This window comes from Scyliorhinus torazame, chromosome 27, assembly GCF_047496885.1.
Source record: "Scyliorhinus torazame isolate Kashiwa2021f chromosome 27, sScyTor2.1, whole genome shotgun sequence".
Taxonomy (NCBI): domain Eukaryota; kingdom Metazoa; phylum Chordata; class Chondrichthyes; order Carcharhiniformes; family Scyliorhinidae; genus Scyliorhinus; species Scyliorhinus torazame.
The window spans coordinates 3,384,028-3,456,116 of NC_092733.1; the positions used below are offsets into that span (position 1 = coordinate 3,384,028).

Genomic DNA, 72,089 nt, shown 5'->3' on the forward strand with positions numbered 1-72,089 from the left:
GGGGATGGGTCTGTCACTGTATAACACTGGGGTCCCGTACTGGTGGGGACGGGTCTGTCGCTGTATAACACTGGGGTACAGTACCGGTGGGGACGGGTCTGTGTCTGTATAACACTGGGTTACAGTACTGGTGGGGACGGGTCTGTCACTGTATAACACTGGGGTACAGTACTGGTGGGGACGGGTCTGTCACTGTATAACACTGAGGTACAGTACTGGTGGGGATGGGTCTGTCACTGTATAACACTGGGGTACAGTACTGGTGGGGACGGGTCTGTGTCTGTATAACACTGGGGTACAGTACTGGTGGGGACGGGTGTGTGTCTGTATAATACTGGGGTACAGTACTGGTGGGGACGTGTCTGTCACTGTATAACGCTGGGGTACAGTACTGGTGGAGACGGGTCTGTCACTGTATAACGCTGAGGTACAGTACTGGTGGGGACAGGTCTGCGCTGTATAATCCTGGGTACAGTACTGGTGGGGACGGGTCTGTGTCTGTATAACACTGGGGTACAGTACTGGTGGGGACGGGTCTGTGTCTGTATAACACTGGGGTACAGTACTGGTGGGGACGTGTCTGTCACTGTATAACGCTGGGGTACAATACTGGTGGAGACGGGTCTGTCACTGTATAACGCTGAGGTACAGTACTGGTGGGGACAGGTCTGCGCTGTATAATCCTGGGTACAGTACTGGTGGGGACGGGTCTGTGTCTGTATAACACTGGGGTACAGTACTGGTGGGGACGGGTCTGTGTCTGTATAACACTGGGGTACAGTACTGGTGGGGACGGGTCTGTCACTGTATAACACTGGGGTACAGTACTGGTGGGGACGGGTCTGTCGCTGTATAACACTGGGGTACTGTACTGGTGGGGATGGGTCTGTCATTGTATAACGCTGAAGTACAGTACTGGTGGGGACGGGTCTGTCATTGTATAACACTGGGGCACAGTACTGGTGGGGACGGGTCTGTCACAGTATAACACTGGGGCACAGTACAGGTGGGGACAGGTCTGTCACTGTATGACACTGCGACACAGGGCAGCACGGTAGCCTTGTGGATAGCACAATTGCTTCACAGCTCCGGGGTCCCAGGTTCGATTCCAGCTTGGGTCACTGTCTGTGCGGAGTCTGCACACCCTCCCCGTGTGTGCGTGGGTTTCCTCCGGGTGCTCCGGTTTCCTCCCACAGTCCAAAGATGTGCAGGTTAGGTGGATTGGCCATGATAAATTGCCCTTAGTGTCCAAAATTGCCCTTAGTGTTGGATGGGGTTACTGGGTTATGGGGATAGGGTGGCGGTGTTGACCTTGGGTAGGGTGCTCTTTCCAAGAGCCGGTGCAGACTCGATGGGCCGAATGGCCTACTTCTGCACTGTAAATTCTATGAATGACACAGTACTGGTGGGGACGGGTCCGTCACTGTATAACACTGGGGTACAGTACTGGTGGGGACGGGTCTGTCACTGTATAAAACTGGGGTACAGTACTGTTGGGGCGGGTCTGTCACTGTATAACACTGGGGTACAGTACTGGTGGGGACGGGTCTGTCACTGTATAACACTGGGGTACAGTACTGGTGGGGACGGGTCCGTCACTGTATAACACTGGGGTACAGTACTGGTGGGGACGGGTCTGTGTCTGTATAACACTGGGGTACAGTACTGGTGGGGACGGGTCTGTCACTGTATAACACTGGGGTACAGTACTGGTGGGGACGGGTCTGTCACTGTATAACACTGGGGTACAGTACTGTTGGGGCGGGTCTGTCACTGTATAACACTGGGGTACAGTACTGGTGGGGATGGGTCTGTCACTGTATAACACTGGGGTACCGTGCTGGTGGGGACGGATCTGTCGCTGTATAACACGGGTACAGTACTGGTGGGGATGGGTCTGTGTCTGTATAACACTGGGGTACAGTACTGGTGGGGACGGGTCTGTGTCTGTTTCACACTGGGGTACAATACTGGTGGGGACGGGTCTGTGTCTGTATAACACTGGGGTACAGTACAGGTGGGGACGGGTCTGTCACTGTATAACACTGGGGTACAGTACTGGTGGGGACGGGTCTGTCACTGTATAACACTGGGGTACAGTACTGGTGGGGATGGGTCTGTGTCTGTATAACACTGGGGTACAGTACTGGTGGGGACGGGTCTGTCACTGTATAACACTGGGGTACAGTACTGGTGGGGACGGGTCTGTCGCTGTATAACACTGGGGTACAGTACTGGTGGGGACGGGGCTGTCACTGTATAACACTGGGGTACAGTACTGGTGGGGACGGGGCTGTCACTGTATAACACTGGGGGACAGTACTGGTGGGGACGGGTCAGTCACTGTATAACACTCGGGTACAGTACTGGTGGGGACGGGTCAGTCACTGTATAACACTGGGGTACAGTACTGGTGGGGACGGGTCTGTGTCTGTTTCACACTGGGGTACAATACTGGTGGGGACGGGTCTGTGTCTGTATAACACTGGGTTACAGTACAGGTGGGGACGGGTCTGTCACTGTATAACACTGGGGTACAGTACTGGTGGGGACGGGTCTGTCACTGTATAACACTGAGGTACAGTACTGGTGGGGACGGGTCTGTCACTGTATAACACTGGGGTACAGTACTGGTGGGGACGGGTCTGTGTCTGTATAACACTGGGGTACAGTACTGGTGGGGACGGGTGTGTGTCTGTATAATACTGGGGTACAGTACTGGTGGGGACGTGTCTGTCACTGTTTAACGCTGGGGTACAGTACTGGTGGAGACGGGTCTGTCACTGTATAACGCTGAGGTACAGTACTGGTGGGGACAGGTCTGCGCTGTATAATCCTGGGTACAGTACTGGTGGGGACGGGTCTGTGTCTGTATAACACTGGGGTACAGTACTGGTGGGGACGGGTCTGTCACTGTATAACACTGAGGTACAGTACTGGTGGGGACGGGTCTGTCACTGTATAACACTGGGGTACAGTACTGGTGGGGACGGGTCTGTGTCTGTATAACACTGGGGTACAGTACTGGTGGGGACGGGTGTGTGTCTGTATAATACTGGGGTACAGTACTGGTGGGGACGTGTCTGTCACTGTTTAACGCTGGGGTACAGTACTGGTGGAGACGGGTCTGTCACTGTATAACGCTGAGGTACAGTACTGGTGGGGACAGGTCTGCGCTGTATAATCCTGGGTACAGTACTGGTGGGGACGGGTCTGTGTCTGTATAACACTGGGGTACAGTACTGGTGGGGACGGGTCTGTGTCTGTATAACACTGGGGTACAGTACTGGTGGGGACGTGTCTGTCACTGTATAACGCTGGGGTACAATACTGGTGGAGACGGGTCTGTCACTGTATAACGCTGAGGTACAGTACTGGTGGGGACAGGTCTGCGCTGTATAATCCTGGGTACAGTACTGGTGGGGACGGGTCTGTGTCTGTATAACACTGGGGTACAGTACTGGTGGGGACGGGTCTGTGTCTGTATAACACTGGGGTACAGTACTGGTGGGGACGGGTCTGTCACTGTATAACACTGAGGTACAGTACTGGTGGGGACGGGTCTGTCACTGTATAACACTGGGGTACAGTACTGGTGGGGACGGGTCTGTGTCTGTATAACACTGGGGTACAGTACTGGTGGGGACGGGTGTGTGTCTGTATAATACTGGGGTACAGTACTGGTGGGGACGTGTCTGTCACTGTTTAACGCTGGGGTACAGTACTGGTGGAGACGGGTCTGTCACTGTATAACGCTGAGGTACAGTACTGGTGGGGACAGGTCTGCGCTGTATAATCCTGGGTACAGTACTGGTGGGGACGGGTCTGTGTCTGTATAACACTGGGGTACAGTACTGGTGGGGACGGGTCTGTGTCTGTATAACACTGGGGTACAGTACTGGTGGGGACGTGTCTGTCACTGTATAACGCTGGGGTACAATACTGGTGGAGACGGGTCTGTCACTGTATAACGCTGAGGTACAGTACTGGTGGGGACAGGTCTGCGCTGTATAATCCTGGGTACAGTACTGGTGGGGACGGGTCTGTGTCTGTATAACACTGGGGTACAGTACTGGTGGGGACGGGTCTGTGTCTGTATAACACTGGGGTACAGTACTGGTGGGGACGGGTCTGTCACTGTATAACACTGGGGTACAGTACTGGTGGGGACGGGTCTGTCGCTGTATAACACTGGGGTACAGTACTGGTGGGGATGGGTCTGTCACTGTATAACACTGGGGTACCGTGCTGGTGGGGATGGGTCTGTGTCTGTATAACACTGGGGTACAGTACTGGTGGGGACGCGTCTGTCACTGTATAACACTGGGGTACAGTACTGGTGGGGGCAGGTCTGTCGCTGTATAACACTGGGGTACAGTACTGGTGGGGACGGGTCTGTCGCTGTATAACACTGGGGTACAGTACTGGTGGGGACGGGGCTGTCACTGTATAACACTGGGGTACAGTATTGGTGGGGACGGGTCTGTCACTGTATAACACTGGGGTCCAGTACTGGTGGGGACGTGTCTGTCGCTGTATAACACTGGGGTACAGTACTGGTGGGGACGGGTCAGTGACACGAATACCGAATCTCTACGTGAGGAATGTTCTTACCTTTTGGACCTCAATTTGTAAAAGGTGGTTTATTAATTCCAGGTACAAACCACCGGCGAGTGACAATAATCCAACTCTGGAGGACCCAACTCCTGATTATATGAATCTGCTCGGGATGATTTTCAGCATGTGTGGCCTGATGTTGAAGGTACTCCCATCCCATCATTTCCTACAGCCCTTTTGGAACTGGGGTTTGATATTGGATATGGTTTGGGAATGGGGTTTGATGCGGGATGTGGTTTGGGATCGAGGTTTGATGTGGTTTGGGATCGGGGTTTGATGCGGGATGTGGTTTGGGATCGAGGTTTGATGTGGTTTGGGATCGGGGTTTGATGTGGTTTGGGATCGAGGTTTGATGTGGTTTGGGATCGGGGTTTGATGCGGGATGTGATTTGGGATCGAGGTTTGATGTGGTTTGGGATCGGGGTTTGATGCGGGATGTGGTTTGGGATCGGGGTTGGATGTGGTTTGGGATCGGGGTTGGATGTGGTTTGGGATCGGGGTTGGATGTGGTTTGGGATCGGGGTTTGATGTGGTTTGGGATCGGGGTTGGATGTGGTTTGGGATCATGGTTTGATGTGGTTTGGGATCGGTGTTTGATGTAGTTTGGGATCGGGGTTTGATGCGGGATGTGGTTTGGGATCGGGGTTGGATGTGGTTTGGGATCGGGGTTGGATGTGGTTTGGGATCGGGGTTTGATGTGGTTTGGGATCGGGGTTTGATGTGGTTTGGGATCGGGGTTTGATGTGGTTTGGGATCGGTGTGTCAAATCCCAAATTTCTTTACCCGTCAGTCTGGCCTCAATAAAAGTCGAGATGGATTTGCAGGTACAGCATTAGTTATTTTATTTAGCTTGCAGGCTTTCCTCAATTCTCAGGAGCACTTAAGATTCTGGCAATTTCAATCAATTGCTTTCGAAAATAATAACTTTTATCAAAGAGGTGGAGAAACCCACTGGTTTCCTTTAATTAATTCAAAACGTAACTTTGCTGGAGTTCACTGACTCAAAGGAAAGGTATCCGATTACACTACAGGCTGCTGCTGTTATCTCAAGGCCTGAGTGAGAAGCACTGTCTGTCGTCTTTAACTTTGGCTGCTGCTGTTAACCCTTTGAGAGACTTCTGCTTCAACCAATATGCAGCATCCAGCTGTATGGATGTTCTTGTCTTGAAATTTATCCAAGCAATTCCCCACAATCTCAACTAGTCCTCAGAACTGCGTTTTTCGCCACTACAGTCCAAGGGTACAATTTTTTTTTAGCTTAATCAACTATAGATTTATAAAACACACACATGGAATTGAATCATCTTCAGATTTAAAAACACTTATACTGGACTGAACCTTCACGACTGAAGTCCCATCAGCCATAAAAACACTTATACTGGACTGAACCTTCACTACTGAAGTCCCATCAGCCATAAAAACACTTATACTTGGAATTGAATCATCATTTTAGATGTCCCATCAACCCAAAACCTAACCCAAGCCGAATCAACAATATGAAATCCCATCAATTAAATTTCTAATCCCCAGACTGACCTTTGATTTCGTCGAGACGATCTTTCCGTACCAACCGCGAGTGACCAGACTAATCAGACGATAAGAAGAGGGGAAAAATCAATGCGCGGGTCATTTTCCAGCTGTACATTGTGGGCCTTTTTTCCCCATCCTCCTGTTCATAATCAGTCTAATTCTGATTTCGCAATTTGTCAGAACCGTCTTGAGAAATCCCGGGTTTCGGCACCAATTGTCAAATCCCAAATTTCTTTACCCGTCAGTCTGGCCTCAATAAAAGTCGAGATGGATTTGCAGGTACAGCATTAGTTATTTTATTTAGCTTGCAAGCTTTCCTCAATTCTCAGGAGCACAAAGCACATCCTGCTTCGTACACTTCTGGAATCAAGTGAGGCTGTAGAACAAAGGAGTCTGTACTGATACATTCAAATGGCATCAAGTTTCACATACACGATTCCCATAGGTCATCCTATACCCCTCCTGACCTGTTGATATATTCTGATTGGCTCACTTCCAATCCCTTCCTCTGGCCCCTATTACCCAGCATCCTTTTCTCCTCCTTTGGTGGACACCTCCCCCTTGCTTTGCCATGCGGTCTGAAATCCTTTGTCTGTGAACTCACCAGAATGAGACTGGCCTATCTCTACATTACATTAATTAATAGCTCTAAAGTAACTATTTTATATCACATTCGTCAGGTGTTTGTTGTGGTTTGGGATTGGGGTTTGATGTGGTTTGATGCGGGATGTGGTTTGGGATCGGGGTTTGATGCGGGATGTGGTTTGGGATCGGGGTTTGATGTGGTTTGGGATCGGGGTTTGATGCGGGATGTGGTTTGGGATCGGGGTTTGATGCGGGATGTGGTTTGGGATCGGGGTTTGATGCGTCAATCTGTCGCTATGACAGACGTCAGTCTCACTGACTTGCAGTTTCCCTCTTCCTGTCCCTGTCCCATTTGAATAATCAATGTACATTTGTTATCTTCCAATCTAATGGAAACTTTGGTCAATCTAGGGGGTTTGGGGAAAAAAAATTCCCCTATCCTTAAAGTGACAAAGCCAATGTGCAGAGTGGACGGCCCAAACACCTAATACATCTCATTGCTCCAAAAAAGCAATTCCTGGTCCCCTCAAGAGAGACACACGATCCAGGCTGACAAGGAAATGCGACTTTCCTCATCTTGGGCTCGATCTGCGGCTTGACCTTAGCCTGAAGGCTGAGAGGTGAGGGGGGTTTTGGAAAATTAAAACCAAGGCATCAACTATCTCACTGCTACTTAACTATAGACTTTCGATTGACCGCTCTCTCACTTCTTCCTCTCTCTAGTTGAAGTGGTGTGCATGGATTGCTGTTTACTGCTCCTTTATCAGTTTTGCAAACTCCCGCAGCTCTGAAGACACCAAACAAATGATGAGCAGCTTCATGTGAGTAAAACCTTTTACTCCTCTGTTCAACACATTTACTTTAGCTTAAAATGTGATAAATATTTCTGAGCCAAAGATGTCCTTTTAGTCCATGTAGGAGACTGTACACAGTCGCATCACACACACAAAACAATCAGATAAATGAACACATCATCTGTGTTGTAATGATGTTGATTGTGGAAAATGTATTGGCCTCCGGACACCAGAAAGAGTTTGAGAACTTTTATCTCCGAGGACAGACAGGGTCTCGGTATGAACAGCGCAGTACTGACCTCTGACAGTGCGGCACTCCGTCAGTACTGACCCTCTGACAGTGCAGCACTCCGTCAGTACTGACCCTCTGACAGTGCAGCACTCCCTCAGTACTGACCCTCTGACAGTGCGGCACTCCCTCAGTACTGACCCTCTGACAGTGCGGCACTCCGTCAGTACTGACCGTCTGACAGTGCAGCACTCCCTCAGTACTGACCCTCTGACAGTGTTGCACTCCCTCAGTACTGACCCTCTGACAGTGCGGCACTCCCTCAGTACTGACCCTCTGACAGTGCGGCACTCCCTCAGTACTGACTCTCTGTCAGTGCGGCACTCCCTCAGTACTGACCCTCTGACAGTGCAGCACTCCCTCAGTACTGACCCTCTGACAGTGCAGCACTCCCTCAGTACTGACTCTCTGTCAGTGCGGCACTCCCTCAGTACTGACCCTCTGACAGTGCAGCACTCCCTCAGTACTGACCCTCTGGCAGTTCAGCACTCCGTCAGTACTGACCCTCTGACAGTGCAGCACTCTCTCAGTACTGACCCTCTGACAGTGCAGCACTCCCTCAGAACTGACTCTCTGACAGTGCAGCACTCCCTCAGTACTGACCCTCTGACAGTGCAACACTCCCTCAGTACTGACCCACTGACAGTGCAGCACTCCCTCAGTACTGACCCTCTGACAGTGCAGCACTCCCTCAGTACTGACCCTCTGACAGTGCGGCACTCTCTCAGTACTGATCCTCTGACAGTGCAGCACTCCCTCAGTACTGACCCTCTGACAGTGCAGCACTCCCTCAGTACTGACCCTCTGACAGTGCGGCACTCCCTCAGTACTGACCCTCTGACAGTGCAGCACTCCCTCAGTACTGACCCTCTGACAGTGCGGCACTCCCTCAGTACTGACCCTCTGACAGTGCAGCACTCCCTCAGTACTGACCCTCTGACAGTGCGGCACTCCCTCAGTACTGACCCTCTGACAGTGCGGCACTCCCTCAGGACTGACCCTCTTGAGGCACATTTTGATGTGACTTATTGCTGGATATTGGGGCCTTGGGGCGGGCGGGATGGCGAAGGAGATTACTTTGAGAGTTTTGATGGTGGTGGAGTTGATTTGCCGAGGACTGGAGACCATATTTTAAAATTGTTTTACTGTCGCGACCTCTGATCTTTCACCTCTTGTTTTTCAGGTTGTCAATTTCAGCAGTGGTGATGTCGTACCTGCAGAACCCACAGCCAATGTCACCACCATGGTAACGGCCAGGCCCCTCCCCTAACCCCAGTAACACCATGGTAACGGCCAGGCCCCTCCTCCAGCCCCAGTAACACACATGGTAACGGCCAGGCCCCTCCCCCAGCCCCGGTAACACCATGGTAATGGCCAGGCCCCTCCCCCAGCTATGGTAACACCATGGTAATGGCCAGGCCCCTCCCCCAGCTATGGTAACACCATGGTAATGGCCATGCCCCCTCCCCCAGCTATGGTAACACCATGGTAATGGCCAGGCCCCTCTCCCAGCTATGGTAACACCGTGGTAATGGCCAGACCCCCCCCCCCCCAGCTCCAGTAACACCATGGTAATGGCCAGACACCCCCCCCCCCCCCCCAGCTCCGGTAACACCATGGTAACGGCCAGGCCCCTCCCCCAGCTATGGTAACACCATAGTAACGGCCAGGCCTCTCCCCCAACCCGGGTAACACCCACGGTAATGGCCAGGCCCCTCCCCCAGCTATGGTAACACCATGGTAACGGCCAGGCCTCTCCCACAGCCTGGGTAACACCCATGGTAACGCCCAGGCCCCTCCCCCAGCTCTGGTAACCCCATGGTAACGGTCAGGCCCCTCCCCCAGCTATGGTAACACCATGGTAACGGCCAGGCCCTTCCCCCAGCTATGGTAACACCATGGTAACGGCCAGACATCCCCCCAAACTCCGGTAACACCATGGTAACGGCCAGACCCCCCCCAACTCTGGTAACACCATGGTAATGGCCAGGCCCCCCTCAGTAATGACTGGTACCGGGGCCAGCCATCTCTGAACCAGCTCCCCTCCCTCCACTCCCCTCTCTCCCTCCACTCCTCTCCCTCCCTCCCCAGCCCTCTCCTCTTATGGCCGCTGGTGCCTCCCTGTGCTGGTAGCTGACCTGTGCCACCCAGCGTCCGCCCCATTCCTCAATCCCAGGAGAGCAGAAATATAAAACCGTCTACCTCTTTGGACATGGATTGTGTTGTACAAAATCAGAGGAGAGTCTGTGTGATGCCGAACAATAACTTGATTCAATCTTTGGAATAAAGTCTCATGAGCTTTACAGTTACTTTTCATTGTGACTTTAGATTGAATCAGATCGGGGAGGTTCTGAATCCGGCAGGGTCCAGGCCGGGGAGGGTCCGGATCGGGGAGCGTCTGGATTGGGCAGGGTCCGGGAGGGGGAGTGTCCGGATTGGGGAGTGTCCGGATTGGGGAGTGTCCGGATTGGGGAGTGTCCGGATCGTGGGGTGTCCGGATCGGGGGGTGTCCGGATCGGGGGTGTCCGGATCGGGGGGTGTCCAGATCGGGGGGTGTGTGGGCAGGGGAGTATCCAGATTGGGGTGTGTACGAGTCTGGGAGTGTCCGGGCCGGAGAGTGTCCGGATCAGGTAGGGTCCGGGCCGGGGAGTGTCCGGATCGGGAGGGCACGGGTCGGGGAGGGTCTGGATGGGGGAGGGTCCGGCCTGGGGTGGGTGTAGGTAGACCCACTATGCTGTCAGGCAAGGACTGATTCGGGGCAGTCAGCATGGCTTTGTGCGTGGAAAATCATGTCTCACAAATTTGATTTGAGTTTTTTGAGGGGGTGACCAAGAAGGTAGATGAGGGCAGTGCAGTAGACGTTGTCTACATGGACTTTAGCAAAGCCTTTGACAAGGTACCGCATGGTAGGTTGTTGCAGAAGGTTAAAGCTCACGGGATCCAGGGTGAGGTTGCCAATTGGATTCAAAATTGGCTGGACGACAGAAGGCAGAGGGTGGTTGTAGAGGGTTGTTTTTCAAACTGGAGGCCTGTGACCAGTGGTGTGCCTCAGGGATCGGTGCTGGGTCCACTGTTATTTGTGATTTATATTAATGATTTGGATGAGAATTTAGGAGGCATGGTTAGTAAGTTTGCAGGTGACACCAAGATTGGTGGCACAGTGGATAGTGAAGAAGGTTATCTAGGATTGCAACGGGATCTTGATCAATTAGGCCAGTGGGCAGACGAATGGCAGATGGAGTTTAATTTAGATAAATGTGAGGTGATGCATTTTGGCAGATCGAATCGGGCCAGGACCTACTCAGTTAATGGTATGGCGTTGGGGAGAGTTATAGAACAAAGAGATCTAGGAGTACAGGTTCATAGCTCCTTGAAGGTGGAGTCGCAGGTGGACAGGGTGGTGAAGAAGGCATTCGGCATGCTTGGTTTCATTGGTCAGAACATTGAATACAGGAGTTGGGACATCTTGTTGAAGTTGTACAAGACATTGGTACGGCCACACTTGGAATACTGTGTGCAGTTCTGGTCACCCTATTATAGAAAGGATATTATTAAACTGGAAAGAGTGCAGAAAAGATTTACTAGGATGTTGCCGGGACTTGATGGTTTGAGTTATAAGGAGAGACTGGATAGACTGGGACTTTTTTCCTTGGAGCGTAGGAGGCTTAGGGGTGATCTTATAGAGGTCTATAAAATAATAAGGGGCATAGATAAGGTAGATAGTCAACATCTTTTCCCAAAGGTAGGGGAGTCTAAAACTAGAGGGCATAGGTTTAAGGTGAGAGGGGAGAGATTCAGAAGGGCCCAGAGGGGCAATTTCTTCACTCAGAGGGTAGTGAGTGTCTGGAATGGGCTGCCAGAGGTAGTAGTAGAGGCGGGTACAATTGTGTCTTTTAAAAAACATTTAGATAGTTACATGGGTAAGATGGGTATAGAGGGTTATGGGCCAAGTGCGGGCAACTGGGACTAGCTTAATGGTAAAAACTGGGCGGCATGGACTGGTTGGGCCGAAGGGCCTGATTCCATGCTGTAAACTTCTATGATTCTATGAGTTCCAGGATGTTGACCCAGTGAAAGAACGGTGATGTATTTCTAACTCAGGGTGGTGAGTGACTTGGAGGGGAACCTCCAGGTGTTGGGGTTCCCAGGTACCTGCTGCTCTTGTCCTTCTAGATGGTAGTGGTCGTGGGTTTGGAAGGTGCTGACTGAGGAACCTTGGTGAGTTGCTGCAGTGCTTCTTGTAGATGGTACGCACGGCTGCCACTGTTCGTCGGTGGTGGAGGGAGTGAATGTTTGTGGAAGGGGTGCCAATCAAGCGGGGCTGTTTTGTTCTGGATGGTGTCGAACTTCTTGAGGGTTGTTGGAGCTGCACTCATCCAGGCAAGTGGAGACTATTCCATTACACTCCTGACTGGTGCCTTGTAGATGGTGGACAGGCTTTGGGGCAGGAGGTGAGTTACTCACTAGGATTCCCAGCCTCTGACCTGCCCTGGTAGCCACAGTATTAATGTGGCTGGGTCCAGTTCAGTTTCTGATCAATGGTAACCCCCAGGCTGTTGATTGTGGGGGATTCAGCGGTGGTAATGCCATTGAATGCCATGGGGCGGTGGTTAGATCCTCTTTTGTAGGAGATGGTCATTGCCAGGCACTTGTGTAAGTTGCCACTTGTCAGCCCAGGCCTGGATATTGTCCAGGTCTTGCTGCATTTGGTCAGGGACTGCTTCATTACCTGGGGAGTCACAAATAATGCTGAACATTGTGCAGTCATCCGCACACATCCCCACTTCTTTTTTTTTAAATTTAGAGTGCCCAATTCATTTTTTCCAATCAAGGGGCAATTTAGTGTGGCCAATCCACCTACCCTGCACATCTTTGGGTTGTGGGGGCAAAACCCATGCAAACACGGGGAGAATGTGCAAACTCCACACGGACAGTGACCCGGGGCCGGGATTGAACCTGGGACCTCAGCGTTGTGAGGCAGCAGGGTTAACCCACTGCGCCATCGTGCTGCCCTACATCCCCACTTCTGACCTTATGATGGAAGGAAGGTCATTGATGAAGCAGCTAAAAATGGCTGGGCCGAGGACACCACCCTGAGGAACTCCTGCAGTGATGTCCTGGAGCTGAGAGGATTGACCTCCAACCACCACAACCATCTTCCTTTGTGCTGGGAATGGTCCCAACCAGCGGAGAGTTTTCCCCCTGATTCCCATTGACTCCAGTTTAGCTCGGGCTCCTTGATGCCATACTCGGTCAAATGCTGCCTTGATGTCGAGGGCAGTCACTCCCACCTCACCTCTGGCATTCAGCTCTTTTGTCCGTGTTTGAACCAAGGCTGTAATGAGGTCAGGAGCTGTGTGACCCTGGCGCAAGCCAAACTGAGCGTCTGTGGGCAGGTTCTATGACACATTTGGGCAATTTTCCACATTACCGGTAGATGCCAGTGTTGTAGCTGTACTGGAACAGCTTGGCTAGGGGTGCGGCAAGTTCTGGAGCACTTGTCTTCAGTACTATTGCCGGGATATTGTCAGGTCATCTGCCTTTGCAGTATCCAGTGCCTTCAGTTGTTTCTTGATATCACGTGGAGCGAATCATATTGGCTGAAGACTGACATCTGTGATGCTGGCGCCTCCGGAGGAGACCGAGATGATCATCCACTCGGCATTTCTGGCTGAAGATTGTTGCGAATGCCTCAGCCTTGTCTGTTGCACAGATGTGCTGGGCTCCTCCATCATTGAGAATGGGAATATTTGTGGAGCCTTCTCATAGAATCCCTGCAGGAGACCATTCAGTCCATCGGGTCTGCACCCCACCTCAGCCCGGTCTCCCAGCCTATTCCTGTAACCTCACCTCGGGGAAGTTTAGCAAAGCTAATCCACCTGACCGTCACATCTTTGGCCTGTGGGAGGAAGCAGAGGACTTGGAGGAAACCCACATAGACATGGGGAGAATGTGCATTCAGTAGTAATCGGCCTTCCTGTTTTTGATTCCGAAGTGAATAACCTCACACTTATCCAAATTATCCTGCATCTGCCATTGGTTTGCCCACTCGCCCAACCTGTTCCAATAACAGAGCAATTTAACACGGCCAATTCACTGACGCTGCACATCTTTGGGTTGTGTGAGACCAATTTGCTGACTTGGTGGCCCCCCCCCCCCATGTCCTGTCCTCCCCTCCCCCCCCAATGTCCTCCCCCCCCCTCCCCCATGAGCCCCTCCCCCCCATGTGCCCCCTCCCCCCATGATACCGCCCCATGATACCCCCCCCCAGATACACCCCCCATGATACCCCTCCTCCCCCCATGATACCGCCCCATGATACCCCCCCCAGATACACCCCCATGATACCCCTCCTCCCCCCATGATACCCCCCACCCCCCCACACGCCCATGATACGTCCCCCCACCCCTCCCCATGATACGTCCCCCCACCCCTATGTGCCCCCTCCCCGTGCCACCTCCCTCCCCCCATGTGCCCCCCTCCCTCCCCCATGTGCCCCCTCCCTCCCCCATGTGCCCCCTCCCTCCCCATGTGCCCCCTCCCTCCCCATGTGCCCCCTCCCTCCCCATGTGCCCCCTCCCTCCCCATGTGCCCCCTCCCTCCCCCATGTGCCCCCTCCCTCCCCATGTGCCCCCTCCCTCCCCATGTCCCCCCTCCCTCCCCCATGCGCCCCCTCCCCCGTGTGCCCCCTCCCCCCATGTGCCCCCTCCCTCCCCCATGCGCCCCCTCCCTCCCCCCCATGCGCCCCCTCCCTCCCCCCCATGCGCCCCCTCCCTCCCCCCCATGCGCCCCCTCCCTCCCCCCCATGCGCCCCCTCCCTCCCCCCCATGCGCCCCCTCCCTCCCCCCCATGCGCCCCCTCCCTCCGCCCATGCGCCCCCTCTCTCCCCCCATGCGCCCCCTCCCTCCCCCCATGCGCCCCCTCCCTCCCCACATGCGCCCCCTCCCTCCCCCCCATGCGCCCCCTCCCTCCCCCCCATGCGCCCCCTCCCTCCCCCCCATGCGCCCCCTCCCTCCCCCCCATGCGCCCCCTCCCTCCCCCCCATGCGCCCCCTCCCTCCCCCCCATGCGCCCCCTCCCTCCCCCCATGCGCCCCCTCCCTCCCCCCATGCGCCCCCTCCCTCCCCCCCATGCGCCCCCTCCCTCCCCCCCATGCGCCCCCTCCCTCCCCCCCATGCGCCCCCTCCCTCCCCCCATGCGCCCCCTCCCTCCCCCCCATGCGCCCCCTCCCTCCCCCTCATGCGCCCCCTCCCTCCCCCTCATGCGCCCCCTCCCTCCCCCCCATGCGCCCCCTCCCTCCCCCATGCGCCCCCTCCCTCCCCCCATGCGCCCCCTCCCTCCCCCCATGCGCCCCTCTCTCCCCCCCATGCGCCCCCTCCCTCCCCATGTGCCCCCTCCCTCCCCCCATGTGCCCCCTCCCTCCCCCATGTGCCCCTCCCTTCCCCCCATGTGCCCCCCCCCCCACGTGCCCCCTCCCTCCCCCATGTGCCCTCTCCCTCTCCCCATGTGCCCCCTCCCTCTCCCCATGTGCCCCCTCCCTCTCCCCATGTGCCCCCTCCCTCCCACATGGGCCCCCTCCATCCCACATGGGCCCCCTCCATCCCCCCCATGTGCCCCCTCCATCCCCCCATGTGCCCCCTCCCTTCCCCATGTGCCCTCTCCCTGCCCCCCATGTGCCCCCTCCCTTCCCCGCATGTGCCCCCTCCCTTCACCCCATGTGCCCCTTCCCTTCCCCCCATGTGCCCTTCCCTTCCCCCATGTGCCCCCTCCCTTCCCCCATGTGCACCCTCCCTCCCCATGTGCCCCCCTCCATCCCCCATGTGCCCCCTCCATCCCCCCCATGTTCTCCCTCCCTCCCCATGTGCCCCTCCCTTCCCCCATGTGCCCCCTCCCTCCCTCGATAACCCCCCCATGATAGCCCTCCCATATGATACCCCCCCATGATACCCCCCACTCCATGATACCCCCCACTCCATGATACCCCCCAATATGATTACGCCCCATGATACCCCACATGATACCCACCATATGATACTCCCCATATGATACTCCCCCATATGATACCCCCCACCCCATGATACCCCCCCATATGATACACCCCCCCATATGATACACCCCCCATATGATACACCCCCCCATATGATACACCCTCCATATGATACACCCCCCAAGGATTCTCCCCCCCCCAAGGATTCCCCCCCCAAGGATTCTCCCCCCCCCCCAAGGATTCTCCCCCCCTCCCCCAAGGATTCTCCCCCCCCCCGGATTCTCCCCCCTCCCCGGATTCTCCCCCCCCCGGATTCTCCCCCCCCGGATTCTCCCCCCCCCCCCGGATTCTCCCCCCCCCCCCCGGATTCTCCCCCCCCCCCGGATTCTCCCCCCCCCCCCCCCGGATTGTCTCCCCCCCGCCCGGATTCTCCCCCCCCCGGATTCTCCACCCCCCCGGATTCTCCACCCCCCCGGATTCTCTCCCCCCCCCGGATTCTCCCCCCCCCCCGGATTCTCCCCCCCCCCGGATTCTCCCCCCCCCGGATTCTCCCCCCCCCCCCCGGATTCTCTCCCCCCCCCGGATTCTCTCCCCCCCCCCCCCCGGATTCTCTCCCCCCCCCCCCGGATTCTCCCCTCCCCCCCCCCCGGATTCTCCCCCCCCCCCCGGATTCTCCCCCCCCCCCGGATTCTCCCCTCCCCCCCCCCCGGATTCTCCCCTCCCCCCCCCCCGGATTCTCCCCTCCCCCCCCCCGGATTCTCCCCTCCCCCCCCCCCCGGATTCTCCCCTCCTCCCCCCCCGGATTCTCCCCTCCTCCCCCCCCGGATTCTCCCCTCCTCCCCCCCCGGATTCTCCCCTCCTCCCCCCCCGGATTCTCCCCTCCCCCCCCCCCGGTTTTTCTCCCCCCCCCCCCCCGGTTTCCCCCCCCCCCCCCGATTTTTCTCTCCCCCCCCCCCCCGATTTTTCTCTCCCCCCCCCCCGATTTTTCTCTCCCCCCCCCCCCGATTTTTCTCTCCCCCCCCCCCCGATTTTTCTCTCCCCCCCCCCCCCCGATTTTTCTCTCCCCCCCCCCCCGATTTTTCTCTCCCCCCCCCCCCCGATTTTTCTCTCCCCCCCCCCCGATTTTTCTCTCCCCCCCCCCCCCCGATTTTTCTCTCCCCCCCCCCCCCGATTTTTCTCTCCCCCCCCCCCCGATTTTTCTCTCCCCCCCCCCCGATTTTTCTCTCCCCCCCCCCCCGATTTTTCTCTCCCCCCCCCCCGATTTTTCTCTCCCCCCCCCCCCGATTTTTCTCTCCCCCCCCCCCCGATTTTTCTCTCCCCCCCCCCCGATTTTTCTCTCCCCCCCCCCCCGATTTTTCTCTCCCCCCCCCCCCCGATTTTTCTCTCCCCCCCCCCCCCGATTTTTCTCTCCCCCCCCCCCCGATTTTTCTCTCCCCCCCCCCCCCGATTTTTCTCTCCCCCCCCCCCCCGATTTTTCTCTCCCCCCCCCCCCCGATTTTTCTCTCCCCCCCCCCCCCGATTTTTCTCTCCCCCCCCCCCCGATTTTTCTCTCCCCCCCCCCCCCGATTTTTCTCTCCCCCCCCCCCGATTTTTCTCTCCCCCCCCCCCCGATTTTTCTCTCCCCCCCCCCCCCCCGATTTTTCTCTCCCCCCCCCCCCCCGATTTTTCTCTCCCCCCCCCCCCCGATTTTTCTCTCCCCCCCCCCCGATTTTTCTCTCCCCCCCCCCCCCCGATTTTTCTCTCCCCCCCCCCCCATTTTTCTCTCCCCCCCCCCCCATTTTTCTCTCCCCCCCCCCCCATTTTTCTCTCCCCCCCGATTTTTCTCTCCCCCCCGATTTTTCTCCCCCCCCCCCCGATTTTTCTCCCCCCCCCCCCCCGATTTTTCTCCCCCCCCCCCCCGATTTTTCTCCCCCCCCCCGATTTTTCTCCCCCCCCCCCGATTTTCTCCCCCCCCCCCGATTTTTCTCCCCCCCCCCCCCGATTTTTCTCCCCCCCCCCCGATTTTTCTCCCCCCCCCCCCGATTTTTCTCCCCCCCCCCCCCGATTTTTCTCCCCCCCCCCCCGATTTTTCTCCCCCCCCCCACGATTTTTCTCCCCCCCCCCCGATTTTTCTCCCCCCCCCCCGATTTTTCTCCCCCCCCCCCGATTTTTCTCCCCCCCCCCCCGATTTTTCTCCCCCCCCCCGATTTTTCTCCCCCCCCCCCCCCCGATTTTTCTCCCCCCCCCCCGATTTTTCTCCCCCCCCCCGATTTTTCTCCCCCCCCCCGATTTTTCTCCCCCCCCCCCGATTTTTCTCCCCCCCCCCCCGATTTTTCTCCCCCCCCCCCCGATTTTTCTCCCCCCCCCCCCCGATTTTTCTCCCCCCCCCCCCCCGATTTTTCTCCCCCCCCCCCCGATTTTTCTCCCCCCCCCCCCCCCGATTTTTCTCCCCCCCCCCCCCGATTTTTCTCCCCCCCCCCCCCCCCGATTTTTCTCCCCCCCCCCCGATTTTTCTCCCCCCCCCCCGATTTTTCTCCCCCCCCCCCCCGATTTTTCTCCCCCCCCCCCCGATTTTTCTCCCCCCCCCCCGATTTTTCTCCCCCCCCCCCGATTTTTCTCCCCCCCCCCCCCGATTTTTCTCCCCCCCCCCCCCCGATTTTTCTCCCCCCCCCCCCGATTTTTCTCTCCCCCCCCCCCGATTTTTCTCTCCCCCCCCCCCGATTTTTCTCTCCCCCCCCCCCGATTTTTCTCTCCCCCCCCCCCGATTTTTCTCTCCCCCCCCCCGATTTTTCTCCCCCCCCCCCGCCGATTTTTCTCTCCCCCCCCCCCCCCCGCCGATTTTTCTCTCCCCCCCCCCCCCGATGGCGGACAGACCCTCGGCCCCGCCCCCGCCTCAGACTCCCACAATGCTTCGCTGCTCCAAGATGGCGGCCTGTGCGCGCGGGTTGCCGCTCCGGGGTTTGCGGCTCCGCGCGGCCTCCGGCCTCGCGCTGCTCCGGGGCCCGGCCGCCCAGCGCCTCTCCCGGGATGTGGAGATCCGGCAGCAGTTTGTCAGCCTGGAGGAGGAGGCGGCGCTTCTCCGAGAACTGGAACCGCGGCTCCAGCGGCAGCGATACCAGAGAGAGCACTGGGACCGGGTACCCGCCCCGCGGCACAGCTCTCCCTCAGTACTGACCCTCTGACAGTGCGGCTCTCCCTCAGTACTGACCCTCTGACAGTGCAGCACTCCCTCAGTACTGACCCTCTGTCAGTGCATCACTCCCTCAGTACTGACCCTCTGACAGTGCGGCACTCCCTCAGTACTGACCCTCTGACAGTGCGGCACTCCCTCAGTACTGACCCTCTGACAGTGCGGCACTCCCTCAGTACTGACCCTCTGACAGTGCGGCACTCCCTCAGTACTGACCCTCTGACAGTGCGGCACTCCCTCAGTACTGACCCTCTGACAGTGCAGCACTCCCTCAGTACTGACCCTCTGTCAGTGCATCACTCCCTCAGCACTGACCCTCTGACAGTGCATCACTCCCTCAGCACTGACCCTCTGTCAGTGCATCACTCCCTCAGCACTGACCCTCTGACAGTGCGGCACTCCCTCAGTACTGACCGTCTGACAGTGCGGCACTCCCACAGTACTGACCCTCTGACAGTGCAGCACTCCCTCAGTACTGACCCTCTGACAGTGCAGCACTCCCTCAGTAGTGACCCTCTGACAGTGCGGCACTCCCTCAGTACTGACCATCTGACAGTGCAGCACTCCCTCAGTACTGACCCTCTGACAGTGCAGCACTCCCTCAGTAGTGACCCTCTGACAGTGCGGCACTCCCTCAGTACTGACCCTCTGACAGTGCAGCACTCCCTCAGTACTGACCCTCTGACAGTGCAGCACTCCCTCAATACTGACCCTCTGACAGTGCAGCACTCCCTCAGTACTGACCCTCTGACAGTGCAGCACTCCCTCAATACTGACCCTCTGACAGTGCAGCACTCCCTCAGTACTGACCCTCTGACAGTGCGGCACTCCCTCAGTACTGACCATCTGACAGTGCAGCACTCCCTCAGTACTGACCCTCTGACAGTGCAGCACTCCCTCAGTAGTGACCCTCTGACAGTGCGGCACTCCCTCAGTACTGACCATCTGACAGTGCAGCACTCCCTCAGTACTGACCCTCTGACAGTGCAGCACTCCCTCAGTAGTGACCCTCTGACAGTGCGGCACTCCCTCAGTACTGACCCTCTGACAGTGCAGCACTCCCTCAGTACTGACCCTCTGACAGTGCAGCACTCCCTCAATACTGACCCTCTGACAGTGCAGCACTCCCTCAGTACTGACCCTCTGACAGTGCAGCACTCCCTCAATACTGACCCTCTGACAGTGCAGCACTCCCTCAGTACTGACCCTCTGACAGTGCAGCACTCCCTCAATACTGACCCTCTGACAGTGCAGCACTCCCTCAGTACGGACCCTCTGACAGTGCAGCACTCCCTCAGTACGGACCCTCTGACAGTGCGGCACTCCCTCAGTACGGACCCTCTGACAGTGCGGCACTCCCTCAGTACGGACCCTCTGACAGTGCGGCACTCCCTCAGTGCTGACCCTCTGACAGTGCGGCACTCCCTCAGTACGGACCCTCTGACAGTGCGGCACTCCCTCAGTACGGACCCTCTGACAGTGCGGCACTCCCTCAGTACGGACCCTCTGACAGTGCGGCACTCCCTCAATACTGACCCTCTGACAGTGCAGCACTCCCTCAGTACGGACCCTCTGACAGTGCGGCACTCCCTCAGTACGGACCTCTGACAGTGCAGCACTCCCTCAGTACGGACCCTCTGACAGTGCGGCACTCCCTCAGTACGGACCCTCTGACAGTGCAGCACTCCCTCAGTACGGACCCTCTGACAGTGCGGCACTCCCTCAGTACGGACCCTCTGACAGTGCGGCACTCCCTCAGTACGGACCCTCTGACAGTGCGGCACTCCCTCAGTACTGACCCATTGACAGTGCGGCACTCCCTCAGTACTGACCCTCTGACAGTGCGGCACTCCCTCAGTACTGACCCATTGACAGTGCGGCACTCCCTCAGTACTGACCCTCTGACAGTGCGGCACTCCCTCAGTACTGACCCTCTGATAGTGCAGCACTCCCTCAGTACTGACCCTCTGATAGTGCAGCACTCCCTCAGTACTGACCCTCTGATAGTGCAGCACTCCCTCAGTACTGACCTTCTGACAGTGCGGCACTCCCTCAGTACTGACCCTCTGACAGTGCAGCACTCCCTCAGTACTGACCCTCTGACAGTGCAGCACTCCCTCAGTACTGACCCTCTAACAGTGCAACATTCCCTCAGTACTGACCCTCTGACAGTGCGGCACTCCCTCAGTACTGACCCTCTGACAGTGCAGCACTCCCTCAGTACTGACCCTCTGACAGTGCGGCACTCCCTCAGTACTGACCCTCTGACAGTGCGGCACTCCCTCAGTACTGACCCTCTGACAGTGCGGCACTCCCTCAGTACTGACCCTCTGACAGTGCGGCACTCCCTCAGTACTGACCCTCTGACAGTGCGGCGCTCCCTCAGTACTGACCCTCTGACAGTGCAGCACTCCCTCAGTACTGACCCTCTGACAGTGCGGCACTCCCTCAGTACTGACCCTCTGACAGTGCAGCGCTCCCTCAGTACTGACCCTCTGACAGTGCAGCACTCCCTCAGTACTGACCCTCTGACAGTGCGGCACTCCCTCAGTACTGACCCTCTGACAGTGCGGCACTCCCTCAGTACTGACACTGACAGTGCGGCACTCCCTCAGTACTGACCATCAGACAGTGCGGCACTCCCTCAGTACTGACCCTGTGACATGGCAGCACTCCCTCAGCACTGACCCTCTGACAGTGCAGCACTCCCTCAGTACTGACCCTGTGACATGGCAGCACTCCCTGAGCACTGACCCTCTGACAGTGCAGCACTCCCTCAGTACTGACCCTCTGACAGTGCGGCACTCCCTCAGTCCTGACCCTCTGACAGTGCGGCACTCCCTCAGTACTGACCCTCTGACAGTGCGGCACTCCCTCAGTACTGACCCTCTGACAGTGCGGCACTCCCTCAGTACTGACCCTCTGACAGTGCAGCACTCCCTCAGTACTGACCCTCTGACAGTGCAGCACTCCCTCAGTACTGACCCTCTGACTGTGCAACACTCCCTCAGTACTGACCCTCTGACAGTGCGGCACTCCCTCAGGACTGACCCTCCGACAGTGCGGCACTCCCTCAGTACTGACCCTCTGACAGTGCGGCACTCCCTCAGTACTGACCCTCTGACAGCGCAGCACTCCCTCAGTACTGACCCTCTGACAGTGCGGCACTCCCTCAGTACTGACCCTCTGACAGTGCGGCACTCCCTCAGTACTGACCCTCTGACAGTGCGGCGCTCCCTCAGCACTGACCCTCCGACAGTGCAGCACTCCCTCAGGACTGACCCTCCGACAGTGCAGCACTCCCTCAGTACTGACCCTCTGACAGTGCGGCGCTCCCTCAGCACTGACCCTCTGACAGTGCGGCACTCCCTCAGGACTGACCCTCCGACAGTGCAGCACTCCCTCAGTATGACCCTCTGACAGTGCAGCACTCCCTCAGTACTGACCATCAGACAGTGCGGCACTCCCTCAGTACTGACCCTCTGACAGTGCAGCACTCCCTCAGTACTGACCCTCTGACAGTGCGGCACTCCCTCAGTCCTGACCCTCTGACAGTGCGGCACTCCCTCAGTACTGATCCTCTGACAGTGCGGCACTCCCTCAGTACTGACCCTCTGACAGTGCGGCACTCCCTCAGTACTGACCCTCTGACAGTGCGGCACTCCCTCAGTACTGACCCTCTGACAGTGCAGCACTCCCTCAGTACTGACCCTCTGACAGTGCAGCACTCCCTCAGTACTGACCCTCTGACTGTGCAACACTCCCTCAGTACTGACCCTCTGACAGTGCGGCACTCCCTCAGGACTGACCCTCCGACAGTGCGGCACTCCCTCAGTACTGACCCTCTGACAGTGCGGCACTCCCTCAGTCCTGACCCTCTGACAGTGCGGCACTCCCTCAGTACTGACCCTCTGACAGCGCAGCACTCCCTCAGTACTGACCCTCTGACAGTGCGGCACTCCCTCAGTACTGACCCTCTGACAGTGCGGCACTCCCTCAGTACTGACCCTCTGACAGTGCAGCACTCCCTCAGTACTGACCCTCTGACAGTGCGGCACTCCCTCAGTACTGACCCTCTGACAGTGCGGCACTCCCTCAGTACTGACCCTCTGACAGTGCGGCGCTCCCTCAGTACTGACCCTCTGACAGTGCGGCGCTCCCTCAGTACTGACCCTCTGACAGTGCGGCGCTCCCTCAGTACTGACCCTCTGACAGTGCAGCACTCCCTCAGTACTGACCCTCTGACAGTGCAGCACTCCCTCAGTACTGACCCTCTGACAGTGCAGCATTCCCTCAGTACTGACCCTCTGACAGTGCGGCGCTCCCTCAGTACTGACCCTCTGACAGTGCAGCACTCCCTCAGTACTGACCCTCTGACAGTGCAGCACTCCCTCAGTACTGACCCTCTGACAGTGCAGCATTCCCTCAGTACTGACCCTCTGACAGTGCGGCACTCCCTCAGTACTGACCCTCTGACAGTGCGGCACTCCCTCAGTAGTGACCCTCTGACAGTGCGGCACTCCCTCAGTACTGACCCTCTGACAGTGCGGCACTCCCTCAGTACTGACCCTCTGACAGTGCGACACTCCCTCAGTACTGACCCTCTGACAGTGCGGCACTCCCTCAGTACTGACCCTCTGACAGTGCAGCACTCCCTCAGTACTGACCATCTGACAGTGCAGCACTCCCTCAGTACTGACCCTCTGACAGTGCAGCACTCCCTCAGTAGTGACCCTCTGACAGTGCGGCACTCCCTCAGTACTGACCATCTGACAGTGCAGCACTCCCTCAGTACTGACCCTCTGACAGTGCAGCACTCCCTCAGTAGTGACCCTCTGACAGTGCGGCACTCCCTCAGTACTGACCCTCTGACAGTGCAGCACTCCCTCAGTACTGACCCTCTGACAGTGCAGCACTCCCTCAATACTGACCCTCTGACAGTGCAGCACTCCCTCAGTACTGACCCTCTGACAGTGCAGCACTCCCTCAATACTGACCCTCTGACAGTGCAGCACTCCCTCAGTACTGACCCTCTGACAGTGCGGCACTCCCTCAGTACTGACCATCTGACAGTGCAGCACTCCCTCAGTACTGACCCTCTGACAGTGCAGCACTCCCTCAGTAGTGACCCTCTGACAGTGCGGCACTCCCTCAGTACTGACCATCTGACAGTGCAGCACTCCCTCAGTACTGACCCTCTGACAGTGCAGCACTCCCTCAGTAGTGACCCTCTGACAGTGCGGCACTCCCTCAGTACTGACCCTCTGACAGTGCAGCACTCCCTCAGTACTGACCCTCTGACAGTGCAGCACTCCCTCAATACTGACCCTCTGACAGTGCAGCACTCCCTCAGTACTGACCCTCTGACAGTGCAGCACTCCCTCAATACTGACCCTCTGACAGTGCAGCACTCCCTCAGTACTGACCCTCTGACAGTGCAGCACTCCCTCAATACTGACCCTCTGACAGTGCAGCACTCCCTCAGTACGGACCCTCTGACAGTGCAGCACTCCCTCAGTACGGACCCTCTGACAGTGCGGCACTCCCTCAGTACGGACCCTCTGACAGTGCGGCACTCCCTCAGTACGGACCCTCTGACAGTGCGGCACTCCCTCAGTGCTGACCCTCTGACAGTGCGGCACTCCCTCAGTACGGACCCTCTGACAGTGCGGCACTCCCTCAGTACGGACCCTCTGACAGTGCGGCACTCCCTCAGTACGGACCCTCTGACAGTGCGGCACTCCCTCAATACTGACCCTCTGACAGTGCAGCACTCCCTCAGTACGGACCCTCTGACAGTGCGGCACTCCCTCAGTACGGACCTCTGACAGTGCAGCACTCCCTCAGTACGGACCCTCTGACAGTGCGGCACTCCCTCAGTACGGACCCTCTGACAGTGCAGCACTCCCTCAGTACGGACCCTCTGACAGTGCGGCACTCCCTCAGTACGGACCCTCTGACAGTGCGGCACTCCCTCAGTACGGACCCTCTGACAGTGCGGCACTCCCTCAGTACTGACCCATTGACAGTGCGGCACTCCCTCAGTACTGACCCTCTGACAGTGCGGCACTCCCTCAGTACTGACCCATTGACAGTGCGGCACTCCCTCAGTACTGACCCTCTGACAGTGCGGCACTCCCTCAGTACTGATCCTCTGATAGTGCAGCACTCCCTCAGTACTGACCCTCTGATAGTGCAGCACTCCCTCAGTACTGACCCTCTGATAGTGCAGCACTCCCTCAGTACTGACCTTCTGACAGTGCGGCACTCCCTCAGTACTGACCCTCTGACAGTGCAGCACTCCCTCAGTACTGACCCTCTGACAGTGCAGCACTCCCTCAGTACTGACCCTCTAACAGTGCAACATTCCCTCAGTACTGACCCTCTGACAGTGCGGCACTCCCTCAGTACTGACCCTCTGACAGTGCAGCACTCCCTCAGTACTGACCCTCTGACAGTGCGGCACTCCCTCAGTACTGACCCTCTGACAGTGCGGCACTCCCTCAGTACTGACCCTCTGACAGTGCGGCACTCCCTCAGTACTGACCCTCTGACAGTGCGGCACTCCCTCAGTACTGACCCTCTGACAGTGCGGCGCTCCCTCAGTACTGACCCTCTGACAGTGCAGCACTCCCTCAGTACTGACCCTCTGACAGTGCGGCACTCCCTCAGTACTGACCCTCTGACAGTGCAGCGCTCCCTCAGTACTGACCCTCTGACAGTGCAGCACTCCCTCAGTACTGACCCTCTGACAGTGCGGCACTCCCTCAGTACTGACCCTCTGACAGTGCGGCACTCCCTCAGTACTGACACTGACAGTGCGGCACTCCCTCAGTACTGACCATCAGACAGTGCGGCACTCCCTCAGTACTGACCCTGTGACATGGCAGCACTCCCTCAGCACTGACCCTCTGACAGTGCAGCACTCCCTCAGTACTGACCCTGTGACATGGCAGCACTCCCTGAGCACTGACCCTCTGACAGTGCAGCACTCCCTCAGTACTGACCCTCTGACAGTGCGGCACTCCCTCAGTCCTGACCCTCTGACAGTGCGGCACTCCCTCAGTACTGACCCTCTGACAGTGCGGCACTCCCTCAGTACTGACCCTCTGACAGTGCGGCACTCCCTCAGTACTGACCCTCTGACAGTGCAGCACTCCCTCAGTACTGACCCTCTGACAGTGCAGCACTCCCTCAGTACTGACCCTCTGACTGTGCAACACTCCCTCAGTACTGACCCTCTGACAGTGCGGCACTCCCTCAGGACTGACCCTCCGACAGTGCGGCACTCCCTCAGTACTGACCCTCTGACAGTGCGGCACTCCCTCAGTACTGACCCTCTGACAGCGCAGCACTCCCTCAGTACTGACCCTCTGACAGTGCGGCACTCCCTCAGTACTGACCCTCTGACAGTGCGGCACTCCCTCAGTACTGACCCTCTGACAGTGCGGCGCTCCCTCAGCACTGACCCTCCGACAGTGCAGCACTCCCTCAGGACTGACCCTCCGACAGTGCAGCACTCCCTCAGTACTGACCCTCTGACAGTGCGGCGCTCCCTCAGCACTGACCCTCTGACAGTGCGGCACTCCCTCAGGACTGACCCTCCGACAGTGCAGCACTCCCTCAGTATGACCCTCTGACAGTGCAGCACTCCCTCAGTACTGACCATCAGACAGTGCGGCACTCCCTCAGTACTGACCCTCTGACAGTGCAGCACTCCCTCAGTACTGACCCTCTGACAGTGCGGCACTCCCTCAGTCCTGACCCTCTGACAGTGCGGCACTCCCTCAGTACTGATCCTCTGACAGTGCGGCACTCCCTCAGTACTGACCCTCTGACAGTGCGGCACTCCCTCAGTACTGACCCTCTGACAGTGCGGCACTCCCTCAGTACTGACCCTCTGACAGTGCAGCACTCCCTCAGTACTGACCCTCTGACAGTGCAGCACTCCCTCAGTACTGACCCTCTGACTGTGCAACACTCCCTCAGTACTGACCCTCTGACAGTGCGGCACTCCCTCAGGACTGACCCTCCGACAGTGCGGCACTCCCTCAGTACTGACCCTCTGACAGTGCGGCACTCCCTCAGTCCTGACCCTCTGACAGTGCGGCACTCCCTCAGTACTGACCCTCTGACAGCGCAGCACTCCCTCAGTACTGACCCTCTGACAGTGCGGCACTCCCTCAGTACTGACCCTCTGACAGTGCGGCACTCCCTCAGTACTGACCCTCTGACAGTGCAGCACTCCCTCAGTACTGACCCTCTGACAGTGCGGCACTCCCTCAGTACTGACCCTCTGACAGTGCGGCACTCCCTCAGTACTGACCCTCTGACAGTGCGGCACTCCATCAGTACTGACCCTCTGACAGTGCGGCACTCCCTCAGTACTGACCCTCTGACAGTGCAGCACTCCCTCAGTACTGACCCTCTGACAGTGCGGCACTCCCTCAGCACTGACCCTCCGACAGTGCAGCACTCCCTCAGGACTGACCCTCCAACAGTGCAGCACTCCCTCAGTACTGACCCTCTGACAGTGCAGCACTCCCTCAGTACTCACCCTCTGACAGTGCAGCACTCCCTCAGTACTGACCCTCTGACAGTGCAGCCCTCCCTCAGTACTGACCCTCTGACAGTGCGGCGCTCCCTCAGCACTGACCCTCTGACAGTGCGGCGCTCCCTCAGTACTGACCCTCTGACAGTGCAGCACTCCCTCAGCACTGACCCACTGACAGTGCAGCACTCCCTCAGCACTGACCCTCTGACAGTGCAGCACTCCCTCAGTACTGACCATCAGACAGTGCGGCACTCCCTCAGTACTGACCCTGTGACATGGCAGCACTCCCTCAGTACTGACCCTCTGACAGTGCAGCACTCCCTCAGTACTGACCCTCTGACAGTGCGGCACTCCCTCAGTCCTGACCCTCTGACAGTGCGGCACTCCCTCAGTACTGACCCTCTGACAGTGCGGCACTCCCTCAGTACTGACCCTCTGACAGTGCGGCACTCCCTCAGTACTGACCCTCTGACAGTGCAGCACTCCCTCAGTACTGACCCTCTGACAGTGCAGCACTCCCTCAGTACTGACCCTCTGACAGTGCAGCACTCCCACAGTACTGACCATCAGACAGTGCGGCACTCCCTCAGTACTGACCCTCTGACAGTGCAGCACTCCCTCAGTACTGACCATCAGACAGTGCGGCACTCCCTCAGTACTGACCCTCTGACAGTGCAGCACTCCCTCAGTACTGACCCTCTGACAGTGCGGCACTCCCTCAGTCCTGACCCTCTGACAGTGCGGCACTCCCTCAGTCCTGACCCTCTGACAGTGCGGCACTCCCTCAGTACTGACCCTCTGACAGTGCGGCACTCCCTCAGTACTCACGCTCTGACAGCGCAGCACTCCCTCAGTACTGACCCTCTGACAGTGCGGCACTCCCTCAGTACTGACCCTCTGACAGTGCAGCACTCCCTCAGTACTGACCCTCTGACAGTGCGGCACTCCCTCAGTACTGACCCTCTGACAGTGCAGCACTCCCTCAGTACTGACCCTCTGACAGTGCAGCGCTCCCTCAGTACTGACCCTCTGACAGTGCAGCACTCCTTCGGTACTGACCCTCTGACAGTGCAGCACTCCCTCAGTTCCGACCCTCTGACAGTGCGGCACTCCCTCAGTACTGACCCTCTCACATGCTGCACTCCCTCAGTACTGACCCTCTCACATGCAGCACTCCCTCAGTACTCACTCTCTGACAGTGCAGCACTCCCTCAGTACTGACCCTCTGACAGTGCGGCATTCCCTTAGTACTGACCCTCTCACATGCAGCACTCCCTCAGTACTGACCCTCTGACAGTGCGGCACTCCCTCAGTACTGACCCTCTGATAGTGCAGCACTCCCTCAGTACTGACCTTCTGACAGTGCGGCACTCCCTCAGTACTGACCCTCTGACAGTGCAGCACTCCCTCAGTACTGACCCTCTGACAGTGCAGCACTCCCTCAGTACTGACCCTCTAACAGTGCAACATTCCCTCAGTACTGACCCTCTGACAGTGCGGCACTCCCTCAGTACTGACCCTCTGACAGTGCAGCACTCCCTCAGTACTGACCCTCTGACAGTGCGGCACTCCCTCAGTACTGACCCTCTGACAGTGCGGCACTCCCTCAGTACTGACCCTCTGACAGTGCAGCACTCCCTCAGTACTGACCCTGTGACATGGCAGCACTCCCTGAGCACTGACCCTCTGACAGTGCAGCACTCCCTCAGTACTGACCCTCTGACAGTGCGGCACTCCCTCAGTCCTGACCCTCTGACAGTGCGGCACTCCCTCAGTACTGACCCTCTGACAGTGCGGCACTCCCTCAGTACTGACCCTCTGACAGTGCGGCACTCCCTCAGTACTGACCCTCTGACAGTGCAGCACTCCCTCAGTACTGACCCTCTGACAGTGCAGCACTCCCTCAGTACTGACCCTCTGACTGTGCAACACTCCCTCAGTACTGACCCTCTGACAGTGCGGCACTCCCTCAGGACTGACCCTCCGACAGTGCGGCACTCCCTCAGTACTGACCCTCTGACAGTGCGGCACTCCCTCAGTACTGACCCTCTGACAGCGCAGCACTCCCTCAGTACTGACCCTCTGACAGTGCGGCACTCCCTCAGTACTGACCCTCTGACAGTGCGGCACTCCCTCAGTACTGACCCTCTGACAGTGCGGCGCTCCCTCAGCACTGACCCTCCGACAGTGCAGCACTCCCTCAGGACTGACCCTCCGACAGTGCAGCACTCCCTCAGTACTGACCCTCTGACAGTGCAGCACTCCCTCAGTACTGACCCTCTGACTGTGCAACACTCCCTCAGTACTGACCCTCTGACAGTGCGGCACTCCCTCAGGACTGACCCTCCGACAGTGCGGCACTCCCTCAGTACTGACCCTCTGACAGTGCGGCACTCCCTCAGTCCTGACCCTCTGACAGTGCGGCACTCCCTCAGTACTGACCCTCTGACAGCGCAGCACTCCCTCAGTACTGACCCTCTGACAGCGCGGCACTCCCTCAGTACTGACCCTCTGACAGTGCGGCACTCCCTCAGTACTGACCCTCTGACAGTGCGGCACTCCCTCAGTACTGACCCTCTGACAGTGCGGCACTCCCTCAGTACTGACCCTCTGACAGTGCGGCACTCCCTCAGTACTGACCCTCTGACAGTGCGGCACTCCATCAGTACTGACCCTCTGACAGTGCGGCACTCCCTCAGTACTGACCCTCTGACAGTGCAGCACTCCCTCAGTACTGACCCTCTGACAGTGCGGCACTCCCTCAGCACTGACCCTCCGACAGTGCAGCACTCCCTCAGGACTGACCCTCCAACAGTGCAGCACTCCCTCAGTACTGACCCTCTGACAGTGCAGCACTCCCTCAGTACTCACCCTCTGACAGTGCAGCACTCCCTCAGTACTGACCCTCTGACAGTGCAGCCCTCCCTCAGTACTGACCCTCTGACAGTGCGGCGCTCCCTCAGCACTGACCCTCTGACAGTGCGGCGCTCCCTCAGTACTGACCCTCTGACAGTGCAGCACTCCCTCAGCACTGACCCACTGACAGTGCAGCACTCCCTCAGCACTGACCCTCTGACAGTGCAGCACTCCCTCAGTACTGACCATCAGACAGTGCGGCACTCCCTCAGTACTGACCCTGTGACATGGCAGCACTCCCTCAGCACTGACCCTCTGACAGTGCAGCACTCCCTCAGTACTGACCCTCTGACAGTGCGGCACTCCCTCAGTCCTGACCCTCTGACAGTGCGGCACTCCCTCAGTACTGACCCTCTGACAGTGCGGCACTCCCTCAGTACTGACCCTCTGACAGTGCGGCACTCCCTCAGTACTGACCCTCTGACAGTGCAGCACTCCCTCAGTACTGACCCTCTGACAGTGCAGCACTCCCTCAGTACTGACCCTCTGACAGTGCAGCACTCCCACAGTACTGACCATCAGACAGTGCGGCACTCCCTCAGTACTGACCCTCTGACAGTGCAGCACTCCCTCAGTACTGACCATCAGACAGTGCGGCACTCCCTCAGTACTGACCCTCTGACAGTGCAGCACTCCCTCAGTACTGACCCTCTGACAGTGCGGCACTCCCTCAGTCCTGACCCTCTGACAGTGCGGCACTCCCTCAGTCCTGACCCTCTGACAGTGCGGCACTCCCTCAGTACTGACCCTCTGACAGTGCGGCACTCCCTCAGTACTCACGCTCTGACAGCGCAGCACTCCCTCAGTACTGACCCTCTGACAGTGCGGCACTCCCTCAGTACTGACCCTCTGACAGTGCAGCACTCCCTCAGTACTGACCCTCTGACAGTGCGGCACTCCCTCAGTACTGACCCTCTGACAGTGCAGCACTCCCTCAGTACTGACCCTCTGACAGTGCAGCGCTCCCTCAGTACTGACCCTCTGACAGTGCAGCACTCCTTCGGTACTGACCCTCTGACAGTGCAGCACTCCCTCAGTTCCGACCCTCTGACAGTGCGGCACTCCCTCAGTACTGACCCTCTCACATGCTGCACTCCCTCAGTACTGACCCTCTCACATGCAGCACTCCCTCAGTACTCACTCTCTGACAGTGCAGCACTCCCTCAGTACTGACCCTCTGACAGTGCGGCATTCCCTTAGTACTGACCCTCTCACATGCAGCACTCCCTCAGTACTGACCCTCTGACAGTGCGGCACTCCCTCAGTACTGACCCTCTGACAGTGCATCACTCCCTCAGTACTGACCCTCTGACAGTTCTGCACTCCCTCAGGACTGACCCTCTGACAGTGCAGCACTCCCTCAGTATAGACCCTCTGACAGTGCAGCACTCCCTCAGTAGTGACTCTCTTACAGTGCGGCACTCCCTCAGTACTGACCCTCTGACAGTGCTGCACTCCCTCAGGACTGACCCTCTGACAGTGCATCACTCCCTCAGTACTGACCCTCTGACAGTGCATCACTCCCTCAGTACTGACCTTCTGACAGTTCTGCACTCCCTCAGTACTGACCCTCTCACATGCAGCACTCCCTCAGTACTCACTCTCTGACAGTGCAGCACTCCCTCAGTACTGACCCTCTGACAGTGCGGCATTCCCTTAGTACTGACCCTCTCACATGCAGCACTCCCTCAGTACTGACCCTCTGACAGTGCGGCACTCCCTCAGTACTGACCCTCTGATAGTGCAGCACTCCCTCAGTACTGACCTTCTGACAGTGCGGCACTCCCTCAGTACTGACCCTCTGACAGTGCAGCACTCCCTCAGTACTGACCCTCTGACAGTGCAGCACTCCCTCAGTACTGACCCTCTAACAGTGCAACATTCCCTCAGTACTGACCCTCTGACAGTGCGGCACTCCCTCAGTACTGACCCTCTGACAGTGCAGCACTCCCTCAGTACTGACCCTCTGACAGTGCGGCACTCCCTCAGTACTGACCCTCTGACAGTGCGGCACTCCCTCAGTACTGACCCTCTGACAGTGCAGCACTCCCTCAGTACTGACCCTGTGACATGGCAGCACTCCCTGAGCACTGACCCTCTGACAGTGCAGCACTCCCTCAGTACTGACCCTCTGACAGTGCGGCACTCCCTCAGTCCTGACCCTCTGACAGTGCGGCACTCCCTCAGTACTGACCCTCTGACAGTGCGGCACTCCCTCAGTACTGACCCTCTGACAGTGCGGCACTCCCTCAGTACTGACCCTCTGACAGTGCAGCACTCCCTCAGTACTGACCCTCTGACAGTGCAGCACTCCCTCAGTACTGACCCTCTGACTGTGCAACACTCCCTCAGTACTGACCCTCTGACAGTGCGGCACTCCCTCAGGACTGACCCTCCGACAGTGCGGCACTCCCTCAGTACTGACCCTCTGACAGTGCGGCACTCCCTCAGTACTGACCCTCTGACAGCGCAGCACTCCCTCAGTACTGACCCTCTGACAGTGCGGCACTCCCTCAGTACTGACCCTCTGACAGTGCGGCACTCCCTCAGTACTGACCCTCTGACAGTGCGGCGCTCCCTCAGCACTGACCCTCCGACAGTGCAGCACTCCCTCAGGACTGACCCTCCGACAGTGCAGCACTCCCTCAGTACTGACCCTCTGACAGTGCGGCGCTCCCTCAGCACTGACCCTCTGACAGTGCGGCACTCCCTCAGGACTGACCCTCCGACAGTGCAGCACTCCCTCAGTATGACCCTCTGACAGTGCAGCACTCCCTCAGTACTGACCATCAGACAGTGCGGCACTCCCTCAGTACTGACCCTCTGACAGTGCAGCACTCCCTCAGTACTGACCCTCTGACAGTGCGGCACTCCCTCAGTACTGACCCTCTGACAGTGCGGCACTCCCTCAGTACTGACCCTCTGACAGTGCAGCACTCCCTCAGTACTGACCCTCTGACAGTGCAGCACTCCCTCAGTACTGACCCTCTGACTGTGCAACACTCCCTCAGTACTGACCCTCTGACAGTGCGGCACTCCCTCAGGACTGACCCTCCGACAGTGCGGCACTCCCTCAGTACTGACCCTCTGACAGTGCGGCACTCCCTCAGTCCTGACCCTCTGACAGTGCGGCACTCCCTCAGTACTGACCCTCTGACAGCGCAGCACTCCCTCAGTACTGACCCTCTGACAGCGCGGCACTCCCTCAGTACTGACCCTCTGACAGTGCGGCACTCCCTCAGTACTGACCCTCTGACAGTGCAGCACTCCCTCAGTACTGACCCTCTGACAGTGCGGCACTCCCTCAGTACTGACCCTCTGACAGTGCGGCACTCCCTCAGTACTGACCCTCTGACAGTGCGGCACTCCATCAGTACTGACCCTCTGACAGTGCGGCACTCCCTCAGTACTGACCCTCTGACAGTGCAGCACTCCCTCAGTACTGACCCTCTGACAGTGCGGCACTCCCTCAGCACTGACCCTCCGACAGTGCAGCACTCCCTCAGGACTGACCCTCCAACAGTGCAGCACTCCCTCAGTACTGACCCTCTGACAGTGCAGCACTCCCTCAGTACTCACCCTCTGACAGTGCAGCACTCCCTCAGTACTGACCCTCTGACAGTGCAGCCCTCCCTCAGTACTGACCCTCTGACAGTGCGGCGCTCCCTCAGCACTGACCCTCTGACAGTGCGGCGCTCCCTCAGTACTGACCCTCTGACAGTGCAGCACTCCCTCAGCACTGACCCACTGACAGTGCAGCACTCCCTCAGCACTGACCCTCTGACAGTGCAGCACTCCCTCAGTACTGACCATCAGACAGTGCGGCACTCCCTCAGTACTGACCCTGTGACATGGCAGCACTCCCTCAGCACTGACCCTCTGACAGTGCAGCACTCCCTCAGTACTGACCCTCTGACAGTGCGGCACTCCCTCAGTCCTGACCCTCTGACAGTGCGGCACTCCCTCAGTACTGACCCTCTGACAGTGCGGCACTCCCTCAGTACTGACCCTCTGACAGTGCGGCACTCCCTCAGTACTGACCCTCTGACAGTGCAGCACTCCCTCAGTACTGACCCTCTGACAGTGCAGCACTCCCTCAGTACTGACCCTCTGACAGTGCAGCACTCCCACAGTACTGACCATCAGACAGTGCGGCACTCCCTCAGTACTGACCCTCTGACAGTGCAGCACTCCCTCAGTACTGACCATCAGACAGTGCGGCACTCCCTCAGTACTGACCCTCTGACAGTGCAGCACTCCCTCAGTACTGACCCTCTGACAGTGCGGCACTCCCTCAGTCCTGACCCTCTGACAGTGCGGCACTCCCTCAGTCCTGACCCTCTGACAGTGCGGCACTCCCTCAGTACTGACCCTCTGACAGTGCGGCACTCCCTCAGTACTCACGCTCTGACAGCGCAGCACTCCCTCAGTACTGACCCTCTGACAGTGCGGCACTCCCTCAGTACTGACCCTCTGACAGTGCAGCACTCCCTCAGTACTGACCCTCTGACAGTGCGGCACTCCCTCAGTACTGACCCTCTGACAGTGCAGCACTCCCTCAGTACTGACCCTCTGACAGTGCAGCGCTCCCTCAGTACTGACCCTCTGACAGTGCAGCACTCCTTCGGTACTGACCCTCTGACAGTGCAGCACTCCCTCAGTTCCGACCCTCTGACAGTGCGGCACTCCCTCAGTACTGACCCTCTCACATGCTGCACTCCCTCAGTACTGACCCTCTCACATGCAGCACTCCCTCAGTACTCACTCTCTGACAGTGCAGCACTCCCTCAGTACTGACCCTCTGACAGTGCGGCATTCCCTTAGTACTGACCCTCTCACATGCAGCACTCCCTCAGTACTGACCCTCTGACAGTGCGGCACTCCCTCAGTACTGACCCTCTGACAGTGCATCACTCCCTCAGTACTGACCCTCTGACAGTTCTGCACTCCCTCAGGACTGACCCTCTGACAGTGCAGCACTCCCTCAGTATAGACCCTCTGACAGTGCAGCACTCCCTCAGTAGTGACTCTCTTACAGTGCGGCACTCCCTCAGTACTGACCCTCTGACAGTGCTGCACTCCCTCAGGACTGACCCTCTGACAGTGCATCACTCCCTCAGTACTGACCCTCTGACAGTGCATCACTCCCTCAGTACTGACCTTCTGACAGTTCTGCACTCCCTCAGGACTGACCCTCTGACAGTGCAGCACTCCCTCAGTACTGACCCTCTGACAGTGCGGCACTCCCTCAGTACTGACCCTCTGACAGTGCAGCACTCCCTCAGTACTGACCCTCTGACAGTGCAGCACTCCCTCAGTACTGACCCTCTGACAGTGCGGCACTCCCTCAGTACTGACCCTCTGACAGTGTGGCACTCCCTCAGTACTGACCCTCTGACAGTGCATCACTCCCTCAGTACTGACCCTCTGACAGTGCAGCACTCCCTCAGTACTAACACGCTGACAGTGCAGCACTCCCTCAGTACTGACCCTCTGTCAGTGCGGCGCTCCCTCCGTACTGACCCTCTGACAGTGCTGTTCTGAGTGCCCTAATAACTTCGCATTTGGACTGTTTTTATTCTGATCTTCATACGTAATGTTTGTTGCGAATTTCTGTCTAAAGCACGATAGGGCAACAGCTTGATCGACGTATCAAATTAATGTTTGTGTTAATGAAATGAATCTTTGGAAGCTGAGACTGGGACCCATGTATTTGGTATTCCAGGTTTTAGTTTGAACATGAATCTTGGCTGCAGGTCCTCTGAATGTCACTTGACATTTTGACATGTTTGACACAAGGCAATCCATGGATACCGTGAGATTGAGAAATCACATTGGACTGAGCAGAATGAAGCCGTTGTGCAGCGATTGCGGGACATTGCGTTCCCCCCGGGGGTCCCTCAGCTCTCAATGGTACATGTACTGGATCTGGGTGAAAGCGGATTCATCAATCCCCACGTGGACAGTGTGAAGGTAAATGGCAAACACACTGTTAGTGTCGATACTTCGACCACAGGTTGCTTGTTGCTTGTGTTGGTTTAACTTTACTGCATATTTCTCCTGTCGTTATCCAATTCTCTTTGGAAAGGTTTTATTTGCTCTGCCTCCTCTGTCCTTTGCAGATCGTCAGAACTCACTGTCTAAAATTAATTTCCTCGTGCCATCTCTCGCTCTTTTCCAAATCACCTTCAAGTCCATTTCCTCTGGCTTCCGACCCCATCCCCACTCCACTGGGACTGTTTCTCTTTACCCTGTCTCTCCCAATGTACGTCCCTCGTGTGGAATCGGTCATGAGTCTGCCCCTTTCATCAATCTGTCTGCAGCTTTGCTACGACACTCTTCACTCTTTACCGTGGGACGCAGCTTCCTAAACTTTAAAAATGTAGTCCAAACGCAGGTAATATCTTTAACTACCCTAACACTGACCCCTGGGGGAAGCCACTGCAGAAACACACATGTTGAACATTATTGTCTGCCTCCAGTCCCTCTGTCGATTTCCATGACCATCATTCCGTTCATCCCACCTGACTCGATTTGCTGAGTAAGTCTCTGTTTTTACATCTCTGAGGAGCTCTGGCAGCAGAGTCCAGGGACTGAGTTAATTATCCTCCAACAAACAAATAAATTTACATCTCTGAGGCACTCCACCTACCCTGCACATCTTTGGGTTGTGGGGGCAAAACCCACGCAAACACGGGGAGAATGTGCAAACTCCACACGGACAGTGACCCGGGGCCGGGATTCGGACCCAGGTCCTTGGCACCGTGAGGCAGCAGTGCTAACAACTGCACCACCGTGCTGCCCCTCCGCCAACAAACACACCCACGATCTTTCTCCGTGCTCGCCAGAGCCCAGCCAATGGAGAATTTCCCCCCAATTCCCACTGACTTCAATTTCACTTTTTCACAAATACTTTTGCAGCTTTTTCTCAGAGAACTTTGTGTTCCCTTTCTCGCTCTCTTGCTCTCTCTCGCTCGCTGCATCTTTTCTCTCTCCTCTCGCTCGTCTCTTCTGTTTTTGCACTGAGTGCTAAATTTGGTGCATTTGAGTGCTATAGTGAGAGTTTGGTGACTGAGGGAGTTAGGTGAGGAGGGAGTAAGGTGCTCCTTTCATTTTGTTTCCTACATTTCCGCAAAGAGTGAGAAGAGAGCCAGGAGTTTACAGAGAGTGTAGCTGACTGGGAGCAGAGTCGGAGGGCGGAGATCCAGTTGGTCCACAGGGCAGCTATATTCTGTAAGGTAAGAGGGGATGGAGGCTAGGCCAGTTGCATGCTCCTCCTGTAGGATGTGGGATACCACCGGTGTCCCCGCTGACTATACCTGCGGGAAGTGCACCCAACCCCAGCTCCTCAAAGACCGTGTTAGGGAACGAGCTGAAGCTGGGTGAACTTCGGATCATCCGGGAGGCAGAGGGGGTGATAGAGAAGAGTTACAGGGAGGTAACCACACCCAAGGTACAGGACAAGAATATCTGGGTTACAGTCAGGGGAAAAAAACAAACAGGCAGACAGTGCAGGGATCCCTCGTGGCCGTTCCCCTTCAAAACAAGTATACCGTTTTGGATGCTGTTGGGGGGGGGGGAGATGACCTACCGGGGGAAGGCCCTAGCAGCCAAGTCTCTGACACTGAGTCTGGCTCTGGGGCTCAGAAGGGAAGGGGGGAGAATAGAAAAGCAATAGTAGTAGGAGATTCAATGGTTCATAGCATTTACAGTGCAGAAGGAGGCCATCCGGCCCATCGAGTCTGCACCGGCTCTTGGAAAGAGCACCCTACCCAAGGTCAACAGCTCCACCCTCTCCCCATAACCCAGTAACCCCACCCAACACTAAGGGCAATTTTGGACACTTTAAGGGCAATTTAGCATGGCCAATCCACCTAACCTGCACATCTTTGGACTGTGGGAGGAAACCGGAGCACCCGGAGGAAACCCACGCAGACACGGGGAGGATGTGCAGACTCCGCACAGACAGTAACCCAAGCCGGAATCGAACCTGGGACCCTGGAGCTGTGAAGCAATTGTGCTATCCACAATGCTACCGTGCTGCCCAATGGTTAGGGGAATAGATAGGAGATTCTGTGGTCGCGAGCGAGACTCCCGGAAGGTATGTTGCCTCCCGGGTGTCAGGGCCAGGGATGTCTCGGATTGTGTCTTCAGGATCCTTAAGGGGGAGGGTGAGCAGCCAGAAGTTGTGGTACACATTGGTACCAACGACGTAGGTAGGAAAAGGGGTGTGGAGGTAATAAACAAGTTTAGGGAGTTAGGCTGGAAATTAAAAGCCAGGACAGACAGAGTTGTCATCTCTGGTTTGTTGCCGGTGCCACGTGATAGCGAGGCTAGGAATAGGGAGAGAGTGCAGCTGAACACGTGGCTGCAGGGATGGTGTAGGAGGGAGGGCTTCAGGTATTTGGATAATTGGAGCGCATTCTGGGGAAGGTGGGACCTGTACAAGCAGGACGGGTTGCATCTGAACCAGAGGGACACCAATATCCTGGGAGGGAGGTTTTCTAGTACTCTTCGGGAGGGTTTAAACTAATTTGGCAGGGGAATGGGAACCGGATTTGTAGTCCAGCAACTAAGGTAGCCGATATTCAGGACGCCAAAGCGTGTAATGAGGCAGTGGGGAAGGGAACACTGACAAAGGAGAGTACTTGCAGGCACGGAGATGGGTTGAAGTGTGTATACTTCAACGCAAGAAGCATCAGGAATAAGGTGGGTGAACTTAAGGCATGGATCGGTACTTGGGACTACGATGCGGTGGCCATCACAGAAACTTGGATAGAAGAGGGGCAGAAATGGTTGTTGGAGGTCCCTGGTTATAGATGTTTCAATAAGATTAGGGAGGGTGGTAAAAGAGGTGGGGGGGTGGCATTGTTAATTAGAGATAGTATAAAAGCTGTAGAAAGGCAGTTCGAGGAGTATCTGCCTACTGAGGTGGTATGGGTTGAAGTCAGAAATAGGAAAGGAGCAGTCACCTTGTTAGGAGTTTGCTATAGGCCCCCCAATAGTAGCAGAGATGTGGAGGAACAGATTGGGAAACAGATTTTGGAAAGGTGCAGAAGTCATAGGGTAGTAGTCATGGGTGACTTTAACTTCCCAAATAGTGAGTGGAAACTCTTTAGATCAAATAGTTTGGATGGGGTGGTGTTTGTGCAATGTGTCCAGGAAGCTTTTCTAACACAGTATGTAGATTGTCCGACCAGAGGAGAGGCAATATTGGATTTGGTACTTGGTAATGAACCAGGGCAAGTGATAGATTTGTTAGTGGGGGAGCATTTTGGAGATAGTGACTTTCACTTTAGTAATGGAGAGGGATAGGTGCGTGCAACAGGGCAAGGTTTACAATTGGGGGAAGGGTAAATACGATGTTGTCAGACAAGAATTGAAGTGCATAAGTTGGGAACATAGGCTGTCAGGGAAGTACACAAGTGAAATGTGGAACTTGTTCAAGGAACAGGTACTACGTGTCCTTGATATGTATGTCCCTGTCAGGCAGGGAAGAGATGGTCGAGTGAGGGAACCATGGTTGACAAGAGAGGTTGAATGTCTTGTTAAGAGGAAAAAGGAGACTTATGTAAGGCTGAGGAAACAAGGTTCAGACAGGAGGGATACAAGATAGCCAGGAGGGAAGTGAAGAAAGGGATTAGGAAGGCGAGCCGGATGCTGGCACTCCAGCTCCGTAAGAGGGTGGCAGCGAGGGAGATAGGTGGAGTTAAGGATAGTAGGGGCAATACGGTGCGGAGTGTGGTGAGAGTAAATGAGGTATTTAAGGACTTCTATGAGGAGCTGTACAGATCTGAGCTCCCAGTGGGGGAAGAGGGGATGCAACGATTTTTGGATCAACTGAGGTTCCCAAGGGTGGAGGAGCAGGAGGTGGCTGGTTTAGGGGCGCCAGTTGGGTTGGAGGAGCTGGTTAAAGGATTGGGGAACAGGCAGGCGGGGAAGGCCCCGGGGCCAGATGGGTTCCCGGTCGGGTTTTAGAGGAAATATGTGGACCTGCTAGGCCCGTTGTTAGTGAGGACTTTCAATGAGGCAAGGGAGGGGGGGACCCTGCCCCCAGCAATGTCCGGGGTGCTGATCTCGCTGATTCTGAAGCGGGAGAAGGACCCACTGCAATGTGGGTCGTATAGACCGACCTCGCTCCTCAATGTGGATGCTAAGTTGCTGGCAAAAGTGCTAGCTACAAGAATTGAGGACTGTGTCCCTGGGGTGATTCATGAGGAAGGGCAGGCAGCTAAACACTAATGTGCGGAGGCTCCTCAACGTGATTATGATGCCCTCGGTGGAGGGCGAGGCGGAGGTAGTGGCAGCTATGGACGCGGAGAAGGCCTTTGACCGGGTGGAGTGGGAGTATCTTTGGGAAGTGTTGAGGAGGTTTGGGTTCGGGGAGGGGTTTATCGGTTGGGTCAGGCTCCTATATAGAGCCCCGGTGGCGTGCGTGGCTACGAATCGGCGGAGGTCGGAGTACTTTCGGCTGTACCGAGGGGCGAGGCAGGGCTGCCCCCTGTCCCTACCCTTGTTTGCATTGGCAATCGAGCCTTTGGCCATGGCACTAAGGGAGTCCAGGAAATGGAGGGTGTTGGTCCGAGGGGGAGAGGAACATCGGGTGTCGCTGTATGCGGACGACCTGTTGCTGTACGTGGCAGATCCAGTGGAGAGGATGGTGGAGGTCATGCAGATCCTAAGGGAGTTTGGGGACTTCTCGGGCTATAAGCTCAACGTAGGGAAAAGTGAGCTCTTTGTGGTGCACTTAGGGGACCAGGGAAGGGGGATAGACAACCTACCATTGAAGAGGGCGGAAAGGAACTTTCGGTACTTGGGGATCCTGGGAGCTGGGGGGGCCCTGCACAAGCTCAATTTGACGCGGTTGGTGGAGCAGATGGAGGAGGATTTCAAGAGATGGGATGTGCTGCCACTCTCGCTCGCGGGCAGGGTGCAGTCGGTTAAAATGTTGGTCCTCCCAAGGTTTCTCTTTGTGTTCCAGTGCCTTCCCAGTATGATTACCAAGGCCTTTTTTAAACGGGTAGGTAGGAGTATCATGGGTTTCATGTGGGCAAATAAGACCCCGAGGGTAAAGAGGGTGTTTCTGGAGCGTAGCAGGGACAGGGAGGGCTGGCGCTGCCGAATTTGAGCGACTATTATTGGGCAGCCAACGTGGCGATGATCCGTAAGTGGGTAATGGAGGGAGAGGGGGTGGCGTGGAAGAGGTTGGAGATGGCGTCCTGCAGGGGCACAAGCCTGAGGGCGCTGGTGACTGCACCACTGCCGCTCTCGCTGACAAGGTACACCACGAGTCCGGTGGTGGCGGCAACGTTGAAGATCTGGGGGCAGTGGAGACGGCATAGGGGCGAGGTGGGAGCCTTGGTTTGGTCCCCGATTCGGGAGAACAGTCAGTGTCTCTGAGTGCTGGCAGCACGGTAGCATTGTGGTTAGCACAATTGCTTCACAGCTCCAGGGTCCCAGGTTCGATTCCCGGCTTGGGTCACTGTCTGTGCGGAGTCTGCACATCCTCCCCGTGTGTGCGTGGGTTTCCTCCGGGTGCTCCGGTTTCCTCCCACAGTCCAAAGATGTGCAGGTTAGGTGGATTGGCCATGATAAATTGCCCTTAGTGTCCAAAATTGCCCTTCGTGTTGGGTGGAGGTGTTGACCTTGGGTAGGGTGCTCTTTCCAAGAGCCGGTGCAGACTCAGTGGGCCGAATGGCCTGTTCTGTGCTGTATTTTTCTATGTTCTATGTTCCTCTCGCTCTCTTTCTGGCCTCTCTCTCGCTCTCTCTCTGGCCATCTTCAGTTTATCGACATTCATTCTGCTCTTGTTCAATTGGATTGTGTATCTGTCCTTTCACAGTTGATGCTGACCTGCACCGTCCCGATCATGCAGGGAATTCTGCCTTTGAAGGCCCCTCGCTGCTGCTTATGCCGGTACACTAGCATGTGCCTTTGTACTCGGGTACTCATTGACGAGGCATGTGCCTTTGTACTCGGGTACTCATTGACGAGGCATGTGCCTTTGTACTCGGGTACTCATTGACGAGGCATGTGCCTTTGTACTCGGGTACTCATTGACGAGGCATGTGCCTTTGTACTCGGGTACTCATTGACGAGGCATGTGCCTTTGTACTTGGGTACTCCTTGACGAGGCATGTAGAATTCTTCCCTTTAATACCAGAAAAACTTTGTCAAAGTGAGCTTCCCTCTTAACAGATATGTGTACGTACAGCACCCCCAAACCCCCCTTCCCCAACCAAGAGCCCCGTCCAACTGAGACAGGAGACTGTGTCTGTCTATGCGGGGGGGGGGGACAGGAGACTGTGTCTGTCTATGCGGGGGGGGGGGGACAGGAGACTGTCTGTCTATGCGGGGGGGGACAGGAGACTGTGTCTGTCTATGCGGGGGGACGGGACAGGAGACTGTGTCTGTCTATGCGGGGGGGGGAGACAAGAGACTGTGTCTGTCTATGCGGGGGGGGGGACAGGAGACTGTGTCTGTCTATGCGGGGGGGGGAGACAAGAGACTGTGTCTGTCTATGCGGGGGGGGGACAGGAGACTGTGTCTGTCTATGCGGGGGGACGGGACAGGAGACTGTGTCTGTCTATGCGGGGGGGACAGGAGACTGTCTGTCTATGCAGGGGGGAACAGGAGACTGTGTCTGTCTATGCGGGGGGGACAGGAACATAGAAAAATACAGCACAGAACAGGCCCTTCGGCCCACGATGTTGTGCTGAACCTTTGTCCTAGATTATCATTGAATTTACAGTGCAGAAGGAGGCCATTCGGCCCATTGAGTCTGCACCAGCTCTTGGAAAGAGCACCCTACCCAAAGTCAACACCTCCACCCAACACTAAGGGCAATTTTGGACACTAAGGGCAATTTATCATTGGCCAATTCACCTAACCTGCACATCTTTGGACTGTGGGAGGAAACCCACGCAGATACGGGGAGGATGTGCAGACTCCGCACAGATAGTGACCCAAGCCGGAATCGAACCTGGGGGGATAGGAGACTGTCTATCAATGGCGGGGGGAGACAGGAGACTGTGTGTTTGAGCATTGTCCTTTATGTTATTACCCCTCCTCTCTCTCGTAGTTCTGTGGAGACACCATTGCAGGGCTGTGTCTGTTGTCAGCGAGTGTGATGCGGTTGTTGAGTGAGGACAATGATGCAGATCAGGTGGATTTGCTGCTGGAGAGACGCTCGGTCTATATCCTGAGGTGAGTGTGTTCGGATCATTGGTCCTCACTGTGAGGCAGCTGCCTTAGGCGAGCATAGATGCAGCAACAACCAGATCTCACTGTTTGGATTCAGTTTATGGACCTCCCCCTGCCCTGGAGTAACTGATGATGTATTGGTTTCTGCAGTAATCCCATGGCTCATGCTCACTTCAGAGTCCTGTACAGAGAAAGGCATTCAAGCAGGCAAACCTGTGTGTGTGTCTGTCTCTATTGACTGTAAGAAGACAGACTGTAACAGGCAGACCTCTGTGTGTAGCAAAGGCATATAAGAAAGGCCATATGAAAATCGCTTATTGTCACAAGTAGGCTTCAAATGCAGTTACTGTGAAAAGCCCCTAGTCGCCACATTCCGGCGCCTGTTCGGGGAGGCTGGTCCGGGAATTGAACCGTGCTGCTGGCCTGCCTTGGTCTGCTTTAAAAGCCAGCGATTTAGCCCAATGTGCTAAACCAGCCATTACAATAATCATGGGGGATTTCAATATGCAGGTGGACTGGGAAAATCAGGTTGGTCGCGCATTCCAAGAAACGGAATCTGTGGAATGTCTAAGATGTTTTTTTGGAGCAGCTTGTGACAGCCGACTAGGGAACAGGCAATTCTGGGTTTGGTGATTGTAAGGAACCCTTAGGGGGCAGTGTCTACAATATAATATAATTTACCCTGCAGTTTGGGAGGGAGAAGCTGCAATCAGATGTAACGGTATTACAATTAAATAAGGGTAACTACAAAGACATGGGGGAGGAGCTGGCCAGAGTTGATTGGAAAAGGAGCCTCGCAGGGAAGGCAGTGGAACAGCAATGGCAGGAGTTTTTGGGGGTTATTTGGGAGGCACAACAGAAATTCATCCCAAGGAGGGGGAAACATGCTAAGGAGAGTACAAGGCATCCATGGCTGACGAGGGAAGTCAAGGAAAGCATAAAAGCTAAAGAAAAGGCATACAAAGTGGTGAGGATTAGTGAGAAGCCAGAGGATTGGGAAGCCTTTAAAAGTGAGCAGAGGACAACTAAAAAAGCAATAAGGGGGGAGAAGATGAAGTACGAGTGCAAGCTAGCTAGTAATATAAAGGAAGACAGGAAGAGTTTTTTTTTCATTATATAAAAGGTAAGAGAGAGGACATTTGATCACTGGAAAATGTGGCTGGAGAAATAATAGGAAACAAAGAAATGTCAGAGGAACTGAATAGTTACTTTACATCAGTCTTCACGGGGGAAGACACCAGTGACATACCAGAACTTCAAGAGAGTCAGGGGTCAGAGGTGAGTGTGGTGGCCACAACTAAGGAAGGTCCTGGGGAAACTGAAAGGTCTGAAGGTGGATAAATCACCTGGACTGGATGGCCTACACCCCAGGGTTCTAAAAGAGATAGCTGAGGAGATTGTGAAGGCATTGGTAATGATCTTTCAGGAATCACTGGAGGCAGGAAGGGTCCCAGAGGACTGGAAAGTGGCTAATGTAACACCGCTGTTTAAGAAAGGAGGAAGGCAGAGGACGGGAAATTATAAACTGGTTAGCCTGACTTCGGTCATTGGTAAGATTTTAGAGTCTGTTATTAAAGATGAGATCGCGGAGTACTTGGAAGTGCATGATAAAATAGGACTGAGTCAACACGGCTTCGTCAAGGGGAGGTCATGACTGACAAATCTGTTAGAATTTTTGAGGAGGTAACAAGGAAGTTAGACAAAGGAGAACCAGTGGATGTGATTTATTTAGATTTCCAGAAGGCCGTTGACAAGGTGCCGCATAGGAGACTGTTAAATAGGTTAAGAGCTCATGGTGTTCAGGGTAAGGTCCTGGCATGGATAGAGGATTGGCTGACTGGCAGAAGGCAGAGAGTGGTGACCTCAGGGGTCTGTGCTGGGATCACAACTTTTCACAATGTACATTAAATGATCTGGAAGAAAGAACTGAGGGCACTGTTAAGTTTGCAGATGATACAAAGATCTGTAGAGGGACAGGTAGTATTGAGGAAGCGAGGGGGCTGCAGAAGGACTTGGACAAGTTAGGAGAGTGGGCAATGAAGTGGCAGATGGAATACAATGTGGAAAAGTGTGAGGTTATGCACTTTGGTAGGAAGAATGGAGGCACAGACTAATTTCTAAATGGGAAAAGGCTTAGGAAATCGGAAGCACAAAGGGACTTGGGAGTCCTTGTTCACGATTCTCTTAAGGTTAACGTGCAGGTTCAGTTGGCAAATGCAATGTTAGCATTCATGCCGAGAGGGCGAGAATACAAGAGCAGGGATGTAGTTCCGGTCAGTTGGCTGGAAGGCTGGTTTGTGGAATGAGACCAACAGCGTGGGTTCAATTCCTGTACCTGCTGAAGTTTTCCATGAAGGCTCTGCCTTCTCTACCTCTCCCTCGCCTGATGTGTGGTGACCTTCAGGATAAATCAGCTCTCAAAGAGGTCCTTTGGTCCTCTGGAACTGTGGCAACATTTATAGTGGTTGGAGCAGTCCGACTCGTGTGTGTGAATATTGGCTATAATGGTCTGCCTTCCTTCACCAATACCTTGTGTGGTTTTTCAGGGGCATCGCTCGTTATCGGTTCAGCCACCAGATCCTGCGGGATGAAGAGTCGTTTTTCGGGGAACGGAAGGTGCCTCGAGGACGGAGAGTTTCTATAATTTGCAGGAACCTGCCTCAGGTGCCGGACACCGGCTGATCAACCAGGGCGTTGTACAGGCGGAATAAATCCCTGGGTAATCTGCATTGATATTCTACATAAATGGACAGCAATGATTGTGCATTTTGACATTCAGTTTTATTTGAACATTAGATAAATTGAAGCATTTGTAACAGCAAAATCTTTAAAATAAATAAATAATTTAGTTCTATAAATATTTCTGCCAATCTCCAATGTGAAGGACCAGTGCAGTCCAAACCCCATCTCCCCAGCCACATATCATTAAATAGAAATCTTTAAATACAGACTTTCAGAGCATTGCTTAAAGTATAAATACACATATCATTTCCACACCATTTTTACACAGCTGGGTTTTGTCTGTAGCTTTGGTCCTGATTTCCCTGGGATTTGTATCTCCTGTTCGGACAGTTACCCAATACAGCTACACTCAGAGGCTGAGAGTTTCTCCACTGTGTGCCACTGATTGTTAAGGTCCAAGAAGGTGACGTCTTTGAAGTGTGTGGGGCGACAGCAGGGGTTGCTGACTATCTTCTCCTGCGAAAGGTTCGGGAAGCCAGGTTTCCGCAGCAGTAGGGAAAGAATCAGGTTGTGGTTGTTCTGAGCCTGGGGGCAGCTCCCACTGCAGTATTTGAAAAGGACAATTTCATCCGACTGGTAGCCAAGACCCAGGTCCTGGACGCGGAGCTGGAGAGCCCGCAGCCTGCAGCTCCTCTCCTCCCATTCCTCACCTTTCCTGCTCACTGACATCTTTCGTTTTCTCCGGGCTCTGGGTGGGTTGGACTGTGGTTCGAGTGATGAGATTAACACGGGCAGTGGTGAAATTGTGAATTCCGCTTCTGAGCGAATGTTGGGGACTCGTGGAAGGAGAGCTGCTTTCCCTTAAAGAAATAAAGAAAAGTCATTTAATCTTTCTTTCAACAAATGTGTTCGTTCTGGTGCGGGAGGTAGGGGAGCAGTGCTGTCAGCGGTTCTGAAGCTGCCTCTGTGAAAATGCAAACCCGCTACCGTCCCGTCCCGCACTGACTGCAGAGACACTCACTGGGGGACAGTGCCAAACGGAGACACCTGCTGGGCTGTCAGCTCTGGGCATTAGTCTCCTGTGGGCCTGGAGCCCTGACTCTTGCTCTGGGTATTTACTGATGGTGCCACTAATCCTCAGTCTGGAACCCTGACCTGAATCCTCGGCAGTCCAGACATGGTCAATAATTATTTTACACAGGTTAGCACTGCTGCCTCACGGCACCGAGGTCCCAAGTTCGATCCAGACTCTAAATTTAAAAAATATATATAGTGATTTTTACACAGGAACTGCTCTAAGCTAAACAGCACTTTAAGTGCCCAATTCTTTTTTCCTCCCACAAGTCCTGAAAGACGTGCTGTTAGGTGAATTGGACATTCTGAATTCTCCCTCTGTGTACCTGAACAGGCGCCGGAATGTGGCGACTAGGGGCTTTTCACAGTAACTTCATTGCAGTGTTAATGTGAGCCTACTTGTGACAATAATAAAGATTATAATTTAGCGTGGCCAATCCACCTACACTGCATATCTTTGCGTTGTGGGGGTGAGACCCACGCAGACACAGGGAGAATGTGCAAACTCCACACGGACAGTGACCGGGGCTGGGATCGAACCCGGGTGCTCCGCGCTCTGAGGCAGCAGTGCTAACCACTGCACCACCCTCGGGGCCGTGAGGCAGCAGTGCTAACCACAAATCCACCATCACTTGGGTGATATTTTACTGAGATGAATGTGTGTAGAGTGAAGTGTTTTACAGGTTTGATAATCTCATTATCTGTCACTCAGTAATTATCCTCAGCTTTGCTGCAAACACACAAACTCGGTGAAGGTGTCAGGGTGAGCATGCCTCTCACTTACCCGGAAGATGCGGAGGTGGAACTACAGTGTCCAGGGACCCCTTCACTGTCAGATCAACATGAAAAACAGCCAAAACAGCCAGCAGCTCCAGGAATGTCATTCTCCACCCGGATGTTCGGGAACCCTCTTCCCAAAGTGACAGAGAGTCTGCTGGAATGTTCACTCTGAATTCTTGCTCACATTTGAATTTCACCTGGTGCTTCCTTCGCAGTTGCAGGATGTTTGTGATGGAATGAGGGATTTGGGGTATTTAAAGCAAATCTGCATTCTACATCCTTCCACTGACACATATTTCATATGACATTCCTGGCATGACTAGCCAGTGAGCTGCCGGGTATCAGCTGGTCCAAATACTTCAGTGTTACAGAACGATGCTGAACTCAGCCCAGCTCCCAGCTGATGATTCATCAGGTACAGGCCAAGCGTTACCTGCGGAGACCAGAAGAGGCAGCACAACGAACAGTGGCAGCCGTGTGTACCATCTACAACTGCAGTAACTCACCAATGTTCCTCAGACAGCACCTTCCAAACCCACGACCACCACCATCTAGAAGGACGAGCAGCAGATACCTGGGAACCCCACCGCCTGGAGGTTCCCCTCCAAGTCACTCATCACCCTGACTTGGAAATATATCGGCCGTTCCTTCACTGTTGCTGGGGCAAAATCCTGGAACTCCCTCCCTAACAGCACAGTGGGTGTACCTACACCTCAAGGACTGCAGCGGTACAAAGGCAGCTCACCACCACCTTCTGAAGGGCAACTCGGGATGGGCAATAAATGCTGGGCCTGACCAGCGACGGCCACATCCCGTAAACAAACATTTTAAAACACCCGTCACAGAACTGCATTGTCAACACACACCCTCACACGGCAGCAGTGTACACACGCCCTCACGCGGCAGCACAGTGTACACGCCCTCACGCGGCAGCACAGTGTACACACCTCACACGGCAGCACAGTGTACACGCCCTCACAGGGCAGCACAGTGTACACACGCCCTCACGCGGCAGCACAGTGTACACGCCCTCACGCGGCAGCACAGTGTACACACCTCACACGGCAGCACAGTGTACACACCCTCACACGGCAGCACAGTGTACACGCCCTCACACGGCAGCACAGTGTACACGCCCTCACACGGCAGCACAGTGTACACGCCCTCACACGGCAGCACAGTGTACACGCCCTCACACGGCAGCACAGTGTACACACGCCCTCACACGGCAGCACAGTGTACACACCCTCACACGGCAGCACAGTGTACAGCCCTCACGGCAGCACAGTGTACACACCCTCAGACGGCAGCACAGTGTACACGCCCTCACACGGCAGCACAGTGTACACACCCTCACACGGCAGCACAGTGTACACGCCCTCACACGGCAGCACAGTGTACAGCCCTCACGCGGCAGCACAGTGTACACACCCTCACACGGCAGCACAGTGTACACACACCCTCACACGGCAGCACAGTGTACAGCCCTCACGGCAGCACAGTGTACACGCCCTCACACGGCAGCACAGTGTACACACCCTCACAGGGCAGCACAGTGTACACACCCTCACGCGGCAGCACAGTGTACACACCTCACACGGCAGCACAGTGTACACACCCTCACACGGCAGCACAGTGTACACGCCCTCACACGGCAGCACAGTGTACACGCCCTCACACGGCAGCACAGTGTACACACCCTCACACGGCAGCACAGTGTACACACGCCCTCACACGGCAGCACAGTGTACACACCCTCACACGGCAGCACAGTGTACAGCCCTCACGGCAGCACAGTGTACACGCCCTCACACGGCAGCACAGTGTACACACCCTCAGACGGCAGCACAGTGTACACGCCCTCACACGGCAGCACAGTGTACACACCCTCACACGGCAGCACAGTGTACACACCCTCACACGGCAGCACAGTGTACACGCCCTCACACGGCAGCACAGTGTACAGCCCTCACGCGGCAGCACAGTGTACACACCCTCACACGGCAGCACAGTGTACACACACCCTCACACGGCAGCACAGTGTACAGCCCTCACGGCAGCACAGTGTACACGCCCTCACACGGCAGCACAGTGTACACACCCTCACAGGGCAGCACAGTGTACACACCCTCACGCGGCAGCACAGTGTACACACCTCACACGGCAGCACAGTGTACACACCCTCACACGGCAGCACAGTGTACACGCCCTCACACGGCAGCACAGTGTACACGCCCTCACACGGCAGCACAGTGTACACACGCCCTCACACGGCAGCACAGTGTACACACCCTCACACGGCAGCACAGTGTACACGCCCTCACACGGCAGCACAGTGTACACACCCTCACACGGCAGCACAGTGTACACACCTCACACGGCAGCACAGTGTACACACCCTCACACGGCAGCACAGTGTACACGCCCTCACACGGCAGCACAGTGTACACACCCTCACACGGCAGCACAGTGTACACGCCCTCACGCGGCAGCACAGTGTACACACCCTCACAGGGCAGCACAGTGTACACACCTCACGCGGCAGCACAGTGTACACGCCCTCACACGGCAGCACAGTGTACACACCCTCACACGGCAGCACAGTGTACACACCCTCACAGGGCAGCACAGTGTACACGCCCTCACACGGCAGCACAGTGTACACGCCCTCACAGGGCAGCACAGTGTACACACCCTCACAGGGCAGCAGTGTACACACCTCACGCGGCAGCACAGTGTACACGCCCTCACACGGCAGCACAGTGTACACGCCCTCACACGGCAGCACAGTGTACACGCCCTCACACGGCAGCACAGTGTACACACCCTCACACGGCAGCACAGTGTACACACCCTCACACGGCAGCACAGTGTACACGCCCTCACACGGCAGCACAGTGTACACACGCCCTCACACGGCAGCACAGTGTACACGCCCTCACACGGCAGCACAGTGTAGACGCCCCGTCACACGGCTGCACAGTGTACACGCCCCGTCACACGGCTGCACATTGTACACGCTCCGTCACACAGCTGCACAGTGTACACGCCCCGTCACACTGCAGCACTGTGACTGTGTACACGCCCCGTCACACGGCAGCGCAGTGTACACGCCCCATCACACGGCTGCAGAATGTATACGCCCCGTCACATGGCAGCATTGTGTACACGCCCCGTCACAGCAGCACTGTGTACACGCCTGTCACAGCAGCATTGTGTACACGCCCCATCACAGCAGAATTGTGTACACGTCCCGTCACACGGCTGCACAGTGTACACGCCCCGTCACACGGCTGCAGTGTACACGCCCCGTCACACGGCTGCAGTGTACACGCCCCGTCACACGGCTGCACAGTGTACACGCCCCGTCACACGGCAGCGCAGTGTACACGCCCCGTCACACGGCTGCACAGTGTACACGCCCCGTCACACGGCTGCAGTGTACACGCCCCGTCACACGGCTGCACAGTGTACACGCCCCGTCACACGGCTGCAGTGTACACGCCCCGTCACACGGCTGCAGTGTACACGCCCCGTCACACGGCTGCACAGTGTACACGCCCCGTCACACGGCAGCGCAGTGTACACGCCCCGTCACACGGCTGCACGGTGTACACGCCCCGTCACACGGCTGCACAGTGTACACGCCCCGTCACACGGCTGCAGTGTACATGCCCCATCACGCGGCTGCAGAATGTATACGTCCCATCACACGGCTGCACAGTGTACATGCCCCACATGGCAGCATTGTGTACACGCCCCGTCACAGCAGAATTGTGTACACGCCCCGTCACAGCAGCATTGTGTACACGCCCCGTCACAGCAGAATTGTGTACACGCCCCGTCACAGCAGCATTGTGTACACGCCCCGTCACAGCAGCATTGTGTACACGCCCCGTCACAGCAGCATTGTGTACACGTCCCGTCACAGCAGAATTGTGTACACGCCCCGTCACAGCAGAATTGTGTACACGCCCCGTCACAGCAGAATTGTGTACACGCCCCGTCACACGGCTGCACCGTGAACACGCCAGTACGTAATTTGGTTGCTAGTTTTTTTTTTAAGCATCTAATTGGCGCTGTGATCTTTGGCGAACTAGAGGTGAAAAATGCTGTTTGATTTCTCAGTCTCAGCTCTGGACCATTCCGGAGCCACTTTCTCAAATACTGGCTACTAAACCGTGACCAAATGACCCAGAGAGAGGCAGCTATTGAACCACAGTTAGCATCGCAATGAAGCCTAACTGTGTTCGCTCCCTCCTTCCAATCACAAGATAGGAGGAATATGGGGCAGATTGACTGGCATCTCACAGGTCAGTGTTCACTCAGGAGAGGAATGAAATGGGACAATATTGGTCTTGATGACTCGCTACGACATGGGGAGGGAACATTTACCCCGAGCTGTGAGAGAGACTCGAGCGGGGTTGTGAGGGATAGTTAAAGACACTTGCAGAGGGGGTAGACAGACACTGTGGGGTGTGAGAGTAGAGGCAGCTTGATGAGAATCTTCCCCACATGCATCCATCGCACACAATGTGCTTTTGATATTTACAATGCTTTGAAATGTTTTGTTAATTTTCCTGGTATATTCCTGCAGACTGTGGTCATAAATCTCTCAGACGCTGTCTTTGTTTAATCCCTACACAAATCACCCTTTCTGGGTCAGGAAGAATGTTTCCTGTGAACTACCCTCACCGCAAAGGAGCTGCCGCCTGCCCAGCTGTCTCGAATGAAAGCCCAGTGGCATGCAGGCACACAGGAGGAGTGCAGTGCGAGGCGAGGTGATGAGTTCAGGAGATGGGAGTGATGCGAGGAGATTGAATTGAGGAGATGGGCGCGGGGTGAGCGTGGGGCGAGAGGTGGGCATGGACTGAGGGTCGGTATGGGAGGTATGAGGTGAGCGTGGGGCGAGTGGGGGTGCTGGGCGAGAGGTGGGCATGGACTGAGGGTCGGTATGAGGTACGAGGTGACGGGGGCGAGTGGGGGTGCGGGGCGAGAGGTGGGCATGGACTGAGGGTCGGTAGGGGAGGTACGAGGTGACGGGGCCAGTGTGGGTGCTGGGAGTGAGGTGGGCATGGACTGAGGGTCGGTAGGGGAGGTACGAGGTGACGGGGGCGAGTGGGGGTGCTGGGCGAGAGGTGGGCATGGACTAAGGGGCGGTAGGGGAGGTACGAAGTGACGAGGGCGAGTGGGGGTGCTGGGCGTGAGGTGGGCATGGACTGAGGGGCGGTATGGGAGGTATGAGGTGAGCGTGGGGCGAGTGGGGGTGCTGGGCGAGAGGTGGGCATGGACTGAGGGTCGGTAGGGGAGGTATGAGGTGAGCGTGGGGCGAGTGGGGGTGCTGGGCGAGAGGTGGGCATGGACTGAGGGTCGGTAGGGGAGGTACGAGGTGACGGGGGCGAGTGGGGGTGCGGGGCGAGAGGTGGGCATGGACGGAGGGTCGGTAGGGGAGGTACGAGGTGACGGGGCCAGTGTGGGTGCTGGGAGTGAGGTGGGCATGGACTGAGGGTCGGTAGGGGAGGTACGAGGTGACGGGGGCGAGTGGGGGTGCTGGGCGAGAGGTGGGCATGGACTAAGGGGCGGTAGGGGAGGTACGAAGTGACGAGGGCGAGTGGGGGTGCTGGGCGTGAGGTGGGCATGGACTGAGGGGCGGTAGGGGAGGTACGAGGTGACGGGGGCGAGTGGGGGTGCTGGGCGAGAGGTGGGCATGGACTGAGGGTCGGTACGAGGTGACGGGGGCGCGGGGTGAGAGGTGGGCATGGACTGAGGGTCGGTAGGGGAGGTACGAGGTGACGGGGCGAGTGGGGGTGCTGGGAGTGAGGTGGGCATGGACTGAGGGTTGGTAGGGGAGGTACGAGGTGACGGGGGCGAGTGGGGGTGCTGGGCGAGAGGTGGGCATGGACTGAGGGTCGGTACGAGGTGACGGTGGCGCGGGGTGAGAGGTGGGCATGGACTGAGGGTCGGTAGGGGAGGTACGAGGTGACGGGGGCGAGTGGGGGTGCTGGGCGAGAGGTGGGCATGGACTGAGGGTCGGTACGAGGTGACGGGGGCGCGGTAGGGGAGGTACGAGGTGACGGGGGCGCGGGGTGAGAGGTGGGCATGGACTGAGGGTCAGTAGGGGAGGTACGAGGTGACGGGGGCGAGAGGGGGTGCTGGGCGAGAGGTGGGCATGGACTGAGGGTCGGTAGGGGAGGTACGAGGTGACGGGGCGAGAGGGGGTGCTGGGCGAGAGGTGGGCATGGACTGAGGGTCGGTAGGCGAGGTACGAGGTGACGGGGGCGCGGGGTGAGAGGTGGGCATGGACTGAGGGTCAGTAGGGGAGGTACGAGGTGACGGGGCGAGAGGGGGTGCTGGGCGAGAGGTGGGCATGGACTGAGGGTCGGTACAAGGTGACGGGGCGAGAGGGGGTGCTGGGCGAGAGGTGGGCATGGACTGAGGGTCGGTAGGGGAGGTACGAGGTGACGGGGACACGAAGAAGCCATTCACCCCTCACCTCAGCTTCACAGATTGTGGGTGGAGGAAGGGGATGGGGGTCTGCCTCAGTTTGGAGGGGAGTGCCTGTACCCCCGTCCCTCAGACCAAACTCAATCCTTTCCGCGAGGTGAGGAAGCAGGGCTGACAGTGGCACAGGTACAAACAGATAAAGAAAGTGCTTTTTATGGAAGAGTCAGTGGATGAGGGACGGGGTACTCAGCACCAGTTGCTACCCACAGCAACGTCTGATCCCAGCCTCAGCTGTGCAACTTGCAATGAGTGGGAAGGGGATTGTTGTCACTTGAGGATTAAACGGCTTAATCCGAAACCCAGTGATGCCCACTCCTCACCCTGATCTGTAACACAATCTGACCCAGTGACCCACATGATTACACTGCACAGAGAGACACGGCCCGGAGAGACACGGCCCAGAGACTCACCGCCCAGAGAGACACGGCCCAGAGAGACACCGGCCAGAGAGACACCGCCCGGAGAGACACCGCCCAGAGAGACACGGCCCGGAGAGACACCGCCCGGAGAGACACCGCCCAGAGAGACACGGCCCAGAGACTCACCGCCCAGAGAGACACCGCCCGGAGAGACACCGCCCAGAGAGACACCGCCCGGAGAGACACCGCCCAGAGAGACACGGCCCAGAGACTCACCGCCCAGAGAGACACCGCCCGGAGAGACACCGCCCGGAGAGACACCGCCCGGAGAGACACGGCCCAGAGAGACACGGCCCAGAGAGACACGGCCCGGAGACTCACCGCCCAGAGAGACACGGCCCGGAGAGACACGGCCCAGAGAGACACGGCCCAGAGAGACACGGCCCGGAGAGACACCGCCCGGAGACTCACCGCCCGGAGACTCACCGCCCAGAGAGACACGGCCCGGAGAGACACGGCCCAGAGAGACACGGCCCAGAGAGACACGGCCCAGAGAGACACGGCCCGGAGACTCACCGCCCGGAGACTCACCGCCCGGAGACTCACCGCCCGGAGACTCACCGCCCAGAGAGACACCGCCCGGAGACTCACCGCCCGGAGACTCACCGCCCGGAGACTCACCGCCCGGAGAGACACGGCCCGGAGAGACACCGCCCGGAGAGACACCGCCCGGAGACTCACCGCCCGGAGACTCACCGCCCGGAGACTCACCGCCCGGAGACTCACCGCCCGGAGACTCACCGCCCGGAGAGACACGGCCCGGAGAGACACCGCCCGGAGAGACACCGCCCGGAGACTCACCGCCCGGAGACTCACCGCCCGGAGACTCACCGCCCGGAGAGACACCGCCCGGAGACTCACCGCCCAGAGAGACACGGCCCGGAGACTCACCGCCCGGAGAGACACGGCCCGGAGAGACACCGCCCGGAGACTCACCGCCCAGAGAGACACGGCCCGGAGACTCACCGCCCGGAGAGACACGGCCCGGAGAGACACCGCCCGGAGAGACACGGCCCGGAGAGACACCGCCCGGAGAGACACCGCCCGGAGACTCACCGCCCAGAGAGACACGGCCCGGAGACTCACCGCCCAGAGAGACACGGCCCGGAGAGACACCGCCCGGAGACTCACCGCCCGGAGAGACACCGCCCGGAGAGACACCGCCCAGAGAGACACGGCCCGGAGAGACACGGCCCGGAGAGACACCGCCCGGAGAGACACCGCCCGGAGAGACACGGCCCGGAGAGACACGGCCCGGAGAGACACGGCCCGGAGAGACACCGCCCGGAGAGACACGGCCCGGAGAGACACCGCCCGGAGAGACACGGCCCGGAGAGACACCGCCCGGAGAGACACCGCCCGGAGAGACACCGCCCGGAGACTCACCGCCCGGAGAGACACGGCCCGGAGAGACACGGCCCGGAGAGACACGGCCCAGAGAGACACCGCCCGGAGAGACACCGCCCGGAGAGACACGGCCCGGAGAGACACGGCCCGGAGAGACACCGCCCGGAGAGACACCGCCCGGAGAGACACGGCCCGGAGAGACACGGCCCGGAGAGACACCGCCCGGAGAGACACCGCCCGGAGAGACACCGCCCGGAGAGACACCGCCCGGAGAGACACCGCCCGGAGAGACACCGCCCAGAGAGACACGGCCCGGAGAGACACGGCCCGGAGACTCACCGCCCGGAGACTCACCGCCCAGAGAGACACGGCCCGGAGAGACACCGCCCGGAGAGACACGGCCCGGAGACTCACCGCCCAGAGAGACACCGCCCAGAGAGACACGGCCCGGAGAGACACGGCCCGGAGAGACACGGCCCGGAGACTCACCGCCCAGAGAGACACGGCCCGGAGACTCACCGCCCGGAGACTCACCGCCCGGAGAGACACGGCCCGGAGAGACACGGCCCGGAGACTCACCGCCCAGAGAGACACGGCCCGGAGACTCACCGCCCGGAGAGACACCGCCCGGAGAGACACCGCCCGGAGAGACACCGCCCGGAGAGACACCGCCCGGAGAGACACGGCCCGGAGACTCACCGCCCAGAGAGACACCGCCCGGAGACTCACCGCCCGGAGACTCACCGCCCGGAGAGACACGGCCCGGAGACTCACCGCCCGGAGACTCACCGCCCAGAGAGACACGGCCCGGAGACTCACCGCCCAGAGAGACACGGCCCGGAGACTCACCGCCCGGAGACTCACCGCCCAGAGAGACACGGCCCGGAGACTCACCGCCCAGAGAGACACGGCCCGGAGAGACACGGCCCGGAGAGACACGGCCCGGAGAGACACGGCCCGGAGAGACACGGCCCGGAGAGACACGGCCCGGAGAGACACGGCCCGGAGAGACACGGCCCGGAGAGACACGGCCCGGAGAGACACCGCCCGGAGAGACACCGCCCGGAGACTCAACGCCCAGAGAGACACGGCCCAGAGACTCACCGCCCGGAGAGACACCGCCCGGAGAGACACCGCCCGGAGAGACACGGCCCGGAGAGACACGGCCCGGAGACTCACCGCCCAGAGAGACACCGCCCGGAGACTCACCGCCCGGAGACTCACCGCCCGGAGACTCACCGCCCAGAGAGACACGGCCCGGAGAGACACCGCCCGGAGAGACACGGCCCGGAGACTCACCGCCCGGAGACTCACGGCCCGGAGAGACACCGCCCGGAGAGACACGGCCCGGAGACTCACCGCCCGGAGAGACACCGCCCGGAGAGACACGGCCCGGAGAGACACGGCCCGGAGACTCACCGCCCAGAGAGACACCGCCCGGAGACTCACCGCCCAGAGAGACACGGCCCGGAGACTCACCGCCCAGAGAGACACGGCCCGGAGAGACACGGCCCGGAGAGACACGGCCCGGAGAGACACCGCCCGGAGAGACACCGCCTGGAGACTCACCGCCCGGAGAGACACCGCCCAGAGAGACACGGCCCGGAGAGACACGGCCCGGAGAGACACGGCCCGGAGAGACACGGCCCGGAGAGACACGGCCCGGAGAGACACGGCCCGGAGAGACACGGCCCGGAGAGACACGGCCCGGAGAGACACGGCCCGGAGACTCACCGCCCGGAGACTCACCGCCCAGAGAGACACGGCCCGGAGAGACACGGCCCGGAGAGACACGGCCCGGAGAGACACGGCCCGGAGAGACACCGCCCGGAGACTCACCGCCCGGAGAGACACGGCCCGGAGAGACACGGCCCGGAGAGACACGGCCCGGAGAGACACGGCCCGGAGAGACACGGCCCGGAGAGACACGGCCCGGAGACTCACCGCCCGGAGACTCACCGCCCAGAGAGACACCGCCCGGAGACTCACCGCCCGGAGAGACACCGCCCAGAGAGACACGGCCCGGAGAGACACGGCCCGGAGAGACACGGCCCGGAGAGACACGGCCCGGAGAGACACGGCCCGGAGAGACACGGCCCGGAGAGACACGGCCCGGAGAGACACGGCCCGGAGACTCACGGCCCGGAGAGACACGGCCCGGAGAGACACGGCCCGGAGAGACACGGCCCGGAGAGACACGGCCCGGAGAGACACGGCCCGGAGAGACACGGCCCGGAGAGACACGGCCCGGAGAGACACGGCCCGGAGAGACACGGCCCGGAGAGACACGGCCCAGAGAGACACGGCCCAGAGAGACACGGCCCAGAGAGACACCGCCCGGAGAGACACGGCCCAGAGAGACACCGCCCGGAGACTCACGGCCCGGAGAGACACCGCCCAGAGAGACACGGCCCGGAGACTCACCGCCCGGAGAGACACCGCCCAGAGAGACACCGCCCAGAGACTCACCGCCCAGAGAGACACCGCCCGGAGAGACACGGCCCAGAGAGACACCGCCCAGAGAGACACCGCCCAGAGAGACACGGCCCGGAGAGACACGGCCCGGAGAGACACGGCCCGGAGACTCACCGCCCAGAGAGACACGGCCCGGAGAGACACGGCCCGGAGACTCACCGCCCAGAGAGACACGGCCCGGAGACTCACCACCCAGAGAGACACCGCCCGGAGAGACACCGCCCGGAGAGACACGGCCCGGAGACTCACCGCCCAGAGAGACACGGCCCGGAGAGACACGGCCCGGAGAGACACCGCCCGGAGAGACACGGCCCGGAGAGACACGGCCCGGAGACTCACCGCCCGGAGAGACACCGCCCGGAGACTCACCGCCCGGAGAGACACCGCCCAGAGAGACACGGCCCGGAGAGACACGGCCCGGAGAGACACGGCCCGGAGAGACACGGCCCGGAGAGACACGGCCCGGAGAGACACGGCCCGGAGAGACACCGCCCGGAGAGACACGGCCCGGAGAGACACGGCCCGGAGAGACACCGCCCAGAGAGACACCACCCGGAGAGACACCGCCCGGAGACTCACCGCCCAGAGAGACACGGCCCGGAGAGACACGGCCCAGAGAGACACGGCCAGGAGAGACACCGCCCAGAGAGACACGGCCCGGAGAGACACGGCCCGGAGAGACACGGCCCGGAGAGACACGGCCCGGAGAGACACGGCCCGGAGAGACACGGCCCGAGAGACACCGCCCGGAGACTCACCGCCCAGAGACTCACCGCCCAGAGAGACACGGCCCGGAGAGACACGGCCCGGAGACTCACCGCCCGGAGACTCACCGCCCGGAGAGACACGGCCCGGAGACTCACCGCCCGGAGAGACACGGCCCGGAGAGACACCGCCCGGAGACTCACCGCCCAGAGACTCACCGCCCGGAGAGACACGGCCCGGAGACTCACCGCCCAGAGAGACACGGCCCGGAGAGACACGGCCCGGAGAGACACGGCCCGAGAGACACCGCCCGGAGACTCACCGCCCAGAGACTCACCGCCCAGAGAGACACGGCCCGGAGAGACACGGCCCGGAGACTCACCGCCCAGAGAGACACGGCCCGGAGAGACACGGCCCGGAGAGACACGGCCCGAGAGACACCGCCCGGAGACTCACCGCCCAGAGACTCACCGCCCGGAGAGACACGGCCCGGAGACTCACCGCCCAGAGAGACACCGCCCAGAGAGACACGGCCCGGAGACTCACCACCCAGAGAGACACGGCCCGGAGAGACACGGCCCGGAGAGACACGGCCCGGAGACTCACCGCCCGGAGACTCACCGCCCGGAGAGACACGGCCCGGAGACTCACCGCCCAGAGACTCACCGCCCGGAGAGACACCGCCCGGAGAGACACCGCCCAGAGACTCACCGCCCGGAGAGACACGGCCCGGAGACTCACCGCCCAGAGAGACACGGCCCGGAGAGACACGGCCCGGAGAGACACGGCCCGGAGACTCACCGCCCAGAGAGACACCGCCCGGAGAGACACGGCCCGGAGACTCACCGCCCAGAGAGACACCGCCCAGAGAGACACCGCCCAGAGAGACACCGCCCAGAGAGACACGGCCCGGAGAGACACGGCCCGGAGAGACACGGCCCGGAGACTCACCGCCCAGAGAGACACGGCCCGGAGAGACACGGCCCGGAGAGACACCGCCCGGAGAGACACCGCCCGGAGAGACACCGCCCGGAGACTCACCGCCCAGAGACTCACCGCCCAGAGAGACACGGCCCGGAGACTCACCGCCCAGAGAGACACGGCCCGGAGAGACACGGCCCGGAGAGACACGGCCCGGAGACTCACCGCCCAGAGAGACACGGCCCAGAGAGACACGGCCCGGAGAGACACGGCCCGGAGAGACACGGCCCGGAGAGACACCGCCCAGAGAGACACGGCCCGGAGAGACACGGCCCGGAGAGACACGGCCCGGAGACTCACCGCCCAGAGAGACACGGCCCGGAGAGACACGGCCCGGAGAGACACGGCCCGGAGAGACACGGCCCGGAGAGACACGGCCCGGAGAGACACGGCCCGGAGAGACACGGCCCGGAGAGACACGGCCCGGAGAGACACCGCCCGGAGACTCACCGCCCGGAGACTCACCACCCAGAGAGACACGGCCCGGAGAGACACGGCCCGGAGACTCACCGCCCAGAGACTCACCGCCCAGAGAGACACGGCCCGGAGAGACACGGCCCGGAGAGACACGGCCCGGAGACTCACCGCCCAGAGAGACACGGCCCGGAGAGACACGGCCCGGAGAGACACCGCCCGGAGAGACACCGCCCGGAGACTCACCGCCCGGAGAGACACCCCCCGGAGAGACACGGCCCAGAGAGACACGGCCCGGAGAGACACGGCCCGGAGAGACACGGCCCGGAGAGACACGGCCCGGAGAGACACGGCCCGGAGAGACACGGCCCGGAGAGACACGGCCCGGAGAGACACGGCCCGGAGAGACACGGCCCGGAGAGACACGGCCCGGAGAGACACGGCCCGGAGAGACACGGCCCGGAGAGACACGGCCCGGAGAGACACGGCCCGGAGAGACACCGCCCGGAGAGACACGGCCCGGAGAGACACGGCCCGGAGACTCACCGCCCAGAGAGACACGGCCCGGAGACTCACCGCCCGGAGACTCACCGCCCAGAGAGACACGGCCCGGAGAGACACGGCCCGGAGACTCACCGCCCGGAGAGACACGGCCCGGAGAGACACGGCCCGGAGACTCACCGCCCGGAGACTCACCGCCCAGAGAGACACGGCCCGGAGAGACACGGCCCGGAGAGACACGGCCCGGAGAGACACGGCCCGGAGAGACACGGCCCGGAGAGACACGGCCCGGAGACTCACCGCCCAGAGAGACACCGCCCGGAGAGACACGGCCCGGAGAGACACGGCCCGGAGACTCACCGCCCAGAGAGACACGGCCCGGAGAGACACCGCCCGGAGAGACACCGCCCGGAGAGACACCGCCCGGAGAGACACGGCCTAGAGAGACACCGCCCGGAGAGACACGGCCCGGAGAGACACCGGCCAGAGAGACACCGCCCGGAGAGACACGGCCCGGAGAGACACGGCCCGGAGAGACACCGCCCGGAGAGACACGGCCCGGAGAGACACGGCCCGGAGAGACACGGCCCGGAGAGACACGGCCCGGAGAGACACGGCCCGGAGAGACACCGCCCGGAGAGACACCGCCCAGAGAGACACGGCCCGGAGAGACACGGCCCGGAGAGACACGGCCCGGAGAGACACGGCCCGGAGAGACACGGCCCGGAGAGACACCGCCCGGAGAGACACCGCCCGGAGAGACACCGCCCAGAGAGACACGGCCCGGAGAGACACGGCCCAGAGAGACACGGCCCGGAGAGACACGGCCCGGAGAGACACGGCCCGGAGAGACACGGCCCAGAGAGACACCGCCCGGAGAGACACCGCCCAGAGAGACACGGCCCGGAGACTCACCGCCCGGAGACTCACCGCCCGGAGACTCACCGCCCGGAGAGACACGGCCCGGAGAGACACCGCCCAGAGAGACACGGCCCGGAGACTCACCGCCCGGAGACTCACCGCCCGGAGAGACACGGCCCGGAGACTCACCGCCCGGAGAGACACGGCCCGGAGAGACACCGCCCGGAGACTCACCGCCCAGAGACTCACCGCCCAGAGACTCACCGCCCGGAGAGACACCGCCCGGAGAGACACCGCCCAGAGACTCACCGCCCGGAGAGACACGGCCCGGAGACTCACCGCCCAGAGAGACACGGCCCGGAGAGACACGGCCCGGAGAGACACGGCCCGGAGAGACACGGCCCGGAGACTCACCGCCCAGAGAGACACCGCCCGGAGAGACACCGCCCGGAGAGACACGGCCCGGAGACTCACCGCCCAGAGAGACACCGCCCGGAGAGACACCGCCCGGAGAGACACGGCCCGGAGACTCACCGCCCAGAGAGACACCGCCCGGAGAGACACGGCCCGGAGACTCACCGCCCAGAGAGACACCGCCCAGAGAGACACCGCCCAGAGAGACACCGCCCGGAGAGACACGGCCCGGAGACTCACCGCCCAGAGAGACACGGCCCGGAGAGACACGGCCCGGAGAGACACCGCCCGGAGAGACACCGCCCGGAGACTCACCGCCCAGAGACTCACCGCCCAGAGAGACACGGCCCGGAGACTCACCGCCCAGAGACTCACCGCCCAGAGAGACACGGCCCGGAGAGACACGGCCCGGAGAGACACGGCCCGGAGACTCACCGCCCAGAGAGACACGGCCCAGAGAGACACGGCCCGGAGAGACACGGCCCGGAGAGACACGGCCCGGAGAGACACCGCCCGGAGAGACACCGCCCGGAGACTCACCGCCCGGAGACTCACCGCCCAGAGAGACACGGCCCGGAGAGACACGGCCCGGAGACTCACCACCCAGAGAGACACGGCCCGGAGACTCACCACCCAGAGAGACACGGCCCGGAGACTCACCGCCCAGAGACTCACCGCCCAGAGAGACACGGCCCGGAGAGACACGGCCCGGAGAGACACGGCCCGGAGACTCACCGCCCAGAGAGACACGGCCCGGAGAGACACGGCCCGGAGAGACACCGCCCGGAGACTCACCGCCCGGAGAGACACCCCCCGGAGAGACACGGCCCAGAGAGACACGGCCCGGAGAGACACGGCCCGGAGAGACACGGCCCGGAGAGACACGGCCCGGAGAGACACGGCCCGGAGAGACACGGCCCGGAGAGACACGGCCCGGAGAGACACGGCCCGGAGAGACACGGCCCGGAGAGACACGGCCCGGAGAGACACGGCCCGGAGAGACACGGCCCGGAGAGACACCGCCCGGAGAGACACGGCCCGGAGAGACACGGCCCGGAGACTCACCGCCCAGAGAGACACGGCCCGGAGACTCACCGCCCGGAGACTCACCGCCCAGAGAGACACGGCCCGGAGAGACACGGCCCGGAGACTCACCGCCCGGAGACTCACCGCCCAGAGAGACACGGCCCGGAGAGACACGGCCCGGAGACTCACCGCCCGGAGAGACACGGCCCGGAGAGACACGGCCCGGAGACTCACCGCCCGGAGACTCACCGCCCGGAGAGACACGGCCCGGAGAGACACGGCCCGGAGAGACACGGCCCGGAGAGACACGGCCCGGAGAGACACGGCCCGGAGAGACACGGCCCGGAGACTCACCGCCCGGAGAGACACGGCCCGGAGAGACACGGCCCGGAGACTCACCGCCCAGAGAGACACGGCCCGGAGAGACACCGCCCGGAGAGACACCGCCCGGAGAGACACCGCCCGGAGAGACACGGCCTAGAGAGACACCGCCCGGAGAGACACGGCCCGGAGAGACACCGGCCAGAGAGACACCGCCCGGAGAGACACGGCCCGGAGAGACACGGCCCGGAGAGACACCGCCCGGAGAGACACGGCCCGGAGAGACACGGCCCGGAGAGACACGGCCCGGAGAGACACGGCCCGGAGAGACACGGCCCGGAGAGACACCGCCCGGAGAGACACCGCCCAGAGAGACACGGCCCGGAGAGACACGGCCCGGAGAGACACGGCCCGGAGAGACACGGCCCGGAGAGACACCGCCCGGAGAGACACCGCCCGGAGACTCACCGCCCGGAGAGACACGGCCCGGAGAGACACGGCCCGGAGAGACACCGCCCGGAGAGACACCGCCCAGAGAGACACCGCCCGGAGAGACACGGCCCAGAGAGACACCGCCCAGAGAGACACGGCCCGGAGAGACACGGCCCGGAGAGACACGGCCCGGAGAGACACCGCCCGGAGAGACACCGCCCGGAGACTCACCGCCCGGAGAGACACGGCCCGGAGAGACACGGCCCGGAGAGACACCGCCCGGAGAGACACCGCCCAGAGAGACACGGCCCGGAGAGACACGGCCCGGAGAGACACGGCCCGGAGAGACACCGCCCGGAGAGACACCGCCCGGAGAGACACCGCCCGGAGACTCACCGCCCGGAGAGACACGGCCCGGAGAGACACGGCCCGGAGAGACACGGCCCGGAGACTCACCGCCCAGAGAGACACCGCCCGGAGACTCACCGCCCAGAGAGACACGGCCCGGAGAGACACCGCCCGGAGACTCACCGCCCGGAGACTCACCGCCCAGAGAGACACGGCCCAGAGAGACACCGCCCGGAGAGACACGGCCCGGAGAGACACCGGCCAGAGAGACACCGCCCGGAGAGACACGGCCCGGAGAGACACGGCCCGGAGAGACACCGCCCGGAGAGACACGGCCCGGAGAGACACGGCCCGGAGAGACACGGCCCGGAGAGACACGGCCCGGAGAGACACGGCCCGGAGAGACACCGCCCGGAGAGACACCGCCCAGAGAGACACGGCCCGGAGAGACACGGCCCGGAGAGACACGGCCCGGAGAGACACGGCCCGGAGAGACACGGCCCGGAGAGACACCGCCCGGAGAGACACCGCCCGGAGAGACACCGCCCGGAGAGACACCGCCCAGAGAGACACGGCCCGGAGAGACACGGCCCAGAGAGACACGGCCCGGAGAGACACGGCCCGGAGAGACACGGCCCGGAGAGACACGGCCCAGAGAGACACCGCCCGGAGAGACACCGCCCAGAGAGACACGGCCCGGAGACTCACCGCCCGGAGACTCACCGCCCGGAGACTCACCGCCCGGAGAGACACGGCCCGGAGAGACACCGCCCAGAGAGACACGGCCCGGAGACTCACCGCCCGGAGACTCACCGCCCGGAGAGACACGGCCCGGAGACTCACCGCCCGGAGAGACACGGCCCGGAGAGACACCGCCCGGAGACTCACCGCCCAGAGACTCACCGCCCGGAGAGACACCGCCCGGAGAGACACCGCCCAGAGACTCACCGCCCGGAGAGACACGGCCCGGAGACTCACCGCCCAGAGAGACACGGCCCGGAGAGACACGGCCCGGAGAGACACGGCCCGGAGAGACACGGCCCGGAGACTCACCGCCCAGAGAGACACCGCCCGGAGAGACACCGCCCGGAGAGACACGGCCCGGAGACTCACCGCCCAGAGAGACACCGCCCGGAGAGACACCGCCCGGAGAGACACGGCCCGGAGACTCACCGCCCAGAGAGACACCGCCCGGAGAGACACGGCCCGGAGACTCACCGCCCAGAGAGACACCGCCCAGAGAGACACCGCCCAGAGAGACACCGCCCGGAGAGACACGGCCCGGAGACTCACCGCCCAGAGAGACACGGCCCGGAGAGACACGGCCCGGAGAGACACCGCCCGGAGAGACACCGCCCGGAGACTCACCGCCCAGAGACTCACCGCCCAGAGAGACACGGCCCGGAGACTCACCGCCCAGAGACTCACCGCCCAGAGAGACACGGCCCGGAGAGACACGGCCCGGAGAGACACGGCCCGGAGACTCACCGCCCAGAGAGACACGGCCCAGAGAGACACGGCCCGGAGAGACACGGCCCGGAGAGACACGGCCCGGAGAGACACCGCCCGGAGAGACACCGCCCGGAGACTCACCGCCCGGAGACTCACCGCCCAGAGAGACACGGCCCGGAGAGACACGGCCCGGAGACTCACCACCCAGAGAGACACGGCCCGGAGACTCACCACCCAGAGAGACACGGCCCGGAGACTCACCGCCCAGAGACTCACCGCCCAGAGAGACACGGCCCGGAGAGACACGGCCCGGAGAGACACGGCCCGGAGACTCACCGCCCAGAGAGACACGGCCCGGAGAGACACGGCCCGGAGAGACACCGCCCGGAGACTCACCGCCCGGAGAGACACCCCCCGGAGAGACACGGCCCAGAGAGACACGGCCCGGAGAGACACGGCCCGGAGAGACACGGCCCGGAGAGACACGGCCCGGAGAGACACGGCCCGGAGAGACACGGCCCGGAGAGACACGGCCCGGAGAGACACGGCCCGGAGAGACACGGCCCGGAGAGACACGGCCCGGAGAGACACGGCCCGGAGAGACACGGCCCGGAGAGACACCGCCCGGAGAGACACGGCCCGGAGAGACACGGCCCGGAGACTCACCGCCCAGAGAGACACGGCCCGGAGACTCACCGCCCGGAGACTCACCGCCCAGAGAGACACGGCCCGGAGAGACACGGCCCGGAGACTCACCGCCCGGAGACTCACCGCCCAGAGAGACACGGCCCGGAGAGACACGGCCCGGAGACTCACCGCCCGGAGAGACACGGCCCGGAGAGACACGGCCCGGAGACTCACCGCCCGGAGACTCACCGCCCGGAGAGACACGGCCCGGAGAGACACGGCCCGGAGAGACACGGCCCGGAGAGACACGGCCCGGAGAGACACGGCCCGGAGAGACACGGCCCGGAGACTCACCGCCCGGAGAGACACGGCCCGGAGAGACACGGCCCGGAGACTCACCGCCCAGAGAGACACGGCCCGGAGAGACACCGCCCGGAGAGACACCGCCCGGAGAGACACCGCCCGGAGAGACACGGCCTAGAGAGACACCGCCCGGAGAGACACGGCCCGGAGAGACACCGGCCAGAGAGACACCGCCCGGAGAGACACGGCCCGGAGAGACACGGCCCGGAGAGACACCGCCCGGAGAGACACGGCCCGGAGAGACACGGCCCGGAGAGACACGGCCCGGAGAGACACGGCCCGGAGAGACACGGCCCGGAGAGACACCGCCCGGAGAGACACCGCCCAGAGAGACACGGCCCGGAGAGACACGGCCCGGAGAGACACGGCCCGGAGAGACACGGCCCGGAGAGACACCGCCCGGAGAGACACCGCCCGGAGACTCACCGCCCGGAGAGACACGGCCCGGAGAGACACGGCCCGGAGAGACACCGCCCGGAGAGACACCGCCCAGAGAGACACCGCCCGGAGAGACACGGCCCAGAGAGACACCGCCCAGAGAGACACGGCCCGGAGAGACACGGCCCGGAGAGACACGGCCCGGAGAGACACCGCCCGGAGAGACACCGCCCGGAGACTCACCGCCCGGAGAGACACGGCCCGGAGAGACACGGCCCGGAGAGACACCGCCCGGAGAGACACCGCCCAGAGAGACACGGCCCGGAGAGACACGGCCCGGAGAGACACCGCCCGGAGAGACACCGCCCGGAGAGACACCGCCCGGAGACTCACCGCCCGGAGAGACACGGCCCGGAGAGACACGGCCCGGAGAGACACGGCCCGGAGACTCACCGCCCAGAGAGACACCGCCCGGAGACTCACCGCCCAGAGAGACACGGCCCAGAGAGACACGGCCCGGAGACTCACCGCCCGGAGAGACACGGCCCGGAGAGACACGGCCCGGAGAGACACGGCCCGAGAGACACGGCCCGGAGAGACACGGCCCGGAGACTCACCGCCCAGAGAGACACCGCCCGGAGACTCACCGCCCAGAGAGACACGGCCCAGAGAGACACCGCCCGGAGACTCACCGCCCGGAGACTCACCGCCCAGAGAGACACGGCCCGGAGAGACACCGCCCGGAGAGACACGGCCCGGAGAGACACGGCCCGGAGAGACACGGCCCGGAGAGACACCGCCCAGAGAGACACGGCCCGGAGAGACACGGCCCGGAGAGACACGGCCCGGAGAGACACGGCCCGGAGACTCACCGCCCAGAGAGACACGGCCCGGAGAGACACGGCCCGGAGAGACACGGCCCGGAGAGACACCGCCCAGAGAGACACGGCCCGGAGAGACACGGCCCGGAGAGACACGGCCCGGAGAGACACGGCCCGGAGAGACACGGCCCGGAGAGACACGGCCCGGAGAGACACGGCCCGGAGAGACACCGCCATCCCTCACACCCTCGCACCACCCCCTGCCCCTCGCACCCTCCCCCTCGCTCTCACACCCTCCCTCTCGCACCCTCCTCCTCGCACCCTCCCCCTCTCTCACACCCTCCCCCTCTCTCACACCCTCCCCCTCGCTCTCACACCCTCCCCCTGCCCCTCGCACCCTCCCCCTCTCACACCCTCCCCCTCGCACCCTCCCCCTCTCACACCCTCCCCCTCGCACCCTCCCCCTCGCTCTTGCCCCCTCCCCCTCGCCCCTCCCCCTCGCACCTTCCCTCTCACTCCCTCCCCCTCACTCTCGCACCCTCACTCTCGCACCCTCACTCCCTCACCCTCCCCCTCCACTCACACCCTCCCCCTCGTACCCTCCCCCTCGCTCTCGCACCCTCCCCCTCGCACCCTCACTCTCGCACCCTCCCCCTCGCACCCTCCACCTCCCCCTCTCCCCCTCACTCTCGCACCCTCCCCCTCACTCTTGCACCCTCCCCCTCACACCCTCACTCTCTCACCCTCCCCCTCACTCTCTCACCCTCCCCCTCACTCTCACACCCTCCCCCTCACACCCTCACTCTCTCACCTACCCCCTCCCCCTCACTCTCGCACCCTCCCCCTCACTCTCACACCCTCACTCTCGCACCCTCCCCCTCACTCTCACACCCTCACTCTCTCACCCTCCCCCTCGCTCTCGCCCCCTCCCCCTCGCACACTCCCCCTCACTCACACCCTCCCCCTCGCACACTCCCCCTCACTCTCGCACCCTCCCCCTCACTCTCACACCCTACCCCTCACTCTCGCACCCTCCCCCTCACTCTCACACCCTCTCTCTCACCCTCACTCTCACACCCTCCCCCTCACTCTCGCACCCTCCCCCTCACTCTCACACCCTCACTCTCGCACCCTCCCCCTCACTCTCACACCCTCACTCTCTCACCCTCCCCCTCGCTCTCGCCCCCTCCCCCTCGCACACTCCCCCTCACTCACACCCTCCCCCTCGCACACTCCCCCTCACTCTCGCACCCTCCCCCTCACTCTCACACCCTACCCCTCACTCTCGCACCCTCCCCCTCACTCTCACACCCTCTCTCTCACCCTCACTCTCACACCCTCCCCCTCGCTCTCGCCCCCTCCCCCTCGCACACTCCCCCTCACTCACACCCTCCCCCTCGCACACTCCCCCTCACTCACACCCTCCCCCTCACTCTTGCACCCTCCCCCTCACTCTCACACCCTCACTCTCGCACCCTCACTCTCACACCCTCCCCCTCGCTCTCGCCCCCTCCCCCTCACACCCTCCCCCTCACTCTCGCACCCTCCCCCTCACTCTCGCACCCTCCCCCTCACTCTCGCACCCTCCCCCTCACTCTCACACCCTCTCTCTCACCCTCACTCACACACCCTCCCCCTCACTCTCGCACCCTCCCCCTCACTCTCACACCCTCCCCCTCACTCTCACACCCTCCCCCTCACTCTCGCACCCTCCCCTCCCCCTCACTCTCACACCCTCCCCCTCACTCTCACACCCTCCCCTCCCCCTCACTCTCACACCCTCCCCCTCACTCTCACACCCTCCCCCTCACTCTCGCACCCTCCCCCTCACTCTCGCACCCTCCCCCTCACTCTCGCACCCTCCCCCTCACTCTCGCACCCTCCCCCCTCACTCTCACACCCTCCCCCCTCACTCTCACACCCTCACTCTCTCACCCTCACTCTCGCACCCTCCCCCTCACTCTCGCACCCTCCCCCTCACTCTCTCACCCTCACTCTCACACCCTCCCCCTCGCTCTCGCCCCCTCCCACCCTCCCCCTCACTCTCGCACCCTCCCCCTCACTCTCGCACCCTCCCCCTCACTCTCACACCCTCCCCCTCACACTCTCCCCCTCACTCTCGCACCCTCCCCCTCACTCTCGCACCCTCCCCCTCACTCTCACACCCTCCCCTTCGCACCCTCCCCCTCACTCTCACACCCACCCCCCTCATTCTCACACCCTCACTCTCTCACTCTCACTCTCACACCCTCCCCCTCACTCTCGCACCCTCCCCCTCACTCTCTCACCCTCACTCTCACACCCTCCCCCTCGCTCTCGCCCCCTCCCACCCTCCCCCTCACTCTCGCACCCTCCCCCTCCCCTCGCACCCTCCCCCTCACTCTCGCACCCTCCCCCTCACTCTCGCACCGCCCCCTCACTCTCGCACCCTCCCCCTCCCCCCGCACCCTCCCCCTCACTCTCACACCCTCCCCCTCACTCTCACACCCTCCCCCTCACTCTCACACCCTCCCCCTCACTCTCACACCCTCCCCCTCACTCTCACACCCTCCCCCTCACTCTCACACCCTCCCCCTCACACCCTCCCCCTCACTCTCACACCCTCCCCTTCGCACCCTCCCCCTCACTCTCACACCCTCCCCCTCACTCTCACACCCTCCCCCTCACTCTCGCACCCTCCCCCTCGCACCCTCCCCCTCACTCTCGCACCCTCCCCCTCACTCTCGCACCCTCCCCCTCACTCTCGCACCCTCCCCCTCACTCTCACACCCTCCCCTTCGCACCCTCCCCCTCACTCTCACACCCTCCCCCTCACTCTCACACCCTCCCCCTCGCACCCTCCCCCTCACTCTCGCACCCTCCCCCTCACTCTCGCACCCTCCCCCTCACTCTCGCACCCTCCCCCTCACTCTTGCACCCTCCCCCTCACTCTCACACCCTCCCCCTCACTCTCACACCCTCCCCTTCGCACCCTCCCCCTCACTCTCACACCCTCCCCTTCGCACACTCCCCCTCACTCTCACACCCTCCCCTTCGCACCCTCCCCCTCACTCTCACACCCTCCCCCTCACTCTCACACCCTCCCCTTCGCACCCTCCCCCTCACTCTCACACCCTCCCCTTCGCACCCTCCCCCTCACTCTCGCACCCTCCCCCTCGCACCCTCCCCCTCACTCTCGCACCCTCCCCCTCACTCTCGCACCCTCCCCCTCACTCTCGCACCCTCCCCCTCACTCTCACACCCTCCCCCTCACTCTCACACCCTCCCCTTCGCACCCTCCCCCTCACTCTCACACCCTCACTCTCTCACCCTCCCCTTCGCACCCTCCCCCTCACTCTCACACCCTCCCCCTCGCACCCTCCCCCTCACTCTCACACCCTCCCCCTCACTCTCACACCCTCCCCCTCACTCTCACACCCTCCCCTTCGCACCCTCCCCCTCACTCTCACACCCTCCCCTTCGCACCCTCCCCCTCACTCTCACACCCTCCCCTTCGCACCCTCCCCCTCACTCTCACACCC

The 72,089-nt window shown here is 59.9% G+C and overlaps 2 protein-coding genes across 2 annotated transcripts in view; both read left to right on the forward strand.

Annotated features, from left to right (window-relative positions):
- wdr83os (WD repeat domain 83 opposite strand) overlaps window positions 1-10,124 on the forward strand; it is a 12,347-nt gene extending 2,223 nt beyond the window's left edge. The window contains exons 2-4 of the mRNA XM_072490791.1: window positions 4,657-4,762; window positions 7,456-7,553; window positions 8,999-10,124. Of these exons, the coding sequence (XP_072346892.1) occupies window positions 4,657-4,762; window positions 7,456-7,553; window positions 8,999-9,065 (271 nt within the window). The 3' untranslated portion in view covers window positions 9,066-10,124. The remainder of the gene's footprint in view (window positions 1-4,656; window positions 4,763-7,455; window positions 7,554-8,998) is intronic.
- Window positions 10,125-18,691: 8,567 nt separating this feature from the next.
- alkbh7 (alkB homolog 7) lies at window positions 18,692-46,587 on the forward strand. Its single transcript, XM_072490792.1, has 4 exons — window positions 18,692-18,917; window positions 36,240-36,413; window positions 43,522-43,646; window positions 46,190-46,587. The coding sequence occupies exons 1-4, from the start codon at window positions 18,705-18,707 to the stop codon at window positions 46,323-46,325; spliced, it is 648 nt and encodes a 215-aa protein (XP_072346893.1). The 5' UTR covers window positions 18,692-18,704; the 3' UTR covers window positions 46,326-46,587.
- The last annotated feature ends 25,502 nt before the right edge of the window (window positions 46,588-72,089 follow it).

Coding starts and splice junctions, on each gene's coding strand:
- alkbh7 (XM_072490792.1), top strand. CDS start 18,705: ATGGCGGCCTGTGCGCGCGGGTTGCCGCTCCGGGGTTTGCGGCTCCGC. Junction 36,414..43,521: donor CCCACGTGGACAGTGTGAAG/GTAAATGGCAAA, acceptor TCTCTCTCGTAG/TTCTGTGGAGACACCATTGC. Junction 43,647..46,189: donor CGCTCGGTCTATATCCTGAG/GTGAGTGTGTTC, acceptor GTGGTTTTTCAG/GGGCATCGCTCGTTATCGGT.